At 46.0% G+C, this 72089-nt stretch overlaps 1 protein-coding gene across 1 annotated transcript; it reads left to right on the top strand.

Moving 5' to 3' along the window:
• The first annotated feature begins 18285 nt into the window (after nt 1-18285).
• Nucleotides 18286-39163, top strand: LOC138453080 (fucolectin-4-like). Its single transcript, XM_069605588.1, has 3 exons — nt 18286-18360; nt 27276-27579; nt 38773-39163. The coding sequence occupies exons 1-3, from the start codon at nt 18330-18332 to the stop codon at nt 38921-38923; spliced, it is 486 nt and encodes a 161-aa protein (XP_069461689.1). The 5' UTR covers nt 18286-18329; the 3' UTR covers nt 38924-39163.
• The last annotated feature ends 32926 nt before the right edge of the window (nt 39164-72089 follow it).

Consider the following 72089-nt stretch of genomic DNA (forward strand, 5'->3'; position numbering starts at 1 on the left):
AAGGTGGACCAAAACGACCCCTAGGAGTTGATGTGCCCTTTCCCACATTATGCTGTAAACAAATCATGCATCCCTGAACGAAGCGTTCAGCTACTTTAGAGATTTTGTCATTTACCCACACATTTTGCAACATTTTGGTAACCTTGCGCGCACAGATATGAGTGGGACCATGAGCCATAACAACCATCATCATAATGTATGCGTCAGGCAGTAACCATTTCCCTTCAACTTTGTCCATCCAACAACCGTCATCATCCAGTTTCCCCAAGCCCTCAGCCCATTTCTTAGACTCTTCTAATGTGGCATCGGCTTGGATATCCCTCACGGAATCAATACCCTCATCCAAAGTACAGACATTTGTGGCTTCCCTTGAAGTATACATTTCTGAAGAGAGATCAGTAGCAGTCTGTTTGGCTATCTGGTTAGCAAAAGCATTCCCTTTTCCTACATTATCTACAATCCTCTGATGCGCTGCGCATTTTATGATAGCTAGTTGAGTAGTGAGTGCAAGTGCTGAGAGTAACCGCACTATCAAGGAGCCATGTTGACTTTTTGTACCATGTGAAGTCAAGAAACCTCTTTCTGACCAAAGTCTACCAAAGTTGTGAACCACCCAAAGGCATACTGACTGTCAGTATATATGTTCACTGTAAGCCCTTCGGAAAGTTCACAAGCTCGGGTCAATGCTATAATCTCTGCGTCCTGCGTGAAGTTATGCATGATTCTCTTGGTTTCCACGACCGTGCTCAATGTAGTGATTGCATAAGCAGCTGTGGAAGTACCATCCGGAAGTTTGAAGCAGGAGCCATGGCAAAACAGCTCCCCTTGTGGATTGTTGAAAGGAGTATCCTTCAGATCGATTCTACCTTTTGTCTCTTGTTCAGTAGTGTAAAGGCAGTCATGTGACTCTTTGTCACTGCAAGCAGTACCTTGCGGGAAAGTTAAAAGTTCAGCCGGATTAAGAACACAACACCTCTTGATTTGTATGTGCGGTGCAAACAAGATCAATTCGTATCTCGTTAATCGTGCAGAGGTGAGGAGTTGCGTTTGTGTTCTGTTTAATAGAACATCTACAGAGTGAGGTACCATCAGGGTTAAAGTGTGGCCTAGGACGATTCCCTCGCTCTGTTTTACAGACGCAGCAGCAGCAGCGACAGCTCGCAAACATCTTGGCAAAGCGCATGCTACAGGATCAAGGGCGGAAGAAAAGTAGCCGCACAGCCTATTCTTCCCTCCATGTTCCTGCGTTAATACAGCCAAAGCACATCCATCACATTCATGCACATACAACACAAAGGCCTTTTCATAGTTTGGTGTGCCCAAAACCGGTGCCGAGCACAATGCTGTCTTGAGAAAATCAAATGCTTGCTGGTGTTCCAAGTTCCATGGCAATGGCGAAGAAATGCTCTTCTTCGTCAAAGACAACATTGGTTTAATCGTTAACGAGAAATTAGGGATCCACTGCCTACAGTAAGAAGACATTCCTATCAAGACTCTAACTTCTTTCTGCGTATTTGGGACAGAAATGCCAGAAATGAGTTTTATCCGTTCAGGCGTCAACTTTCTTCCCTCCTTTGACAGGAGATAGCCTAAATAGGCGACCTCCTGACAACAATATTGACATTTTTTAAGCGAAGCTTTGTGTCCATTTTTAGCCAAGTGGAGAAGCAACAACACAGTGCCCTCCTTACAAGCGATCTCTGAGTCGGCAGCTAAAAGTAAGTCGTCGACATATTGAAGTAGCGTACAAGTGGAGGGCAACTCAAGGGTATCGAGCTGCTCTTTCAAAGCCCTACTATAGATGCTAGGACTTTCCGTGTAACCTTGCATTGCATGGGTAAAGGTAAACAAACGTCCCCCTAAGGTGAACGCGAACAAGTATCTACTGTCTTTGTGTATAGGAATACTAAAGAAAGCGTTCTTTAGATCCACAACACTAAAATGAGTGGCTGAAGCCGGAATCATGGTTAATATCGTCGTCACATCAGGCACAATCGGAAATTGTGGAGCAACAATTTTATTGATGGCACGTAGATCAATTATGAAATGAAAAGGAATTGCATTATCGCCTTTTTGTACACAGGCAAAATCGGACTATTGCACAAGCTACCTGCAATTTCCTCAATCACCCCTCGGTGCACAAAATCGGAGACTATGCATTTTAAAGGTTGCTCACCATCGACCCAAATCTCATACTGAGGAATACGTGGCAGCTTTACTCCGTGTTTCAAGACAACCTTAACAGGTTCAATTTGTAAAACACCGACATCATTATCATCGATAGCCCACTAACACTCCGGAACATCACTAAATTCCGGCGGCAAAGGTCTAGTCAAGAATTGAGAGACAGAAAGTTGCTGTGGTGAAATCGTCAAACGCACTCCATCAGAAGAACAATGAATTACCACATTTAATTCCTTCAACAGATTCAACCCCAACAAATTCTCTCCACAATTTGTAGTCAAAAGGAATGGACAGTGGTCCGTAAATGGACCCAAGGAAATAGGTACCGACGAAGAAACCGGACAAACGACTGGTGTGCCAGAAAACCCTACAGAAACATTGGTTTGCCCTGACAGTGGAATGTTTGGAACCCGTGAATGATCAATGGAACACTTCTGTGCCCCTTTATCTATCAAGAATAGATGTTTCCTATTTCCCACTAACATTTCAACGTAGGGACCTTTCTGATTAACGGGAATAGGCGTTGGTTCCACACCCTGCTTTGGGCAATCCTAACGAAACAGAATGTCATCAAAAGGAAGTTCTTCAGAGAGGTATGCAGCAGAAGGATGATCAAAAATGTTTCTACTATCCACACTCGATACCTGTTTGTCCTGTGAAAAAGGTTGCTGTGAATCTTGTGAAAACTGACCTCTACCAGGACCCCCTACACCTCGGCGACCTCTGGATCGTCTACCCATATTCCCAAAAGCGTTATTTGACCTCTGTTGGAGGATCGGGCATTGTGCACGCCAATGACCCTCTTCTCTGCAATAAGCGCACTGGTTAATGTTTACAAGACCCAAGGACGCATTTCCCTGTGGAACGTACTGACCTCTAAATTGCGAATTACCCCCTCTAGGACCTCTAACAATCTGTTGCAATAATACTTTTGTCTTTAAGTCACCTTTCCTCTTTTCGACTCTTTCCTTTTCATTATTGACACAATTCTCTAGAGGACTGAGCCATGTGCAGTACTTCTGACTGAGACTTCGCTTGCCAAGCGCTTTCGGAGGACATCATTTGCGACTGGATGTCAGGCAGCAATCCACGCACAAATTTGTCCACAAATAATCTTTTCCCAGACTCTGTGCCTAAGTCTTGTCCACTGAAATCTGAAAATACCTGTTCGAACCGATTAAAGAACTCGGTAGCACCCTCAGACTTCCCTTGGACACAGGCAGTAAGCTTGCCCCAAATAATTCTCTTTTCAGGAATTATGACTTTCAATTTTGTCACTATTCTGTCAGGCAAAGTTAGTATTACCTGTGGCGGTCTTTCGCCAGCTGGCCTTTCTCTATCGAGTCTAATCATGTTATTCCATGTATCTCCTAACCCAGGTAACATCATCTAGAGTCCTAATCTGCTTCCACAAGTCAACTGGCAGGAGTACTGGTAACAACAAATCAATATCACTTAAGGTGAATACTGATGATTGCAAAACAGACTCTATTTCTTTATAGAACCCTGTCGGATTCTTCCTAATATCAGGAATAGATTGTTTTATGGTGTTCACTTCCTGTCTCGAGAACGGGAGGTGAACAAACTGTGAAACATAGTGTGCAGGAATATCTTGAGCAGCTGCACCTGTTGCAGGATCAGCCGGAATCTCAACTTTTGGGACAAATGTCAGAGGAACCTCTCTCATAGGCAACTGAGAAGTAGGCAACTCCGAACGCTTACTAAGCAATAGAGCCAGATCGAGCGCTAAAGCAGCCGAAGAAGTGTCGAAAGAAAAAGCTCTCTTATAAATACTCAATAACTCTGCAGGACAACAAATCTTTATGTTTACACATTCATCCTATAGGTACTCTACCATTACCTGTATCACTTTCCTCTGCATTTCTGGCGTATGCTGACTATACGTGTCATATACTTCGACAGGAGTTATCGACGTGTCTGAGATCCATCTAATCGCATCCTTCGTACAAATTCGTGTTTCCTCATTTATCAATTTATGACAAGGAGAGAACCGTTTCTGCCCAAATATAGCGTCTAAACTATCACCATCTATTTCTTCATTCCTTAACCTTTCCAACTCCCTTCTATACACAAAAAACCTCTCAACATACTCATATACTTTTTCCGCAGTATCTCTAGAAAATGCTTAAGTATTCAGATCCCTTAACGCTTGTGGGAGATCTACATCATTTAGCCTGTTCCACATTATACATAAATGAATTCCTAATCCTTCAATGAAAACGTTTTTCTCAGGAAAATTGTCTATATTAGAAAGTGTGGCAAAAACATCAGCTTGTTCAACCTTCTCCATGCAATGTTTAGCCCATGCAGTCAATTCATTCTTCCTCTCTGAAGACACAGTATTATGAGTTACAACCCTCGATCCTGCTCCCCGATCCACTATAAGTGGTGCAGAACCACTTGGAAGAGGGAGAGTGGGCACATTTTGAGGTACAGCAGGCAAAGGTAGAGGCACGGGTGGAGGAGCAACGACTGGAGGAACAACGACTGGAGGAAGAGGAACAGCAGGAAGAACGATAGGAAGAACAGGAGGAACTATAGGAGGAGGAATAACAGCAGGAAGAGGCAGAGCAACAGGAAGAGGAACATACGGAGGTGGCGCAGTGGCACCAGGCCTTCGCTCATTTTACAATTTATCGATAAACCAAAACAAATTATCAGGATACTTAAGAATCGGGTCACGACTCACCTGATCAAATCCTAAGGAGGTCCTAATCGGATTACAAATTTTCTAACAAACAAAGGACCCTCGTGTTTGGTGATTTCGGCAAATCTGCCCGCCTCGATATATGGACCCTCGTCAAGATGCCGACTCGGACCGCGTGCTCACCGTCCAGGGATCGGGTCGTGCAGCGCTGCTGAGGTGTCGCGTCTCATCCACGAAAAGGGGCCCCCTTTACACCGTCCGATCCCAGTCCGATAGCCGCGTCAACCTTCAACAAGCTGGCATCAATCTTGAGGGTCCCTATTCGGGCGCCATCTGTAAAAGCAAAAAGAGAATATCGAGGCTGAGTACCCCAAAAGGAGATACACCAACACAGGCTTACAAAGATACACAGATCTTTATTCTATAACTGTACAGTTTTCAAAGGACAAAGTATCAGATAGCTATCTGGCCCTCAGTACATCACAACGAAAACCAGCCCTGTCGGTGTGAGTAGTGAGTGGGACTGTACATCAGAACATTCGCTCTTTTATACAATTCTTAACATGATGTCCAACCCACCTACAGGTTAATAATTCCTCGGGCTAGGGGTTCGTGCCGAGTTCACATCTAGTCTGTCTATCTATATGCATATGGATTATTTCAGTTTACATGTTTAACAAGTCACAATGGCAACAGTATATTCTCGGATCTAACATTAAGCCTTACTACACGTTTTATACAATGTAGTTCAACAGGTGTTCACATTCAGTATTTAAACAGCATTGTACTTAATATATGCTCACGGATCAGTATCGTTGGCACAGATAATCCTTGATCTAACATTCGGCCTACGGGCAGTTTAGGCATTAACTTGTCTGTGGAGGTCAAGACGGCCAAGTTACAAACAGAAGATCATCGTCCACCATTTTAGAACACGACCTGTGCGGTAACCATGGCGCTAGTTGCGCCATGGTTGCCGCCGGTATTTTACCGATTCCACGGTGTGCGGGGGCGGTAATTCCCCATTCACCATGGCACTTCCCCATTTCCATTTTTGCCCCCATAGGGCTCAATGGGAATGGGGAAGGCGGTAATTACGGTACCGCAAATTGCTGAACCGTAATTACCTTCAAAGTCCCTTTACGGGTCCCGTACTTAACGGCTGGTAAAACCAGCCGTTATGGTAGGGACCCGCAAAGGGACCTCGTAATTGGGCGGTAAGGGATTACTGGTACCGGTACCCTTACCGGTACCGGTAATCCCTTACCACCTGGGCTGTAATGAGGCCCATGGTGACTTTGGAGTGAGAATCAAAATGGCGGATGAACCTAAAATGGCGACTAAATTGATCTAAGGTCAGGACCTTGCAACGCGGATTTCTTCGCAGAGCGACTGGGCTTAGGCCAATATATACAACAAAGGAGGCATGATATGATATTCCGTCTAACATGGTGTGGAGCAGATGTGCTCTTTGTGCATCATTGTGATTCCACCTCCTCTTCAGTTTTCTCTTTTGGCTGTGTGCGCGATAGTCTTGTAGTTGTCTGCTAGTCATGTTTATGTGAGAAAAGTGCGCCTGTGACTCCCTCACTTAGGAGGTCATATATTTCTGTTTTGTAATTGGCCATAGATCTTACGTTGAGTAAACTTCTATGCATTTTGTCTATTTTCTCTTGTGGGTTGTTCTCTATTCTTTTTAGTGAGTCCCACTGGTGCAGTGTTTGTCGGATTTCCATTACTAGGGATTCTCTACTGAGAGGGGCTGCTTGTTAAGATTGTTCTTGGGTGTTCTGTCTCCTCGTGAGTAGTCCAATTAGGTTGGTGGCAGGGTTGCTCAGTTTTGGTTCATAATGGTTGGTGGGTTGGTTGTTTGTGTGTGGGCGCTTTGTACCAGTCTTTGGTAATCTAGGGTGTGTTAATGGTTATGGACTCAAGTTTGTCCCTGATTCTTATTGGGGTTTTTTCAAAGGTGTTTTCTGAGTTGCTGTGTTTTGCATTTTGGTGTGCTTGGTTTGCCGTCCTGGTGGGATTCAGGTTCGTCTGGGTTCTTGCTTGTGGGTTATTTGCTAGTTGTCTGTTATCCATTGAGTTGGAGTCAGAGGTGGAGAGGTAGCGTAAGAGGTATTCTGTGTTTGCTCTTTTCTTAGTCTGTATCCTCAGTCGGTTTAGTGGTCTCCCTGCGGGGGTTCCTTGGTATTGTGAATTCTGGTGGGTAGGTTCCATCCTGTTGGGTTGTGGTTTCCCTCCTGTTTCTGTTTTCCTTTTTTGCTTCTTTTTCTTTCGTGTTTCTAGGCATGTCAGGGGTTTATGTTTATTGTTTGGGGTAACTTTTGCGATGTAGGTTTCCCGGGAGCGGGTGTCCTCTTGTGTCAGCAGCTTCCTGGTCCCCAGTTATATTTCCTCGCTTTCTCGGTTTCCTTTTATGTTTGTGATGTATATTTGTTGTTTTCCAGGGGCGTGTGCCCTCTTGGGTAGGTTATTTACTTGTTTTCAGTTATGTTTCCATGCTTCCCCGGTTTCCTTTTAGGTTGGCGTGGTCTGAGCGTGCAGTGCTGTGTAAAACTCTGCTTCGCTGCTGTGCAGGCGTCGCTATGTTTGTTGTGTTTTGTGTTAGAGTCGGGTTCACACCAGCAAAGGCGTCTGTATATTTGTTGTGTTTTGTGCTTGAGTCGGGTTCACCCCAGCAAAGGCCTCCCTTTTGTGTCACAGTGTCGAAAGCCTCTCTGTGGTAGTTGGTTATGTGCTGGTGTCAGGTTCACATAAGCAGAGGTTCCTTGTGGTTGCCCTGGCTGCCCCACAGTGACGAAGTTCCCTCTAAGGAAGTTGAGTTTTGTGCTACAGTCGGGTGCCTCGAGTTTATGACCGCTCAATGGTGATCCACAGCCAGGCTGTGGGCTGTAGGGGGACTTCTGTCAGTTCTGCCCTGTGGGGAGACGTACACTGCTGTGTAATTGGGCGCAGTAAATACCTGTAAGTTTCAGGTCTGAAGTCGGAGTATAAACTGAGCTATAAAGGAATGCAGTATTATCAAGAGTCTGAAAGCCTTGTTATCTAGGCTGTGCGTGTAACGTTACCTTTATGACGAAAAGGCCTTCCCCAAGTGTCACGCCAGGTGATAACTTCTGTGTTCTGCAGGATGGGGAGTGTGAGTAACAAGACTCAAGAGTACAGCTTCTGATTGTGGTAAGATGCGAACAATGAGAAGAATCAACTGCACCTTAAATCTTTGAGCGCAGCAGATTTTAACGCAGTTACGGTGTGTGGTTTGAGTGTAGCAAGATTAAAACAGTGGTTAGGACCAACAGCAACTTGAACCGTTATGAGCAGCAAGTGTTAAACAGTCACAATGTGTACTTCTGGATGCAGTAAGAATTAAACAGCGAGAGGAATCAGCAGCATGTGAGTGCAGCAGAGTTTAAGTGGTTGCGGTGTGTAGTTGAGTGTAGCAAGGTTCAAACAGTGGCTAAGACAATAGCAAATTAAACCTTTGTGTCCAGCAAGAATTAAAACAGTCACAATTTGCGCCTCTGAATGCAGCAAGATTAAACAGTGAGAGGAATCAACAACACGTCAAACCTTTGGGGCATCAGAATTCAAAGCAATTACGGTGTGTAGTTTGAGTGTAACAAGATTCAAATAGTGGTTGTGACCAGCCACTTAAACCTTGGTGCGCAGTAAGAATGAAAAAAGTCACAATGAGTACTTCTGAGTGCAGCAAGAGTAAACAGTGAGAGGGAGCAACATGTTAGACCTTTATGCTCAGCAGAATTTAAAGCAGTTACGGTGTGTAGTTTGAGTGAAGTAACGTTCAGACAGTTGTAGGGGCCAACAGCAACTTAAACCTTTGGGCCCTAGATTAAAAATGTATGCAGTATTTACATTCTAGCAAGTTTCAAATATATGCAGTACCTTTAATGCAGTTAATTTCAAGATATGTGCCGTACCTGCAATGCAGCTAGTTTCAAAGTTTAGCCAGCATCTGAAATACAGCTGGATTCAACAAAGGTTCTCTTTCTAAAAGTATGTAGATTCAAAATATATGCAGTACCTAAAATATTGTGGAATTCAGCACAGGTACAGTATCTAAAATGCAGCTAGATTTGAGATATATTCAGTACCTAAATGCAGCTACATTCAATATATATGTAGTACCTGCAACATGGCTAGTTTCAAGATATATGCAATGCCTACAATGCAGCTAGTTTCAAGATATGTGCAGTACCTACAATGCCACTAGTTTCAAATTGTATGCTGTACCCAAATACCGCTGAATTCAACAAAGATGCAGTACCTAAAAGAGCAGCTAGAGTCAAGGTATATGCAGTACTTACAATGCAGTTAGATTCATAATTATATGTGGTATACAAAGTGTGGCCGGATTCAATGCATGCAGTTCCTAAGGCCTAGCGAGATTCAAACAACAGCAATGACTAGCTATGGGGTTCAGCCAGATTCAACAGTAGCTATTTGGTGTTATTCACTTATATTAAATAGATAATGTTTTGTAATACCTCATTTAGCATCAAGATGTCGGCTTAATTATCTTCATGCGCCACATTAGATAGAGTTGCGAAGATTAGCCATGCATAACACCAGATAGAGTTGCGAAGATTAGCCATGCATAACACCAGATAGAATTGTGAGGATAAGCCATGCATAACACCAGATAGAATTGTGAGGATTAGCCATGCATAACACCAGATAGAGTTGCGAAGATTAGCCATGCATAACACCAGATAGAATTGCGAAGATTAGCCATGCATAACACCAGATAGAATTGTGAAGATTAGCCATGCATAACACCAGATAGAATTGTGAAGATTAGTCATGTGTCACATTTAGATAGATTGTGTCACATTTAGATAGATTTGTGAAGATTAGCAATGCATAACACTAGATAGATTTATGAAGATTAGCCATGTGTCACATTTAGATAGATTTGTGAAGATTAGCCACGCATAACATTAGATAGATTTGTGAAGATTAGCCATGTGTCACATTTGGATAGATTGTGTCACATTTAGATAGATTTGTGAAGATTAGCCATGTGTCACATTTAGATAGATTGTGTCACATTTAGATAGATTTGTGAAGATTAGCCATGCATAACCATGTGAAGATTTGTGAAGATTAGCCATGTGTCAAATTTAGATAGATTTGTGAAGATTAGCCATGCGTAACACCAGATAGAATTGTGAAGATTAGCCATGTGTCACATTTAGATAGATTTGTAAAGATTAGCCATGCATAACACTAGATAGATTTGTGAAGATTAGCCATGTGTCAAATTTAGATAGATTTGTGAAGATTAGCCACGCATAACATTAGATAGATTTGTGAAGATTAGCCACGCATAACATTAGATAGAATTGTGAAGATTAGTCATGTGTCACATTTAGATAGATTGTGTCACATTTAGATAGATTTGTGAATATTAGCCATGTGTCACATTTAGATAGATTGTGTCACATTTAGATAGATTTGTGAAGATTAGCCATGCATAACACTAGATAGATTTGTGAAGATTAGCCATGTGTCAAATTTAGATAGATTTGTGAAGATTAGCCATGCGTAACACCAGATAGAATTGTGAAGATTAGTCATGTGTCACATTTAGATAGATTGTGTCACATTTAGATAGATTTGTGAAGATTAGCCATGCGTAACACTAGATAGATTTATGAAGATTAGCCATGCGTAACACCAGATAGAATTGTGAAGATTATCCATGTGTCAAGTTTAGATAGATTTGTGAAGATTAGCCATGCGTAACACCAGATAGAATTGTGAAGATTGGCCATGTGTCAAGTTTAGATAGATTTGTGAAGATTAGCCATGCATAACACTAAATAGATTTGTGAAGATTAGTCATGTGTCACATTTAGATAGATTGTGTCACATTTAGATAGATTTGTGAAGATTAGCCATGCATAACACTAGATAGATTTGTGAAGATTAGTCATGTGTCACATTTAGATAGATTGTGTCACATTTAGATAGAATTGTGAAGATTGGCCATGCCTAACACCAGATAGAATTGTGAAGATTAGCCATGTGTCAAATTTAGATAGATTTGTGAAGATTAGCCATGTGTCAAATGTAGATAGATTTGTGAAGATTAGCCATGCGTAACACCAGATAGAATTGTGAAGATTAGCCATGTGTCACATTTAGATAGATTTGTGAAGATTAGCCATGCATAACACTAGATAGATTTGTGAAGATTAGCCATGTGTCAAATTTAGGTAGATTTGTGAAGATTAGCCATGCGTAACACCAGATAGAATTGTGAAGATTAGCCATGTGTCACATTTAGATAGATTTGTGAAGATTAGCCATGCATAACACTAGATAGATTTGTGAAGATTAGCCATGCGGTACATTTAGATAGATTTGTGAAGATTAGCCATGCGTAACACCAGATAGAATTGTGAAGATTAGCCATGCGTAGCACTAGATAGAATTGTACAAATTAGCCATGCATAACACTAGATAGATTTGTGAAGATCAGCCATGCGTATGTTAATGTTAAAGGATATTTGTACTGCGCACTATAACCACCGGAGTGGTCCCCTGGCGCTCTGGCGCCTCTCAAAAAGGGAAGGGGGGGTGAGGTAGTGGGAATAAGCTGGAAAAGTGCAAGAGAGCAGTGATGTGCTGTTGGCAACCTCAGCCTGGTGGGTCCGTTGACTGGGCTTGGGGTGTTTTACGGTCGGTAGTCGTTGTGTGCTGTTGTGCGAGTCTATGGGCCTCATTACACGGAAGGCGGTAAGCCATGGCGCTATTAGCGCCATGGCTGCCGCCGGTACTTTACCGGGTCCGCCTTGGTGGATGGCAGAATTAGCGCCATATTCCAAGGTGTGTGGGGGCGCTAATTCCGCCATCCACTATTGCCCCTTCACCATTGCCAGTCAGCCCCATAGGGCTCCATGTTAATGGTGAAGGTGCTAATTACGGTACCGCAAATTGCGGTACCGTAATTAGCACCAAGGTCCCTTTGCGGGTCCCCTACTTAACGCCTGTAAAAACCAGGCGTTAAGGGAGGACCCGCAAAGGGACCTCGTAGTAAGGCGGTAAGGGTTTACCGGTACCGGTACCCTTACCGGTACCGGTAAACCCATACCGCCTTCCGTGTAATGAGGCCCTATGTGTGGTTTGTTTTGTTGTTGCAGTATAGTGAAGTTTGTGCAGATTGTTGTGTTGTAGGCTTGTGGTTGTGTTTGGTTAGAGTTTGAGAGGTGTATGCAGAGGGGAGAAATTGTTAGTGGATCGGTTAATTGGCATTGCTGTCCTTGCAATTATGTCTAGGTGTGATGCTTGCTATCATTCACTATTCCATCTGAGTGTGGCACTTGCTAATCTTCAATATCCTATCTAGATGTGAGGCAGGCTAGTGATCACGATTCCATCTAAGTGTGACACTTGGTAACATTCACAGTTTCATTTAAGTGTGGCACATGCTAACATTCACATTTCTATCTAGATACGATGCAGGCTAAAGTTCAGAATTCCATCTAAGTGTGGCACATGCTAACATTCACAATCCCATCTAGATGTGACGCAGGCCAAAGTTAAGCATTCCATCTAAGTGTGGCACATGCTAACATTCACAATCCTATCTAGATGTGACGCAGGCTAAAGTTAAGAATTCCATCTAAGTTTGGTGCATGCTAACACTCACAATCCTATTTAGATGTGACGCAGGCTAAAGTTAAGCATTCCATCTAAGTCCATCTAAGTGTGGCGCATGCTAACATTCACAATCCCATTTAGATGCGACGCAGGCTAAAGTTAAGAATTCCATCTAAGTTTGGTGCATGCTAACACTCACAATCCTATGTAGATGTGACGCAGGCTAAAGTTACGCATTCCATCTAAGTCCATCTAAGTGTGGCGCATGCTAACATTCACAATCCCATCTAGATGCGACGCAGGCTAAAGTTAAGAATTCCATCTAAGTTTGGTGCATGCTAACACTCACAATCCCATCTAGATGCGACGCAGGCTAAAGTTAAGAATTCCATCTAAGTGTGGCGCATGCTAACACTCATAATCCTATCTAGATGTGACGCAGGCTAAAGTTTCACCAGATAGAATTGTGAAGATTAGTCATGTGTCACATTTGGATAGATTTGTGAAGATTAGCCATGCGTAACACCAGATAGAATTGTGAAGATTGGCAATGTGTCTCAAGACATGGTTTCCTCCCCTGCAATGCACATTGCAAAAAGGGGGTTCTTTTGCACCATGGAAACGTTGCACTCGCGACACACACTGCTCATTTACACAGACACAGTCACTCACACAATTGCATCCTGTTAAAATAAACTCTCTCACACTCACATTCACACAAACATGCATGCACACATCCATGCTGTCCTATTTTCCATTCGAATATTAGCAAATCAGAATGGAAAGAGTTCAGGTTTAGCAAAATTATCATATTCAGAAGATGAGCAGCACGTGTATCACAGAGGAAATACATTGTTTTCAAACAAGGTCAATTCCGAGCTGAGAAAGGGAATGTTTCAAGCAATCTTTACTCGTGCCCATTTCCTCCTTCCCTTCCCACTCTTGGATGCTTTCATTTAAGAATTGGAATAGCTATCTCACCTCCACCTGCACTGTTTTTGATTGACGTTTTCTTCTTCCTTTCACAAAGCCCCCAGGGCTTCAGCAGTGAGACAGCATCACTTTAAAACAGTGATGGATTTCCTCTGTTAAATAAGTTGTGCCCACGTTGTGACTTCATCTGTCAGCTTTGCAGTGAGAAAACCTATGAAAGTATGTGACGCACGTTTTCACTGCAAACTGATTGATGCAGTCACTGAGCTGCTACTTTGATATCTTGAAACCTTGTGGACAGACAACTCTTTGCACAATCAGTGTGTACTACTGCTCACACTGACAACCCGTTTAGCACAGCCAAATCAAAATGTACAAAGTGTATCTGTCTGCATCTCAGTTAAATACATCGTAGTGGGACAATAGTTTTATATCTAGTGTTTGATATTTTATTTTAGTTTTTCTGTTATCCCATTCTCATATCCCGCTCATGGGCTCCTGTTGCAGACCTAGCAGCATTAAATTAGCGAATGGTATCCCGTTGGATGCAGAAGCATGTGCAACAAAAAATCTCAATCTTAACCTGGGTTGAATTGCCAGGCATTAGTGACTAAGCGTGCCCATACAGTAACATCACCCTTTCGGAAGGGCTCAAAAGTGGTATGGGCGAACACTGATGACCACCAATGAAGCTGCGTGGGTTCCCTGCAACTTGCAAGAGCTATACATTTGTGAATTGAAATATGTCTGTGCGGGTGGTTATTATAACTACATTAGGCCCATTGATGCTCATGGACAGGAGCTCTTTACTTCCGCCCAGTGCTCTAGACACCGTTTTCACGCTCATGCTTATTAAAAACAAATAGTCACAGACGTGTCTTTAAGAAAGAAAGAAAATGATTTGAAGTAAACTTCCAGTGCATAGAAGGTATTTTCAAGTATATTCAACTTACTTGCTCAACTTTGTCATTCTTGAGGCTGCTCGTCTGTACTCCTGTCGCAAGTTCATGAGTCACTGGCTGACGCCCACGCCCTGGCACCGGCTGCATGCATCCAGACACCGTTCAAAGGCCCTTGCCCCACCCACTGCCTAATGCACACATCAAATTTCATTGGCTATTCACAGCCAATTAAATGGTATGGTGTCTGTGACTGACAGTCACAGTGAAATAAGGAAAGCAACTGCGCTGTTTGCCGAAAGATTCTTCTGGCGACGCCATTCTGTCTGGCACCCCAGGCCGCCATCCCTCAAACAAACACCTAAGCTATGTGCGCAAAGGCCACGGCTCTGTGCAGAGAGTAACAAAGAAATGTTTTGCTCGATGTGACGCGCACCTTCGCATTGCACGCCATAACAAAAACACACTCCAGCTGCCCTACCATGGCCAGAATTAATGATTTATTCCCACAGCATATGTGGAGTCAACACGTGTTGTGGAAATAAAAAAATATACATTTTTGTGCTGAGTCTTTCGGAGGCTGCTAATTGCCTGTCCGACTGCCTCAGCCAGGCTGTCTGCATGCCAAACGGGGGTTGGGGGGCAGCGCCCCCTGCCCTAGGCAAGCAGCCTCCACTGTGAAACCAGCCCAGGCGTGGTACCGACCTCAAGGGCCTCGCCCACCAAGTGATTTCGGCCCGGCCACGGGCCGAATGGCCGATGGCCCAGTCCGACCCTGCCTCTGAGTCCGCTTAGGGAAGATCTGCAAGAGGTGAACCTGTGTGTACGCATTCAGTGGGTTTGGTTTCTCCACAAACATTACCTGCCATACTACCGGGCACTTCTTTGTTGACTATGCTGCCAGAGGTGCTTTCCTTGCATTCATCTTTGTCTCCTGCATGGCCAGAACACCTGAATTCGGGCCAGTGCAATTTTGATAAAGCCCCACGATCTCCCCATTTTTTCATATAGGGTTGGGTAAGGGTTTAGATTATGTTGAGGGGAAGTGGGGAGGTGGGTTGCGGGGGATCTTCTCCTGCATTTTAGACTGAAAAAAGGTCAAATAAATTCAATCAAATGTGATTAGGTCAAATGTTTTAGGTCAAATAGACCCAAACCATTGTGAACGAGTACAGTTTTTTGGGGGTCTGTGTAAACAGCAATCGTAGGGATATGTCCGATATAGTTTGCCCTCGACACAACAATGGCGCGCCTGGCTGCCGCACAAGGTCTGTTTATTTTAAGTAGATATGGCCCCTATTTTCTCTGTCCAGTTTTGACCTTTTATAAACAGAAAGTAGTGCCTGTGTTATCACTAAATCGGGTTTCTTGCTATAAGCATTTAAATCATGCCGGGTAAAGTGGTTAATAGAGTACGTAATTACAACTTACGTAAGGGAAAGCCCTATGCGAAAACGGGCTTTTGCAACAGTACTGGAACACAAGGATCAATGGATCTGATAAGTACCCCTATAAGTCGGACAGAAGAATCTGCTGATGACAAGGATCAGCCAAAAGCACCCCAAGTGGGGAAAATTACTGACTTTTACCATCCCTATCTGGGGTCGAGCCAGATATGGCACCCACAAACGTCAAGGAAAATCAGCCTGTGGGGGTGGGGGGCACATCATGGCTAGTATCCAAGAAAGGGATCAGCGTCTATCCACCTCCCCAAACCTACATCCGGATCTGGGAGAAGGCAATTCTATTGCTAAACGAGATTAGCTCAATGGTTCAACCAGCAGAATGGCCACAGAATCACCAGACATCTCCAAGCCATTCTCAGGGGTGTTAGACTTTGCTATAAAGATCTTGTTGAAACTTTGCGGGGTGATTCCTGAAGACATAAAGAAACAGGGTGGGATGCTTGCTAATGTGGACCATAGGTTGCAGTGAATGGAAGCTTCACGATCCACACAGCAAACAGTGGCGCTCGAGGAAGCAGTAGCCCCTGCAAATGCGGAAAAGAGTCTACATAGCTCGTTCATCTCGCCGGACTGTCAGTTGGTGGAGGTCTCTCATTCCAACCTTTTGATCTTCATGACCAGAAGAGGGAGGCGCCTGGCAAAACGAGCGACGAAAAGGGCTGCTATGGCTCCCAGTGCAAATCAAGTGGAGTCAGGCCCCATATCTTTGGTGTCTGTGCCGGTTAATTCTACTATCATCGAAGCACAGCAGTTACAAACTAAGCGAGCCAGAAAGAATCTTGATGAGCTGGCTGATGAGAGACGACAAGGGGTTATCCGAGGAGAAAGAAGCCTTGTGACCCCAAGGACCCCCACTAGTGGATCCCCTTGTGTTTACTATTGGTCGGGGGCCATTGACTTTTGCAGACGGTTGAACCAACAGAGCTAAATTAATGTCTTTGTGTCAAAATGTTTTGCCTCTGAGAGTGTTATCATCTGCTGACTTTAGCTTGGTTAAACCGGAAATCCACAATGCCCACCAGATGGAGATAGGAAATTTGGGGTATAAGATTGGCAGCTTGTGTGTCAGTTACCTGTAGTGAAGCCCATTCCATCTGGGTTGTCCAAAAATGGTAAGGATCATACTAAAAAACAAAAAACAACAACAAACAACAAAGCCTGTCATATGCTGACAGGTGGTCCCTATGTGCACTCCTAGGGGATATATATCCTATGTGTTAAAACATATGAGTTCAACCAATTGATTCAAATCGAGTCAATCATTCAAAACACTTAAACTTTCAATACATGTGGATAAAGTCTGTCAATAATCAGACTGTTGTTTTCAAAAGACATCATTTATAAAAAAAAGGGTATTCAGAGAAAACAATTTTTAAGGCCCAACATATATTTACAAGTACACTCCTGCACCATATTCATCAAATTCAAAGAAATCATCAATGGTAAGGTGTGAAATTAAATCCAAGCAAAATCAAATCAAATCAATACAGATCATTCATACAGGATTGAATGCAATTCCTCAATCAGTTCCAGTGTGACACATCTCAATATATCCTCAAAGAGTATTGTGTTTCCTTCCACACTGTTATGTATCCTGTATTACTGTCTCAAATAGATCCCAGTGAGTAGGCAGTATCAAAGGTGTTGTATAGAAATGCCAACACGTTTCGGAATAAATCCTTCTTCAGGGCTGATCCTGCCGTACTGTGTTTTCAATTCAAACTCCTCATGTGTATCTGTAGATAACACATCGAGATTATGTTTATCAATGTATCCTGCAAAGTACCAAAAGTACTCCAAAAATATAAAAAATAGCAAAGTAGCTGGGAGTGACCAGGAGCGACCAACCATATGTCTCCTAGACAGAGACTAGACTTTCTTGTTCCGCTGTATGCGGCTGTTAAAGGAGTTGCGGATGACTAGGTATACTGTTTCTTGGCTGTAAGATGTGTTACTCGCAGTGTCCCCGAGGTAGCCGGTCATCTGGTCAGAGAATAGCGAGCTGAGGGAAGTATAATAAAAAATGAAAAATAAGTGTCACTGCGCCATATGTGTCTCTACAGTACTGCCTACAAAGGGCATTCATTATGGAGCTAAATGGTTAATATTCAATAGGCCCCTGCATCTCATACTGTCCTGCATAGTGTGCAAATTCTAGTATATAAAATTCAGCCACACAAAATCTTTAAACTTCACACTGGAGCAAACGCGTGGCTCACCAGAAGCCCCAGCACTGTCTACTCTTGTATACATTGTCTATCTAAATCAGATGTTCTAAAGAGATATTCAAAGCGCTATAGGAAAGCCTCATGCTCGAACCTCATAACGTGTCAGCTCTAGGGATGGAAAAACAAAGGAAAACTTACATAAGTGGCGAAGTCCCCGCCGTGCGCTCGTCTGCTCGCCAAGCAGAACTAGAGGGAAGGCCATGTTGATATGGTTGTCAAGACTACGAGTGCGCATGCGTACAAGGTCGCATTTGCGCCATATTGGTGTGGGACATAGACGCGTTGCCTAGGTGACGTGATGTGATTAACTGCAGTACAGATGAGTCGAAGACATGTATCCGACAATATCAGTGAGTACTGGTATAGCGAAGTGCTACATCTAGATAAACTGTCAAATAAAGCGGCAGCTGCATATCCGCGGCTCGCTGTTTCCAACTGTCAATGTGGATTCAGTCAAAATGGTAGCTGAAATGCAATAGCGTACCCGTGACGCCATGTATCATCTTGTGCGCGCGTAATAATTATGTACGAGTCTACTCGGTCAGCGTGTAGAGTGTTTGCCAACAATTAACTAAAAAATCTCTGCCAGAATGTAGCTGGTAATCATACCCGCGTCTAAACATTACCTAATTAAAATCCACTAAGCAGAGAGGTGGTGAGAGTTTTGGTAAAAGTACCGTTGGGCGGCCGAAGGGACACCATGCCACTGAAAGTAGACCCGGTGCCCCTCCTCCCGCCCCAAGTCAAGATCAGTATGGTGAGTAGGTGAGTATATATAGTCCCACCGACTCAAAAATAGTAGAGACACTCCTCAATGTTGTAAGTCACTCCTTTGAACTATACACTCGTATTGCATATAAATTTCATCATGTAGATCAACTTCAGTGTGGTGTGTGTGTGTGAAGAACCAAGGACCCAGAACCAATTCCAGTAATACAAAAGGACAATTGTATCAACCTGATAGTGCACATATCATAAAACATACATTTGCTCATAAATTTGCTCATAATTCGTATCAAGTACCATGTACAACCTCAGAGATAAATGCAATGCAAACTGAGAAAAATGAATGAACCGAACACAAGATGAGAGCAATAATACAAATAATCAAAACTATGCAGAACATATCTTTAGACAAGGCAGAGTGTAGCCAGACATTTGATACTAACATGCGATTTCATCAGTTCATGGTGGCAGTGTCAAACAAAGCACATCAGGTCTGTTTCGCAATTCATACCCCTTGGTTGCATAGAGTCTAACAAATCAATCCACAGAACCTCTCTCTGTAGTAATTTCCTATTAATGTCTCCCCCTCTGTTTCCAAGAGTCACTTGTTCTAGTATAACGAAATGAATGTGGTTGAGTACATTTTTAATATAGCCACAGGAGGCGCCAGTGTGTGCAACATGATGTTTCATGGTAAGCTCGGCATCGAGCGTGATGCCAATGTTTTCCCGTGCTTGGCTACTGTGATGTTAGTGTCTGCAATAAGAAAGCTCTGATAGTTGGTAGGTAGTTTTTTTAGCCTTTGCCCGAACGTGGCAATCAGAAGCTCTGTCTTGTTTATGTTTAGAGCAAGCGAGTTGGAGGTCATCCAAGCCTGGATGGCACTGTAGATTGTGTTGATAGCCAGGGAGTCCTGCAGGATTGGAACCTGAGAGCACTAGGACCACCTGGGTGTCATCAGCGTAGTTGGTATATGGGACACACAGGCTGTCGAGGATTGTCAGGAGTGGCAAGATGGAAATATTAAACAACGTGGGTGAAATGCAGCATCCTTGCGGGACCCCACAAACTGTAAGTGCTGGGGCGGAACTAGCATACTCAATGGCAACTCACGCATTGCGAGGCCCCAGGAAGGAGCCAACCCAGCGTGCAGCCATGCCGAAACAGCCAGCCAGGACCTTCAGCCTGGCCACCAACCGCAAATGGTCGACCAGGCCAACGCCCGCTGAGAGATCTAACAACATCAGGAGGGCTGGCTGACCTTTATCCACGATGGTGGCGAGGTTAGATTTTGAGTCGAGCATTGCGGTCTCCAGGCCATGTCTGGCTCTAAAGCCAGACTGCCGTGGGCTCAGTATTTTATTGCCTTCAATGCATTTCTGGAATTGAAGGTGGGCGACACGATCCATGATCTTGAGAAGGAAGGGCATGTTAGTTATGGAGCGGTAGTTTTTGGCCAGCAGAGGGTCAAGGTTGTTCTTTTTTAGAAGGAGTGTAATCCATGCCTCTTTAAGGAGGGATGGAAAGTGTCTTTCGGAAAAGGACATATTCACTTATTTCGTCACCGGGGCTAGGGTATTCAGGCATTCTATAAAGAGGTTGGATGGGCAACTATCACCTAGGCAGGAGGTGGGTTTCATGTGTAAGATGATCTTCCTCATTTAGGCCTCAGTGCAGGGGTTGAACGTGAACTCTGAGCCAGCCTTTGCATCAGGCAGTTTGGTGGTACTGAGAGGCGGGGAAATGGGGTCTACCTCGGCAGTGCTGGACCCTTTAGGGGTGCTGATTGATTGTTGGTGTCTGGCGATTCTAGAGACAGATTTGTCATGGATCCCTTGACACCAAACTGAGTCTTTGTGGATGGTCGATGTTGTGGGCATTTTGCCTTCAAATTCTTTCAGAATTATGAATAGTTCCCTGGAACTCGACTTAGCCTTAGCAATCCTATCATTAAAGCTCAATGTCTTAGCCTCAACAGTGGCCTTCTTAAAGCTCCTCACAGAATGTTTGTAAGCGAGGAGGGTTTGAGGCGAAGGGTGTTTCCGCCATTCTCTTTCGGTGGCTCTCTTCAGATGTCTGAAGACTAGGATGGAGTGATTAAACCATGAGTTCTTATTTGTTTCTGGTTTTACGACTCTGGTCTTAATAGGCGCTAGGGCATCTATGGCTCTGCTCAGGATGCCTACAAGGTGAGTAGCCAGGTTGGTGGAGTTGTTGAAACCTTCAAAGGGGCCTAGCCTAGCCATTAGTACAGTGGCCAATTTCTGAGCAGTGATGTGTTTCAGATTCCTGGATTTTTTAGGACTCTGGGGACAGCGTCTGCTCTCAGTAGGGGGGCTGAAGGGTGGATGAGGGTGGTCACTATACAGTCATCGGATCAGGGACAGGGGGTTACAGACATGTTGGCCGTGGGTAAACAATGGGTAAGTATCCAGTCAATCGAGTGCCCCCCTGTATGAGTTGGACCTGACACCTTGCGGGAGAACCCAATGGAGTTCAAGGCAGTGAGAAGAGATGCGCCTTGTTTATCCGACGGGTCATCCGCCCATAGGTTAAAATCGCCAAGCACTATGGTGCATATCCCTGGAGAATTTGGAAACAAAGAACAAAAAAGCAGTACCTGGAGGTGCAGACCAGGGAAGGACGGCACGGCTTCTGGGCACAAACCGGCAATAACCGGCCTCCCAAATGTGCCGGTGCTAACGCGCCACCGACGTGTCTTGGAGGCTCGGCGGAACCGGGAAATGTAGTTCAAAGAACTACTGTGAAAGCAGGCAGCCTATGCTGGTAAAGACCTGCCATTGCTGTGATGGGAAAGAGGCACGGTGTATAGGGTTAATCAAGGCAGAGCTCATTAAATGCAGCAAAATTGAATATAGTTGGGCTGTCTTGACTAAAACAGCAACATCTCTCTTAAGCAGAACGGACCAATGCAGTCCTTACTGCTTGGCAGAACAGAAGCAAGAAGCACCCATCAATGCGTACACATTAAGAAATTAGTAGCAAATAGGAGCATACAATGCAGATCAGTATTGCAGTATTGATAAATACTGAATTGATAAATTGATAAATTGATAAGGGAAGCAGTGATGAGAGACAGCCCCGACTTGTACCTGATTTTTGTGGATTTCACTCCAGCGTTTGACTCAGTAAACTGCTGCACTCTTTGACGGAATCTGAGGGGACTGGGTTGCCCCGAGTGGCTGCTCACACTCCTGGTTGGGCTGCATACTAACACAGGTGTGAGGGTTCGATTAGACGGGACAGGTACATTATCATTTAAGGTGGGGGTGAACAAGGGAGTCAAGCAAGGTTGTGTGCTGGCTCCCCTGTTGTTTAACTTTTACCTAACCGATTCACCGAGAGTCCTGGGCCACCAAGCTAGACTTGGGAGCCAGTTCTGTCTCTTGTATGCTTTAAGTCGACGATTTGGTCATTATGGACCAAATGGTCGGGGAAGCCTGCACTAAGTTCCAGGCCCTGTTGGAGTATGCTCACATGAATGATTTATCTATAGATATGACCAAAACAAAGCCGGACACAAGATAAGTCGGGTGACCTTGGACACTCCAATTGGAAATATTGAATATTTCGAGTATTATCCATACTTGGGTCTGGAACTGAAAGCAAAGGTTGATTGCAATAGCATGAGAGTAAGCAAGGAGAGTAAAGCTTGCTGATTACCCTGCTTGGTTAATACATTTGCAAAGCAATCTGCAGGCTTCTCAATTGAGGGAATTCTCAGACTCTATAACCAGTGCTTCTACCCAACGATATTATATGGTTTGGAGCCACTGGTCATGTGCGACCTCAAGCGGGTGAATGTGCTGGACGGCATTTTTTTCGAGCGATACTGAGGCGGGCCCCCTCAACTCCTATGGGATACATCCATCTGGAATTAGGGTTGGTTTCACTTGGTTGCAAGCGATGATACATAGAGGGTTATTATGTATTAGTACCCGGCGAGAGTCAAGCAGAATGCAACACGCATACTGATTGGCTCTCGCCGGGTCCTAACCCGGCCAAGAATCCTTTGATTTTCGGCCGGGATTCCAGCCTCCTTGTCCTCGGCGGGGGGCGTGGCAGCCCCTCAGCCAATGAGGAGGAGGCTCGAAGCGGGGCCATCCCCGCTCGGAGCCTCCCCACGGCTGAGAGGCTGCCTTCGCCCCTCGCCGGGGACTCAGGTAAGCCTTCCCTCCCTCCTCCCCCCCCACCCCCACTTACCTTCTTGCTCCTGTGTCCCCGGCGGGGGACGAGGGAAGCCTCCAGCCGTGTGGAGACTCGGAACGGGGCCATCCCCGCTCCGCGCCTCCACATGGCTGGAGGCTTCCCTCGTCCCTCGCCGGGGACGCAGGTACTTTTTTTTTTTTTTTAACTTTTTCCCCCGTCCCACTCCCGCCCTCCCAACCCCACTTACCTTCTTTTTGATCCTTTTTCCGGAGAGGACGCGCTGGGAACACTTGTGCTTTTAGTGCCCTGCTCTCGCTTCGCTCGGGCCTATTACTATGGGCCCCGGGGCATTACCTGACTCGGTAATGCCCCCGCCGCTCGGGTCATATTGCTTAATTAAATCTTTAATTAAACCTTGTTGCCCCCTACTTTTCTTTGGCAGGAAGCTATTTTACCACATGAAAACCATATTCAAGAGTAAGGCCGAATGCTGGGACTGGATTAACAACTACAAACATCTGTCTCGGCTGCAGAATTATACGTTTGCGAGGTCTGTGGTCCATATTTATCTTAAACCACAATTATATTACACACATGTGCCTCTCCCTCACAGCGCCACGCTATCTGGCAGAAAAGATTTGCCGTTCCACTTCAGATAGGCTCAGGCGAGCACAGCATTCCAATCAGCTCCTTGTCCGTACTGTTAAAAGAGCCAAAGCTGGAGGATCCAGTTTCCCATTCCTAGCACCTAAAAACTGGAACGCCCTCCCCACCGTTCTCAGGAATGAGACCTCCCTCACAGCCTTTCGGAAAGCACTCAAAACTCAGCTCTTCAGTTAGTGCATGCCCTCCTACACAATACTATCCATAGGCTCACTTGTACATTCAGAACCAGATTAGCACTGTTCCACATTAACTGTATCATAACTGCATCATGGCTTTATGTATCTATGTTCGTTGTGTTGTATCTCGAAACCATTGTAATTAAGTAAGCCTTGATTGTAACAGCACCACGAAGCCCGAGGGCCGTATGTGCGCTTTATAAATGCAAATAAATAAAATAAATAAACATTTAATACGCAGTCCCAACCCAGCTGTTCAGGATTTAATACTTCGGCTTCGCATCAACCAATTGCCACTGTTAGTTACTCAAGTGGTATACACTAATATGCGTGTTGAAAACAGAAATTGCTGCATATATAAAATACAAAATAAGTTAGAGACTGCCCAGCATTTGTTTACTGAATGCAGATAGCTGGGTTCCCTTTACATGTGCTCCTTGGGCCAATTTGTGAGCCGTTATGATTCCATTAAGACAACTGAATTTCGGGACTACTGCCTGAACACAGATTTGGAGACTCTGCACATAGCAGTTTTTTGTCTGTGGAAACAAATATCTAAGCACCCTGAGAAATGAAGGAATACCCATGCCGATGAATTTAAGAATAATTTACGGTTTTCTTCTTTTTAAAGCAGTTAACTGAATACGAATATGCTGTTAGGTGAAACTGCTATCATTCTAATGACTGTTTTAAAAGTTTTAAATGTGTGTTTGTACCTGTGAGGTATTTGCATTTGTATCTTGTATTTGTACTTGCAAGTCGATATTTGAAATTTTAGCGGATGTTTGTAAATGATTTAGAGAGTTATGATAACAACAAATAATATTAACTATTGTTTGCTGAATTATTATGGTAAATGAAATGTGTGTATTTTATAGTTTGTAAAAGTTCTTTTGAACAATTACAAATAAATAAATAATTATGGTTAAATGGAAAGCGCTGGGTTTTCTGAGGAAGTGTTTATTGGCACCGCAGAACTCTTTATTTCCATTCCTTAGAGAAGCGAGTCAGTGGAAAACAGACCCTATTTTAGCGTTAAGGGTTAAGGATTGCGGTGAGGACCCAAAATCTGCTGAGATTGATTTAGACCTGCTTCTTAACATCGCGATGAAAGCCAGAGATAAACTCTGGATTTACGATTAGATTGATGCGTGTTTACAATGTACAGAGCATGAAGCCTTTTTATATTTAACGGGGGGAAGCTAAGGCTTTTATTTGGGAAAATTCCTGTGCCCTATATACAGAGGCAATTTCCTTAGATTACGTTTGAATCTATTAACTACTAGAGACGTTTTCGGCTCCCGCCAGAAATGGAAGAGAGGAGAGGAGTTGTTGCTACTGCAACAATCTATTAGAAATTGAAACTCTGACACATTTGCTATTTGCTATTATCCTGTGCAGCGCTGGCTGAGGCTCGTGCCCTATTCTTGGGGACATGTCTAAGTCAGTGGAGATTGTTTTCTGAGTGGAAAGGCTGGACTTTACTGTTTAGTGGACAGTATGTGGACATTACTTTGGCTCTTGGTAGATTTATAAAGTAGACTGACCTGCCGGTTTAGAGCCTCGACCACCTGCGCTATTTCAATTTTGTATTGCCTTTAGAAGACTTGATAAGGAATTGAATGTTACATTTCTATAAGATTTGACAAAGAATTGAATGAGAATTGTATTCATATGTGCCAATGGATCTTAAAGTTGAAAGTGTATTTTATGAATATGAATGTCTCATATACAATTCGTATGTTGGGAAAGGGTTTTTTATTCATGGGTTGAATGTACGTTATGTTATTATTTCATAGTGTCTGTGTCAGTGTTGTTACATTGTAAAGGTTGAGCTGTGTTTAACCACATACTCTTAATAAAAATAAAAAAAATGAGTAACAGCTGCAAGGTGGACACAGGAGATGCACACCAATAAGACACTTCAGTAAATCCCAATCCTGTTTACCCGCTGCCCCCATTTTGTCATCTTATATAAAATAGATTGCGACCAATGCACACAGCAAAAGCATGTATGACTTCATTAATGAGGATCTTCACACCTTTCCATTAGTGCAATGCTGCACCTGCGTGAAGGAAGCTACACTCCAGACTCTCCCTGAATACACAATTTCCTAAATATATCAGCGCAATTATGTGCTAGTGTCCCAATTAAACTCCTATAAGTGTTAGTTTTGAAGCTAGTTCAGCTCAGACCAAGCAGGAAATTAGCTTATTGTGCAGAAAGACATAAACAGATGTATGTGCTTCCAGGTGTTATTATGGAAGAGACACCTGCAGTGAACATCACTGCACTAGCGACCTGAGCTGGAGTAAATGTGTAGTACAGATTCATAAAGCCATAGAAGAGCTGTGTCTCTTCTCACTTCCGCTGGGGTTGATTATACAGACATTCATGCGGCGTCCCTCGAGCATCTAGTAATCCTGCCCGTCGCCTCGTGGTGCTCGGGCAAAGTAATCCGCTGCCACTGCCACCAGTATTGGAGCCACAGCAAGGCTCTTTGGCACCAACCATCTGAACAGTCGGTTGGTAGCCTTGCGCCCAGGGGTGAAACTAATTATGATACACACGGCCCCCTAAGCAGTATTGAACAAGGCGTTGAAGTTATCAATCTGATGTGTGACATGCACCCTATGGACTCTCTCTCTACTGTCCTGATGATGGCTGGTCCCGTTTTCTTTTGAGAGACCAACTACAAGCCGAAACCCGAGTCGACAGATCACATTCTCAACTCATTGATCTATGATTTTAGCTCACAAGAAATCATTGTGTTACCAGCAGGATCTGAACACCATGCCTAAAATTGTCTAATGGTTCAGACCACTGGATAACATTTTTGTAGAGTGTTTTTAAAAAAGCACAGACCTATCCGGTCTAATATGCTGCTCATGTAGAAACATTCAATATGTGTGTGGATGAATACAAGTGTATGAATGTTTTGTGTGAGTGGAGGTGAGAGTGCTAGGGTATTTCTCTTCTTTTAGATGATACAGATAGATATTTACATCGATAAGTTGTGTTCGCTGTTTACATGTGTAGGTTGAATTTACAGCCAATTGTTTGCATTTGGATGAACGTGAGGTGCTTTTTATTGCTAATAAATGAATCTTTGAAATTACCGGCAGGTGTGGTTAATTGCCTTTTTTTGGCACGTCCTAGTAGCCATTGGAACATGTACCGGGGATTTATATTTTTTGGCTTGGTTCATAATAGCCCTAAGCATCATAGGGACGCCTGCTGCAGACCCCAAGCCTTTGTATGTGCGGCAGTGGACCCACAATCATAACACATGCAAGAGCCCCACTTACAAGAGTGAACATGAATTAAACTGAACCGAATTATTGGGCACTGCTTTCATAAAATCAAAATTACTATTACTTTTTAATAGCAGCAACAGTGGCTGATGTCTCAGGCTACTTGTAAAAAGGATCAGTTATTTTCATGGATTTGTTATTGAAGCATAGATAGCAGATGTGGCGCAACTTCAGCCGTGTGCACTCTCACCTAATGTTCTCTTTATTTCCAGGTGAAAATGTGGCAATTGGCAGCAGCGCAACACAGTCCAGTATCCTTACAGAGGATTGGGCGAATGAAGGTTTCCTTGCGCATGCAATCAACGCAATCGATGGAAACCAAGATCCTGATTTCTTCCATGGATCCTGTTCTCATACTCATCTTGAATATGCTCCATGGTGGAGGGTTGACTTGCTGAAGCCACACAAAATATATGCCATCGCCATTACTGCCAGGAATAGTCATTCTGAAAGACTGAACGGGGCGGAAATCCTCATTGGAAATTCCCTGGCTAATTATGGAAATAATAATGAAAGGTACATGTCAAATGGTGCTGAACTCATGGCTATTGACAGATGCATGAGGACAGCTGTTGCCTGCGTTGCTTTCCATGTCACATGTTCTCTCCATCCCCTGAGGCCTGTTTAGGACATGAGCGCTCATTGCACAAAGTGTCCCGCTAGTTTTCCTACCGCTAAAAAATAAGGGAATGCACAGGTAGCTAGAAAGCACTTGCAGGCCGAGAAATGGTACCAAGATTGTGTTTACCAGAAACACTGAGGAGTGCTGCAGTAAAGACCGTGTGCCTGCTATGTGTGTTTTATCATGCCCAAATGGGAAAGTGTGATGTCTTAACATGGCCAGGTAACATCATTATTCTCATTAAAGTGGATGAAAAAAAAGCACATTTCACACATTTGTCTCCAAATGTTTCATCAACTTTGAAACATGGGAGCACAACTGACACATAAGGGCAAATTATATAGATCCCACATATTGCACCTATATGACAAATCTGCTGACATTGAGATCACCATGTATGCTTTTCATGGTGGGGAAACATTTGCACCACCCCATGATGCTGCAGCCCCTAGGAATATTATTTCTGAGGCCTATTGATCGTCACAAATGAGCGTTCTAAGGTTTCAGGGTATAAGGTGGTGCAGATGTGGGCAAGGAGCCGGGAGACGGTAAGAAGGGAATTAGACATTGTGTCTCTCTTCTGTGCGCGTATCCAAACCAATGCGCATGGCAAATAATGTGCAGATTTACTGCGTGCATGGACTGACCCATCAAGACAAGCTGTTTACCTACAGTAAGCATGGTACATGAGTCCTGCCTCCATTGGGTGCAGGTCCTGAGGAGAGTCCTCCCGGGCTCATCTGCACAACAGGATGCAATAGCCATTGAGTTATTTTCCTACCAAAATGACCAGAAGTGTTACATTTTGAATTTGGAGAAATTGTGAAGACTTGGATGATTTGGTATTCTGTGTTTGACGGATAGAACACTGCCTCTGGGACAGCACTACTGGCTCTCTTCGTCTGTACTGCATTATTTCATGATTGTTCCCTTCAAGGTTATGGGGCTCCCAGTTCTATTGGCTGCTAGTACTTTCAGGCCAGGATTATTTCTCACCTGCGGTACCAGAGAGACCCCTGCCATTGTGCATGTGCGCAAAGGTTTCCAGATCTCTCTGACCAGGAAATTGAAGCAAAGTGGACTACCCCCTCCCCATCACTAGGAGGCCTTGATCAGACGCACCCCACATGAAATGACAACATGAAAAAAAGAACCAAAAGGTGTATCTTGCATCACAAAAGACTAAAGAAATTAATTGGTTGAACCACTTGATATATTGCAGTACTTTAGAGGCTGGGCTGCCACAAAGGCATTGCTTTTCTTTCTGATGCAAAGAGTTATACATGAACCCATCGAAATATCATGACATCATTGAATCAGTGTCTGATATGGCGTGACCATTCCCTAAAAGGAAAACATGGGATAAATGGCAATCATGAAGCATCTGCCAGTAAAAACTACACTTGTTTTTAATATTGTACGAGGAGATACACTGCACAGCATGTTCTCTGGTCTCAGTTTATAATCCATGAAAATTAACGTGGAAAAAATACAATAGCATTAGAATTGCGGTTATATGTCCTGGCACCAATGAATATCTAGGGGTCACTAACAATGCCAGAGTGCTACTAGCTGAGATATTGCTCAGTGTGCTTGAAAAGGGGCAAGGTTTCAGCTCATTCTTTATACATTATAACGACAAATTCCATTTTCCATTGCCAATTTTACAATATCCCATTTAAAGGAATATTATAATGCCCGTTCCTGCATTGTCCGCAAAAAAATGCTATTCCAGATTCAACTTTACAAGAACAGCTGTACGCCAACTCAGTAAAGCACATATAGGCGTGCTTCATTTTAGAGTATCTTTTTGCGCCCGAACATGATAATGCCCTTTTTATATTTCCCAAGGAAAGTCATTATAGGCATGGCAAATTCAATATTTTGGCCAATTTCACCTGCCATGCTAGTTTCCTCAATGGCAGGGCCTTTCTGTATTTTCTTTCCAATATCACAGTAACCTGGATGCCCTCACATACGCTTAGTCCTACATTGTCCAATACAATTGTACACCACTTTCTACATTGCTAGCAGAACATGACCATGCCATTTTATTTGCCCAACAGAAATATGTCATACATGTTTCTACATTGTGTATGGCAGAAGGCAGGTCATTTTCTAGAGATATGGACAACATTACTATTCTGGCATAACAATTTTATGAATCAATTATTAGGCGAGTGCACTGTGTTACCATCACTCTGGGAAATGAAGCCACCTGTCAAGTTTGCACAGAATAGCAATATATAGCAAATCTGGAGACAGTAAATGCACTTATGCAAAGCTGCTTCATATAAAGCCATGCATGGCCAAAGATATACAAGAATTCAATGTTTGTACTTTGGGTCTAGGGTTTCTGTGATTTTCGCATGTCCTTTAGTGCATGTCTTTATACATGTGAATCATGTATGTCTTGTCAGAAAGAATAGAGTTGTAACCTAAGGATACGAAAAATCCTTTGGAAGGTGCATAGAAAGCACAAAATAATTTCTATGTGATGATATTTGAAAGCATATTTTATTAAGTTGAAAGAATACTACATAAGCATACTTTCTGTCGCTACATTTTCTATCTAATGTTTCCACGTTGGCAAACCAGTTTCACATTTCCCCAAAAAGAGCAAATATTCCCATGAAAGATTCTCCATTGCCCCAGTGAAAAGAGCAAATATTACCATGAAGGATTCTGCATTGACCCAGTGAAATGACTGTGCCAGTCCCATATCACTGTGCTAGGTTTACATTTCCCCAAAAAGAGCTAATATTACCATGAAAGATTCTGCATTAGCCAGTGAAATGACTTTGCCAGTTCCATATCACTACGGTAGTTTTACATTTCCCCAAAAAGAGCAAATATTACCATGAAAGATTCTGCATTTCCCCAGTGAAATGACTGTGCCAGTCCCATATGACTGTGCTAGTTTTACATTTCCCCATTTCAGTACATATGTTCACGCATGTTTTCTGCAGTGCCCATAGAAAATAGTGATGTTAACTTTCACATGACCATGGCAGTTTCCCATCGCCCTTGTTAAGTAAATATTGACATGTCATGTTCTACATTATCGGGGTCCATTTCTGGCCTGACCAGGAAATACTACTAGTTCTTTACTAATCCTGCACACCCAGGACACTAGAGATTCCATTCAGTCTAATACCAAACCCAGACCACACTAGCACCCCAAAGGCTAAGAGGCAGCCCTTGGCAGTACTGGTAAGTATCATTACAGACTGGGGGTTGCTCCTGTGGGAACAGGTAGGATGGGGAAAACGGCCCATCAGTGGTCTCTTTTCAGTAAGTGGGTCTGAGCCCCAACTGACCCTGTTTCACCCAATCTGGATCCTGAAGTGGTACCACCTAAGATCAGGTGTTTGACAGGGACTGCGGCCTGGTTTGGAGTAGGGCCCAATGGGTTTTGAGTGAAAAGGATGCTGGCACTTTGGTGTGGAACAGGCAATGCCTAAGAGTTTAGGTTCAGCCTCCTGACTGTGGGAAAATAAGAATAAATAACTGTAACCCGATCAGACTGCTTCTCAATGCACCCAAAACTCACCTTTACACACAAACTCAGTCCCCTGTGAGTGTGAGCGGCCCTTTAATGGACTGGTGCCCATGTGCACCAGTATAGCGATGCTCTATGGAAAGAAACCCCTCTAAGGATGCATATATACTTTCCATACACAGGACCTCTTCTTTCTGAGTCGACCATGAGTTCCAGGTGTTCTCTCTTTTTAGGATACAGCAGTGACCTCACACTGTAGTTACACAAAACAGTCACATGTTCTATATGCCCCCCAAGCGATCTGTGTACAAGCTATAGCACACACATACACCTACAGACATGATGGCCATAGGATGGCGCTGCGGCATGTGTGACTTGGCTCCAATGCATCATTTCACATTTCAGGAGGATGGTTTTTTTCAAGCCTTTTTCAACCCACCTTAACTTTACTGATGTTTGCTACACATGCACCGATGCCTCAACCACAAGGCTGATGAGCCCTAATAAGGGTGAAACCAGTACACAGTGTTTGCTGCACAAGCACCGATGCCCCAACCACAAGGCTGATGAGCCCTAATAAGGGTGAAACCAGTACACAGTGTTTGTTGCACATGCACTGATTCCCCAACCGCAAAGCTGTCAGACTAATCTGCACTGATGAGCCCTACTAAGGGTGGAACCAGTACGCAGTGCTTGCTGCACAGGCACCCATGCCCCAACCACAAGGCTGTCAGACTAGTCTGTACTGATAAGCCCTAATAAGTGTAAAACAAGTGCACAGTGTTTACTGAACATGCACCGATGCCCCAACCACAATGCTGTCAGACCTGTCTGCACTGATGAGCCCTAATAAGGGTGACACCAGTACACAGTGTTTGCTGCACATGCACCGATGCCCCAACCACAAGGCTCTCAGACTAGTCTGCACTGATGAGCCCTAATAAGGGTGAAACAAGTACGCAGTGCTTAATGCACAGGCACTGATTCCCCAACCGCAAGGCTGTCAGACTAGTCTGCACTGATGAGCCCTAATAAGTGTGAAACCAGTACACAGTGTTTGCTGCACGTGCACCGATGCTCCAACCACAAGCTCTCAGACTAGTCTGCACTGATTAGCCCTAATAAGTGTAAAACCATTATGCAGTGTTTGCTGCACATGCACCGATGCCCCAACCACAAGGCTGATGAGCCCTAATAAGGGTGAAACCAGTACACAGTGTTTGTTGCACATGCACTGATTCCCCAACCACAAGGCTGTCCGACTAGTCTGCACTGATGAGCCCTAATAAGGGTGAAACCAGTACACAATGTTTGCTGCACATGCACTGATTCCCCAACCACAAGGCTGTCCGACTAGTCTGCACTGATGAGCCCTAATAAGGGTGAAACCAGCTCACAGTGTTTGCTTAACATGCACTGATGCCCCAACCACAAGGCTGTCAGACTAGTCTGCACTGATGAGCCCTAATAAGGGTGACACCATTATGCAGTGTTTGCTGCAGATGCACCGATGCCCCAACCCCAAGGCTGATGAGCCCTAATAAGGGTGAAACCAGTACACAGTGTTTGCTGCACATGCACCGATGCCCCAACCACAAGGCTTTCAGACTAGTCAGCACTCATGAGCCCTAATAAGTGTGAAACCAGTGCACACTGTTTGCTGCACATGCACTGATTCCCCAACCACAAGGCTGTCAGACTAGACTGCACTGATGAGCCCTAATAAGGGTGACACCAGTATACAGTGTTTGTTGCACATGCACTGATGCCCCAACCACAAGTCTGTCAGACTAGTCTGCACTGATGAGCCCTAATAAGGGTGAAACCAGTATGCAGTGTTTGCTGCACTTGTACCGATGCTCCAACCACAATGCTCTCACACTAGTCTGCACTGATGGGCCCTAAGTAGGGTAAAAACAGTATGCAGTGTTTTCTGCACAGGCATCGATACCCCAACCACAAGGCTGTCAGACTAATCTGCACTGATGAGCCCTACTAAGGGTGGAACCAGTACGCAGTGCTTGCTGCACAGGCACCGATGCCCCAACCACAAGGCTGTCAGACTAGTCTGTACTGATAAGCCCTAATAAGTGTAAAACCAGTGCACAGTGTTTACTGAACATGCACCGATGCCCCAACCACAAGGCTGTCAGACCTGTCTGCACTGATGAGCCCTAATAAGGGTGACACCAGTACACAGTGTTTGCTGCATATGCACCGATGCCCCAACCACAAGGCTCTCAGACTAGTCTGCACTGATGAGCCCTAATAAGGGTGAAACAAGTACGCAGTGCTTGCTGCACAGGCACTGATTGCCCAACCGCAAGGCTGTCAGAATAGTGTGCACTGATGAGCCCTAATAAGTGTGAAACCAGTACACAGTGTTTGCTGCACGTGCACCGATGCTCCAACCACAAGCTCTCAGACTAGTCTGCACTGATGAGCCCTAATAAGTGTAAAACCATTATGCAGTGTTTGCTGCACATGCACCGATGCCCCAACCACAAGGCTGATGAGCCCTAATAAGGGTGAAACCAGTACACAGTGTTTGTTGCACATGCACTGATTCCCCAACCACAAGGCTGTCCGACTAGTCTGCACTGATGAGCCCTAATAAGGGTGAAACCAGTACACACTGTTTGCTGCACATGCACTGATTCCCCAACCACAAGGCTGTCTGACTAGTCTGCACTGATGAGCCCTAATAAGGGTGAAACCAGTATGCGCTGCTTTCTGCACAGGCACCCATGCCCCAACCGCAAAGCTGTCAGACTAGTCTGCACTGATGAGCCCTAATAAGGGTGAAACCAGTACACACTGTTTGCTGAACATGCACTGATGCCCCAACCACAAGGCTGTCAGACTAGTCTGCAGTGATGAGCCCTAATAAGGGTGACACCATTATGCAGTGATTGCTGCAGATGCACCGATGCCCCAACCCCAAGGCACTCAGACTAGTCTGCACTGATGAGCCCTAATAATGGTAAAACCATTATGCAGTGTTTGCTGCAGATGCACCGATGCCCCAACCACAAGGCTGATGAGCCCTAATAAGGGTGAAACCAGTACACAGTGTTTGCTGCACATGCACCGATGCCCCAACCACAAGGCTTTCAGACTAGTCAGCACTCATGAGCCCTAATAAGTGTGAAACCAGTGCACACTGTTTGCTGCACATGCACTGATTCCCCAACGACAAGGCTGTCAGACTAGTCTGCACTGATGAGCCCTAATAAGGGTGACACCAGTATACAGTGTTTGTTGCACATGCACTGATGCCCCAACCACAAGTCTGTCAGACTAGTCGGCACGGATGAGCCCTAATAAGGGTGAAACCAGTATGCAGTGTTTGCTGCACTTGTACCGATGCTCCAACCACAATGCTCTCACACTAGTCTGCACTGATGGGCCCTAAGTAGGGTAAAAACAGTATGCAGTGTTTTCTGCACAGGCATCGATGCCCCAACCACAAGGCTGCCAGACTATTCTGCACTGATGAGCCCTAATAAGAGTGACACCAGTATGCAGTTTTTGCTGCACATGCACCGATGCCCTAGGCTGTCATACTAGTCTGCACTGATGAGCCCTAATAAGGGTGAAACCAGTACACAGTGCTTGCTGCACATGCACCGATGCCCCAACCACAAGGCTGTCAGACTAGTCTGCACTGATGAGCCCCAATAATGGTGAAACCAGTGCACAGTGTTTGCTGCACATACACTGATGCCCCAACCACAAGGCTGTCAGAATAGTCGGCACTGATGAGCCCTAAAAAGGGTGAAACCAGTATGCAGAGTCTGCTACACATGCACAGATGCTCCAACCACAGGGCTGTCAGACTAGCCTGCACTGATGAGCCCTAGGCTGTCAGACTAGTCTGCACTGATGAGCCCCAATAATGGTGAAGCCAGTCCACAGTGTTTGCTGCACATGCACCCATGCCCCAATCACAAGGCTGTCAGACTAGTCTGCACTGATGAGCCCAAATAAGGGTGAAACCAGTATGCAGTGTTTGCTGCACGTGCACCCAAGGCCCAACCACAAGGCTCTGAGACTAGTCTGCACTGTTGAGTCCTAATAAGGTTGAACCCAGTATGCAGTGTTTGCTGCACAGGCACCAATGTCCCAACCACAAGGCTGCTAGTTTAGTTTGCACTGATGAGCCCTAATAAGGGTGAAACCAGTACACAGTGCTTGCTGCACATGCACCGATGCCTCAACCACAAGGTTGTCAGACTAGTCTGCAATGATGAGCCCCAATAATGGTGAAGCCAGTACACAGTGTTTGCTGCACATGCACCGATACCCCAACCACTAGGCTGTCAGATCAGTCGGCACTGATAAGCCCTGATAACGGTGCAACCAGTATGCAGTGTTTGCTGCACATGCAGCGATGCCCCAACCACAAGGTTGTCGTACTAGTCGGCACTGATGAGCCCTAATAAGGGTGAAACCAGTACACAGCGTTTGCTACACATGCACTGACGCTCCAACCACATGGCTGTCAGAGTAGTCTGCACTGTTGAGCCCCAATAAGGGTGCAACCAGTACACAGTGCTTGCTGCACATGCACACATGCCCTAACCACAAGGCTGTTGGACTAGTCTTCACTGATGAGCCCTAATAAGAGTGAAACCAGTACACAGTGTTTGCTCCACATGCATTGATGCCCCAACCACAAGGCTGTCAGAGTAGTCTGCACTGTTGAGCCCCAATAAGGGTGCAACCAGTACACAGTGCTTGCTGCACATGCACACAGGCCCTAACCACAAGGCTGTTGGACTAGTCTTCACTGATGAGCCCTAATAAGAGTGAAACCAGTACACAGTGTTTGCTGCACATGCATTGATGCCCAAACCACAAGGCTGTCAGACTAGTCTGCACTGATGAGCCCTAATAAGGGTGAAACCAGTAAACACTATTTGTTGCACATGCACTGATGTCCCAACCACAAGGCTGTCAGATTAGTCTGCACTGATGAGCCCTAATAAGGGTGAAACCAGTAAACACTGTGTGTTGTACATGCACTGATGTCCTAACCACAAGGCTGTCAGATTAGTCGGCACTGATAAGCCCTGATAACGGTGCAACCAGTATGCAGTGTTTGCTGCACATGCAGCGATGCCCCAACCACAAGGTTGTCATACTAGTCGGCACTGATGAGCCCTAATAAGGGTGAAACCAGTACACAGCGTTTGCTACACATGCACTGACGCTCCAACCACATGGCTGTCAGAGTAGTCTGCACTGTTGAGCCCCAATAAGGGTGCAACCAGTACACAGTGCTTGCTGCACATGCACACATGCCCTAACCACAAGGCTGTTGGACTAGTCTTCACTGATGAGCCCTAATAAGAGTGAAACCAGTACACAGTGTTTGCTGCACATGCATTGATGCCCCAACCACAAGGCTGTCAGAGTAGTCTGCACTGTTGAGCCCCAATAAGGGTGCAACCAGTACACAGTGCTTGCTGCACATGCACACATGCCCTAACCACAAGGCTGTTGGACTAGTCTTCACTGATGAGCCCTAATAAGAGTGAAACCAGTACACAGTGTTTGCTGCACATGCATTGATGCCCCAACCACAAGGCTGTCAGAGTAGTCTGCACTGTTGAGCCTCAATAAGGGTGCAACCAGTACACAGTGCTTGCTGCACATGCACACATGCCCTAACCACAAGGCTGTTGGACTAGTCTTCACTGATGAGCCCTAATAAGAGTGAAACCAGTACACAGTGTTTGCTGCACATGCATTGATGCTCAAACCACAAGGCTGTCAGACTAGTCTGCACTGATGAGCCCTAATAAGGGTGAAACCAGTAAACACTATTTGTTGCACATGCACTGATGTCCCAACCACAAGGCTGTCAGATTAGTCTGCACTGATGAGCCCTAATAAGGGTGAAACCAGTAAACACTGTGTGTTGCACATGCACTGATGTCCCAACCACAAGGCTGTCAGATTAGTCTGCACTGATGAGCACTAATAATTGAGAAAGCAGTACACAGTGTTTGCTGCACATGCACCGATGCCCCAACCACAAGGCTGTCAGACTAGTCTGCACTGATGAGCCCTAATATGAGTGAAACCAGTACAGTGTTTCCTGCACATGCACCGATACTCCTACCACAAGGCTGTCAGACTAGTCTGCACTGAACAACCCTAATAAGGGTAAAACCTGTGCGCGGTTGTTTGCAGCCTTGGCAACTGTCTTGTGTTGAAGAAGCTATGACTAAAGTAGCACACCCGGATAAAATGAAGATGATTTCTGGAGCTATAGTCTTGAAGTTGGCCTTCATTTCATACCCACAATGCTTTGCTCATGTGGCTCTAACATGGAGATGAACAAGTTGCGATGGCTGCTGGATAGCGTTGTGGCATGTGTGACTTGGCTCAAATAGATTGTTTATCATATATATACATTTATTTACACAGAGTGCTTTTTGTAAACATGATATGTAAAATTGTCATTGATCTTTGGATACAATAGATGTTATTTGTATGTTGACAATGTGTTAAGTGCTCACACTCCCTTCTATCTCCTTCCTGTTGGATCTCCTTGATGCTTCACTCAGGGCTTGCGATCCGGGGCTCCTCTTTGATAGCGACCTATGGTGCAACAATTCATCACTGCCCCCTCTGCGCGTGTTAACCTTCTAAACTCAGAACGTTTTTCATTTTTTTACTAACCACGATACAAAAACTCTAATTTCCACTCTCGTGCTCAGCAAACTTGACTACAGCTAATCCCTACACCTTGGCCTTGCTCTCTACTCTTTCCTTTCTCTATAGAAAGTCCTTAACTTTTCTACCCGGATTCTCTACAACCGACCCAGATCCTCCCCCATGTCCACCTATTGATGGCATTCTCATTGGCTCTCCATACACAATTTCTCTCTTTTCAAGATCCTTCTCCTAGTCTACAAAGCTATCAGTGGTCTTGCTCCTCAGTATCTGTCTGATTGTATCTCACTTTTCTCACCATTGTGTTCCCTCCAAACTTCTGCACTTAATCCCACCTTCCCATACCCTCCCTGCGCACCCTCTCACTTCTACTCTTTCTCCCTACTCACCCTGCTCCACTGGAACCCACTGCCCATAACAAGCAAAGCCAGCCAATTGTGGATCTCTTCAAAGCTCAGCTTAAACTTCACTTACTTGCTAAAGAGAGAGCTCCCCTGCCGTCACTCCATCTTCCCCCTTCCTGACCCCACCACTGCCTAGTTTAAAGCACTTGCCCCTTTAGGTAATTGTTACCTCTGTAAATTAGCCACACGTTTTCTATGTATTACTGTGTGTTTTGTCTTCTCCCTGGTATATGTCCAGCATTTTAACACTCTCATAAACTCACCACTGGTTCTCACATTTGTGCAATCGTACAGGCACCCTTCATTGGAACGCCTCTGCCATCTGTAAATGTGTTATTGTAAGTCATGTCTGTTTGAAATTGACATCACTGTTCTTCAAATAAATGCAAATACAAATATAAGATCATTGGATCAATCAGACGAGACAATGAAGGGAGGCTATTTGGGGCACTTGAGTGTATTTTTAAGCTTTCCCTCTTCTTGGCTTTCTCCAGGTGTGCTTACATTTCCTCAATTGCAGCTGGTGTTACCCAGACATTTAATTGCCATGGACTGGTCGGCCGCTATGTGAACATCGTCATACGAGGCAGACAGGGGATCCTCACACTGTGTGAAGTGCAGGTCTTTGGACACCCTGAAAAATAAGATGATGTTGATTTAAAGGCAATCAAAGTAATTGATTAACATGTCTTATCATTAGATTCAATCTGTAATAAATGTATCTATAACTTCGACTGAACCAATGCGTTCTTCATATCTCAATTGTTCTGCCATTCTTTGATCAAGGACCACTAATTCAAACTACCATTATTTTATTAAAGTGCCTGATATGCATTCATTTATCAAAATATTTCTTTCAGTCCAAATTAATAAAGATAGAAATGTTCAAAATGTGTTTTGTAACCATTATTTTGTGCCGACATGTGCAGAAAAAGGCAATAGTTTGTATGGCAATTGACGGCGACCCAGAAAAAGGACTCCGTTTTTGACAGCCCGGGGGACCATTAGCGCAGCGAGCAGCATTATTGTGTTGTCCTGACGTCACCCCATACGCTGCAATGTACTGTGTGAACACAGTGTTGTATCAAGGGTACCAGGCTCTCATTTCTAGAGCTTCTATTACAGTGAAAGTTTGTTCTCCTGCTGATATCAACAATTGAAACACTCTCTCACGCACCACTCGTATGACTACCCCCACACAGAATATTTTCTGCTGATAAACAGACACCCGCCAGTTTGTCACAGATTCTCAGCAGTCCTAGCAGAAATGCATCCTTTGATGGCACAACGCAATGAAGCTAAATGTTTATGCAACTGTAAACCCAGATATAAACAACACTAAAAACCGCTGTCTGAGGCTACATTTTATTTTCTTAATTTTATTATTGTTTTGTGTAGCGCAAAATCACAAGCACGTTTTTCCAAAGAGCACAAGAGGGAAGATACACACTTGAAAGGTGGCATATATATACAACCTATATTTATAACTTCTGTTTTTGGTGTTGAAAACTTGAAAATTCCAGTCTGAGACCATATTGCTCGGTTCACTGTTGAGGAGTGATTCTGAAACCGACATCTGTTGACACGAGTACACCTTCATTTTGCATATTTGCAGCTTTACTGTGCATGCTAGCCAATATATGTAGCACTTGGGATTTTATGAAGAAGATTTGACAAGCAAGGCAGCTTTTTGAAAAAAGTGACATCTTGGTCAAAGCTCCATATATTTCGCTCTGACCAAGATGTCACTAATTTTCATATCGAGGTAAGATATAGTTTTTGTGTTTCTGATGGCGTTAGTACAACTCAGAACCCACCACTGGTGTAGATGGAGTGTCCCTATGTATCTTTTTCTTTCTTTGTGTCATAGGGCTTCTTTTGTCCGATGCCATGGAACTCTGTGTGGGGTACAATTTTGGCGAAGGAAGCACTCCAAGTGTTTCCTTCACCAAGAAAAACACATTGGGCCTCATTACAACCCAGGCGTTAACCATGGCGCTATTAGCACCATGGTTGATGCCGGAATCCGCCATGGTGAATGGCGGAATTACCGCCCCATTCCAAGGTTGGCGGGGCGGTAATTCCCCATTCACCATTTGCCCTTCCCCATTCCCATTTCTGCCCCATAGTGCTCAATGGAAATGGGGAAGGCGGTAATTATGGTACCGCAAATTGCGGTACCGTAATTGCCGCCAAGGTCCCTTTGCGGGTCCATTCCTTAACGGCTGGTAAAACCAGCCGATAAGGTCGGGAACCCGCAAAGGGACCTCGTAATTAGGTGTTAAGGGTTTAACGGCGCCGACACCTTTTACGGCGCCGTAAACCCCTTAATGCCAGGGTCGTAGTGAGGCCCATTGTTATCTCTGTGTCAGCAGTGATGCAAAGTGTAAAAATGTTCAACATTTTTATGAGAAATGCACAAAAAAGACTGTATTCAGGGGAATTAGAACAAGCTGCATTTAATGTATATCTACAAATGTTAAAAATGTGCACAGAAAAGAAAATCTACTTTTTGTGTCAAAGGTTTTTTTTTTGGTCCGATGCCATGGAACTCTGTGTTGGGTAAGATTTTGAGTTCGTCCCCCTTGGAGCCTCAAAGATATATTAAATGTTTGATGAATTTAAATTAGATGGCTGCAATGGCATGGTACTAGTGAGCTCACAATTGAATTTTCAGCACTCTATGTTTTTCCCTCACACAGAAAACACATTTTTCTCTCTGTGTCATAAGTAAATGCAAAATGCGAAAATGTTCAAAATGTTTGTGAGAAATGCGCTAAATGCAAAAAAAGACTCTATTCATTGGCTTTGGAACAAGCTGCATTGAATGTTTGGGCCTCATCACAAGTTAGCCGGTCTGGATTTAACGGTGCCTGTAAAACCGTACCGGCACCATTTCCGGACCGGCTAACAACGAGTTTTGTGGCCGGTGGTGTAAAACCCACCAGGTGTGACCTGGTGGGCATAACGCCACCGGCCGCAGACGGACGTGGAAACACTGGCACCATTACCGCATGGTGCCAGTGTTTCCACGGCCCCCATTCCCATGGAGTCCCATAGGACTCCATGGGAATGGGGAGTAACGGAATGCCAGCTCCGGAATTACCAGATCACCGGGGCTGTAATGCCCCGGTAATTCAAGCAAGTCGGGAGTCGGTAATTAATTCCGGGTCCGGCTGCAACCTACCGGTTTTTCCGGCACGGTTACCGCCGGACTTGGAATGAGGCCCTATATCTCCAAATGTAAAAAAAATGCACAGGAATAAAAACACATTTTTTGATACACATGTGTATCAGCTCATTTCGGCAAAGCAGCACATGTGTAACAGAGATGTCACGAGTGCAAACCAAACTACACACATGAACCCAAGGTCCAGAAATCCAGAAATGGATGGGCAAAAAATCTCTGGCGCTCAATGATAAAAAGACAGAGCTGCTCATTGTCAGTACCCCCCACAGACTGAAGAATCTAGATGCACGACATAAGGCCTTTGTCATCAAAGGAAACTCTTTCCCAGTGTTTGACTCTGTAAAAACGTTGGGAGTGTGGTTTGACTCCCACATCTCCTTCCAAAAACATGTATCATACCCCAAATCATCCTGTTCATATTTTATACACCTACTATGTCCTTACCTGTTATAATCAAGCAGAGCCTTGTTTGCAGCGGCTATAGTCAATAAAAAAGTTAAACTATTGTAACAGCCTTCTTCTTGGAACATCTAAAGGCAAAGAGATACCAAGTACTACAGAATGGCGCAGTCCGAGCCGTCTGTGGTCTTAGTCGTCAAACTCACATCTCAGAGTTTCGAAGGAAGTTACACTGGCTTTCCGTAGAGCAACATCTCAATTTGAAAGGCTCAGTCCTGGTATTCAAATGCCTTACAGGTGAAGCACCAGATTACCTTGTATCAATGACCAGATGCTGCTGACTCAACCACGTACTATTTTGAAAAAGCTTGGAGGGGCAAGCTTCAACGCATGGGCTCCACTCAATTGGAATTCACTTCCGTTAAAAATAAAGGAATGTGCCACCCTTCAGCAGTTCAGGAAATCTCTCAAAACATTTATTTTTCACGTTTAACTGAACCATTAACTTAATCAAATGACATCCTGGAATGACTGTCACATCCAGTCCTTACAGTTGCGCTTGCAACGCTTTCTGTTTTTTGTTTGTTCCTGTTATGTGAGCACCCTGAGACCTCCAGGTTAGTGTGCGCTATATAAGAATTCACTTAGTTAGTTTAGCTAGTAATCAACGACTGGACAATCGTTACCTGCTCAAATAAGTTGAAGGCCTCAATATCACTTCTGCAAGAAACTCACCTGCAGGCCTTCAAATAAATAAAGATTAATTGCACATGATATCTAAGGTAACTTCATCTCCAACATCAAAAAAGGGAGTCTTCTGGTACTTATAAGTAAATTGTCTATACTGGAACAGGTATCCAAGGTGGTAAAACCAATAGAGCATTTAGAAATACAGTCAACTTGGTGTGAGCTTTCGGATACTAGGTGCCTTTACTTATCCTAGTGATAAGGAACACATTTATTTTTACATACTCATAGGTCTCAAATATGCATTGATTATATTTTTATGTCAAAGGCCACTTCAAGCCATCACTACGTCTGAAATATTCCCAATAGTATTATCATACCATTCCCCACCATTAGATCCCTTGAGTTGAAGCAGAGATCGAATGGCTCCAGTAGATGCTGGTTATATAAGGATTTGAATTGGGACATGGAGCTCATCGGGCTGATTCGTAACTGAACCAAGGTGTTTTTCCATCTGGATTGTGGGGAAAGGACTAGCTATATTGTTAATTTGATACGTACAATACCAATCTAAGAGGAGCAATAGTGCAGTTGGTAGCATATACAAGTTGGGAGAAAGAGAGCCGGCTACAGAGAAACTGAGTGACATCAAGAAGCCAGAGCTAAACCACACTAAAAGCATCAATGAAGCTTACTATTAGAACATCATGGGGGCTAAACTAGAATTCAATATGTTGAGCATCATTACGAGCAACGCAGTGCAGTAAAAAAGTGATTGCAGTGGAATCACTGCCACGTTTACTTCTCCATCATATTGAAAGTTTGGAGGTGATGTGGAGGAAAGAAACTGGTGCAATATGGTGAAGGATGTTCCTTCACATAACCACCGAGACATTAAAGATTTACTGCAGGCCTGTTTACAACCTGCAGTGAATCCTCCAAACCCCTATGGAGTCATTTGGAATCCAAAATGGGAAATAGCGCAACGTGCGGCTTGTGAAGGATTTACCTCAAGTTCCAAGACAGTAATGGCCGGTGGCAATACATCAATGTTTGTGGGATGAGAACACGGCAGCCAGACTTTAAGTTAAACTCAAATGTAGCGATCACATGACCCCATGCTGTGTTTTCCCTACATTGTCTACCGGTAGCCTGAAGAATCACCTTTAAGGCCTTGTGGTGTACTCTCATTGCTGTTCATTAAGGAGAAGATCAAGACTTGGCCACACCATCATTCAGTAATATGAGAATATTGGACTCCAAATCTGCAATCATGGCTCCCGGGCTCTGGAACTCTCCTCCATATCACATAAGAGACAAAAAGGAATTCCAACACCTTCAAAAAAGATATCAAATGTTGGCTTTACCCTGAACATTTGAATAATATCAAGAAACCCTTTAGCAACACTGGTCAAGGGAACTAATTTACACTAAGTGTCGACTCAAATTACCTTTGACCAAAATAGGAAAAGTGGACTTCACACTTCAGCTCTGACCCCCGGGTGTGGGACTCACCCTTGTCATTTAGGCAGCATAAAGGAACTCAAAACCTTCGAGAACTAGACTCCTTTTGGCTCTTCGGACTCAACTCTTAATAAACATACTCACTCCCTTGAGCAAAATCCTCGATGGGACCTACTTGACTAAATAAAGACCACTTTTCAACTTGCCTCTCAATTCACCATAAGGCTTTTCCTCAACGTATCTTGAGGTGGCTCTTTTTATTCTTTTCATAATTGAATTCCATGCTTTACTTCAGCCTCTGCATCTCCTCTTTGTGATTTTGTTCCTTCTAAGACTAGGATGATGCCCTATTGCTTTTACGTCTATGATGATTGATTATTTTGTATCTGCTTCCACAATTAAATTATTTAGGTATATACCCTACTTCATACACTAGTTATATTTTCTCTTTCACAGCTCACCAGTTTTTTTTATTGTGGGGGTTATGCTTCTCATGGTTTTACAATTTATAATTTACCCCATATAATCTGCTTCCGGGAAGACATATCTGCTTCTTATGTTCTCTCCAATTATTTTTTTCTCCACTAAGTATTTTCATAAAACTGGAAGAATTTCTCTGACCATCTGCTTCTTTTCCCTCCTTATCTTACATCTCTCCATGAGCCCTTATATGATCTTCAAAGTCTTACAACCACAACACACACACACACAAGGATGCACGCACGCACGCACACACACACACACACACACACACACACATGACTTTATTGTCCTCGGCCTTATGCAAGCTACCTATCTATACTTTTAAAAAGATTCAGGGGTCGATTCATGGAATTAATGTGCGCCGAAAATTCCCGCGCAGAGGTGCCAAAACGTGCGATTCGCAGTGCAAGTGCGAAAATCGCAGGGAAACCAGCGCACATCGGTTCATGGAAGTCGGTGCGCGAGAAAAACATTGGATGTGCGCTAAAAATGTGCACTGCGCACGCCGGCGCACAGGTCATCTAACAGCGTGCGCCACGGCCACTGCGAAATCGCACATAGCGCGGCGCACATCACAAAAGTAGGCGGAACACGGGGCGTAACACTCGGAATGGGGAACAACGCGTGAAAATATGGGCGTCACGGGGGAAGTACAGGAGGCAAGTGCGCGGAACGCCCACACGCACGCCTACAACCCGTATTCATGGAATCGAATAGGGCAAACCAGCGCACGGTCAAAGACGCGCACAGGGCCAAACAAGTACGCCACAAGAAAGCAGGCCGTAGCGCCCCTGTGCCTGAAAAAAATGTGCGCCAAAATGTGCGCTAACAAAAAGCACCCATATACAGCCATGATGAATGGTCCATACAGTGTCCCTCTAGGACAAATGAGGTACAAAGGGGTACCGAAAAACACGGACACCCGCTGTGTGAAAAATAGCGTGTGCATGTGTTCCTGGGTGCGCGGGAAGTTCCACACGCGATTAGCCTGGGTACGTGTGTTCCTGTGTGCGCGGGAAGTTCCACATGCGATTAGCCTGGGTACCTGTGTTTCGGGGTGCGCGGGAAGTTCCACACGCGATTGGCCTGGGTACGTGTACTTCGGGGTGCGCGGGAAGTTCCAAACGCGATTAGCCTGGGTACGTGTACTACGGGGTGCGCGGGAAGTTCCACACGCGATTAGCCTGGCTACGTGTGTTTCGGGTGCGCGGGAAGTTCCACACGCGATTGGCCTGGGTACGTGTACTTCGGGGTGCGCGGGAAGTTCCACACGCGATTGGCCTGGGTACGTGTACTTCGGGGTGCGCGGGAAGTTCCACACGTGATTGGCCTGGGTACGTGTACTTCGGGGTGCGCGGGAAGTTCCACACGCGATTGGCCTGGGTACGTGTATTCCGAGGTGCGCGGGAAGATTCACACGCGATTTCAGCAGGGTACGTGTATTTCGGTGGTGCCGGGGAATGCTACACGTGATTTGGCCGTGTGGGTCCTCCCAGGTGTTCCCTCTACACCCTCCACGGCCCCTGCAGTCAGCCCACACCACAGGGGACTACCCTGCACCCCTGCTCATGTCCCACAGGCAACCTATCCACCATGGCCATGCCCACCAGCCAACTCACATGTCACCTTGCACTACTGATCACCAACACATGTCTCCCAGCACCCACACCCCCCAGCATCCAGGGGCACCCTCCACCAGGCCCCCACACATTTCTCCCTGCACCCCCACCCCCCAGCCACCAGGGGCACCCTCCACCAGGCCCCCACTCATGCCTACCACCACCCCCACCCCCCAGCAGTGCAGGGGCACCCTCCACCAGGCCCCCACTCATGTCCCCTATCACCCCCACCCCCCAGCAGTGCAGGGGCAGCCTCCGCCAGGCCCCCACTCATGTCTACCATCACCCCCACCCCCCAGCCACCAGGGGCACCCTCCACCAGGCCCCCACTCATGTCTCCCACCACCCCCACCCCCCAGCAGTGCAGGGGCAGCCTCCAACAGGCCCCCACTCATGTCTACCACCACCCCCACCCCCCAGCCACCAGGGGCACCCTCCACCAGGCCCCCACTCATGTCTCCCACCACCTCCACCCCCCAGCAGTGCAGGGGCACCCTCAACCAGGCCCCCACTCATGTCTCCCACCACCCCCACCCCCCAGTAGTGCAGGGGCACCCACCACCAGGCCCCCACTCATGTCTACCATCACCCCCACCCCCCAGCAGTGCAGGGGCAGCCTCCACCAGGCCCCCACTCATGTCCAACTCATGTCTCCCACCACCCCCACCCCCCAGTATCCAGGGGCACCCTCCACCAGGCCCCCACTCATGTCTACCATCACCCCCACCCCCCAGCAGTGCAGGGGCACCCTCCACCAGGCCCCCACTCATGTCTCCCACCACCCCCACCCCCCAGCATTGCAGGGGCAGCCTCCACCAGGCCCCCACTCATGTCTCCCACCACCCCCACCCCCCAGCAGTGCAGGGGCACCCTCCACCAGGCCCCCACTTATGTCTACTATCACCCCCACCCCCCAGCAGTGCAGGGGCACCCTCCACCAGGCCCCCACTCATGTCCAACTCATGTCTCCCACCACCCCCACCCCCCAGCCACAGGGGCACCCTCCACCAGGCCCCCACTCATGTCTCCCACCACCCCCACCCCCCAGCATCCAGGGGCACCCTCCACCAGGCCCCCACTCATGTCTCCCACCACCCCCACGCCCCAGCATCAAGGGGCACCCTCCACCAGGCCCCCACTCATGTCTCCCACCACCCCCACCCCCCAGCAGTGCAGGGGCAGCCTCCACCAGGCCCCCACTCATGTCTACCATCACCCCCACCCCCCAGCAGTGCAGAGGCACCCTCCACCAGGCCCCCACTCATGTCTCCCACCACCCCCACCCCCCAGCCACCAGGGGCACCCTCCACCAGGCCCCCACTCATGTCTCCCACCACCCCCACCCCCCAGCAGTGCAGGGGCAGCCTCCACCAGGCCCCCACTCATGTCTACCATCACCCCCACCCCCCAGCAGTGCAGGGACACCCTCCACCAGGCCCCCACTCATGTCTCCCACCACCCCCCAGCCACCAGGGGCACCCTCCACCAGGCCCCCACTCATGTCTCCCACCAACCCCAGCAGTGCAGGGGCACCCTCCACCAGGCCCCCACTCATGTCTACCATCACCCCCACCCCCCAGCCACCAGGGGCACCCTCCACCAGGCCCCCACTCATGTCTACCACCACCCCCACCCCCCAGCAGTGCAGGGGCACCCTCCACCAGGCCCCCACTCATGTCCCCTATCACCCCCACCCCCCAGCAGTGCAGGGGCAGCTTCCACCAGGCCCCCACTCATGTCTCCCACCACCCCCACCACCCAGCATCCAGGGGCACCCTCCACCAGGCCCCCACTCATGTCTCCCACCACCCCCACCGCCCTGCAGTGCAGGGGCACCCTCCACCAGGCCCCCACTCATGTCCAACTCATGTCTCCCACCACCCCCACCCCCCAGCCACCAGGGGCACCCTCCACCAGGCCCCCACTCATGTCTCCCACCACCCCCACCCTCCAGCATCCAGGGGCACCCTCCACCAGGCCCCCACTCATGTCTACCACCACCCCCACCCCCCAGCCTCCAGAGGCACCCTCCACCAGGCCCCCACTCATGTCTCCCACCACCCCCACCCCCCAGCAGTGCAGGGGCACCCTCCACCAGGCCCCCATTCATGTCCCCTATCACCCCCACCCCCAGCAGTGCAGGGGCAGCCTCCACCAGGTCCCCACTCATGTCCCCTTGCACCCCACCCCCCAGCCATGCGATTTGCCTGGGTACGTGTATCCCTGGGGTGCGCGGGTAGTCTCCCATGCGATACCATCAGGGTACGTGTATTATGGGTCAGCGTGAACTTCCACACGCGATACCAGCAGGCTACGTGTTTTACGGGGTTCGCGGGACGATCCACACGCGATTGCCCTGGGTACGTGTATTTCGGGGTGCGCGTGAACTTCCACACGCAGCTGGGCCTGTGAGAGTGGGGTACGTGTATTCCAGGGGTGGGCGGGAATATTCACTCGCGACTGGGCCTTGGAGAGCGTGTTACGTGTATTCCTGGGGTGGGCGGGAAGATTCACACGTTCACCTACGACGCGCCGAAAAATAAATGGTCCAATCCTGAAACACGTACGCCAGCATGAAGCAGGCGTACGTCGACCCGCGCAGCATAAAAGTGCGCGCAAACAACAAACAAGCTCAGACGCCAGGATGAATATACTGTTCCTAGCAGCAGTGGCCGTGGGTTACCAAAGGAGGAGGAGGAGGATAGTGAGGGCCCGAATTTTCACTCCCAGAACCAGCCTTTTTGGGATGCCTGATGACCAGGTGTATGGGAGGTACAGGTTTCCACCACACATAATATTGGACCTGGTCAGTGAGTGGGAGGATGACCTCACATCACCCACCCTGTGCTCCCAAGGACTCAGCCCCCTGGAGAAGGTCCTCAATGTACTGCACTTCTTGGCCACTGGATCATTTCAGCGGACAAGTGCCATAGTGGGTGGGGTGTCACAGGCCACGCAGTCACGCTGCTTACACCAGGTCTTGAACATAATCACTGCACGCCCATCAGTCCGTAGGCACATATACCTGCCCAGGACACCTTCAGAAAGGCAGGCTGCCGCCCTCGATTTCTACGGTGTGGCACAATTCCCCAAAGTGCTAGGTGCCATTGACTGCACCCATGTGGCACTACGTCCCCCCAGGGCATCTGAGCACATCTATAGGAACCACAAGCACTGGCATTCCATCAATGTGCAGGTAGTATGTAATGCCAAGGGAATCATCACCTCAGTATATGCCAACTATCCAGGGTCCACCCACGACAGCTTCATTTACCGAATGTCTACCCTAAGCCGGGACCTAGAAGCTGGGCGGCATGGCGATACATGGCTGCTTGGTGAGTATGAATGCCACTGCACATGCATGCATGTCAGATCAAGAGTTATGTCACTACCCCACTAATGACACCCATCACCTCCTCACCAGGGGACAGTGCCTACCCTCTGAGCACCCACATGATGATGCCAATTCGGAACCCCATCACGCCTCCCGAGGTAAGATACAACACAGCCCATATTGCAACCCGGGGCATAGTGGAGCGCACATTCGGAGTGCTCAAGTCACGCTTTCGCTCCCTTGACCGTTCTGGCGAGCAGCTGTTATATGCGCCCCCAGTAGTGTGCAGGATCATAGTGGCAGCATGTGTCCTGCACAATGTTGCAACACACCGGGGCCTGGCTGTGGACATGGTGGTGCCCCCACATCCCCAACCACATGCATGCCCGCTGCGCATGGGAGGGGAGAGGGCACGTTGTGAGGCAGCCCGTACGCAGCTGGTGGCTAATTACTTCACATAGAAATCACACCCCTGTGGAGTGCACACAGCCCTGGCACAAACCATCTGATAAGCAATGATGACTCGACCTGACAATTATGACCAACAAAGGGACAGTCAACTGTCAGAACCAGAGCAGCCTGAGATTGTTCATGTGGAAGTGTCACAATGTGTGCATCCCTACCTACACAAACACCACCAATGCAGTGTCATCAAAAGACACACTTCCATGCTGCAGAAATGAATACCCACTTGCAAAATACTACATGAAAACAGTGCCATGTCACCCAACCCCTCCCCGGCACGGCCACACAACACACCATGGCATGTCATGCAATGTGAAAGCAAACAAATTAATCCCCACAACATGCCCCAAGTGTCACCAGCTACAGTGTCCCTAATGGAAACATGGCCACACATGAAATGCTCACAGTAATGCAGGACCTACAACCCACATTACCAAATACTTACTAAGAATACCAATCACCTACACAACCTCCAACCTACCTTAAACATGACATTACAGACTTAAAAATTTGCTAGCCTCACTACCTGATGATGCCAGCACTTCGAACACTTCCAAGTATATAGTGTTAGCGCCACGCAAGAGTGTAGGTGCACTGCTTACAACATGGACTCCAGTTCCAAGGTGGACCGCCTTGTGAAGACATGAGAAATGGACCTGCAATTCGGAGGATGAGATGGATGCAGAGGCACATATCAATACACCATGCAGTGTACAATGCAACAACAATATGCACTATGAATGTATACACAGTATTGACTACAGACTGCCCACACATCGAATGGGAGTCCAATGTCACCATGTACGTCAATGTCACTTGGTCACACCCTTTGCAAGCCCATGGAAACGGGAAGCAGGACGGGTGTGTGTCACAAACCCAAGCATCTGAACCAAATTCATGACAAGCCTGCATGTGCCCAGCCACAATGCAGCGTATGCCCACGGGAGCCACACATGGCTACACACTGTCCCAAAAAAATAAAAAAATAAAAAATGGCCATTAATGGGCCCGGGGTGGTGGGGGAGGCCACCCAGCAGGTCCGAGGACAGGGTGCACACCAAGACCCACCTGTGTGGATCTTGCTAAAAAAAAACACCTCCATGGGCTCATGGCCTACACGGCTACCCTATTGTGGGAGAATCACTGCTGTCGCTCTCCTCACCCTCTGCAGCTGCATCAGGAGGTGGTGGCACTATGGGAGTCAGCCCACGCAAAGCCCTAGTCTGTTCCTCCATGGCAGCAAGCATGCGGGTGTGGTAGGTCTCGTTCTGGAGTATAATTGTGCAGAGGTCCCCATGCAACAACTCACGGGATGCCCGGACCTCCGCCCTAGTTGCCTGCATCTCAGCTGAGAGCGTACGTGTGAGACGCTCCAGCTGCTGTTCTGTCCTTCTGTTTGTTGAAGCCTCAAGCTCAACAAGAGTCGTCCTGAGGTGAAGGAGTTCCACCCTCAGGGCTTCCCTGTGGCCCTGGGACTCTATGGAAATGGCTTCCCGCAGAGTCGCCAGTGCCGCCCGCCTGTCCCTGTCGGACGCCAACATGTCCTCCCTGTGTGACTGGCAGATGGAGTCTGTTGCCTGCTGTAGTCGCTCCATCAGCCTTTCGGGGGGGACAATGGAAGTGGCCACCCTATCCATGGCCTGAGCCATCATCTCTGATCATGCTGCCTGTTGGGTTGCCATACCGTATATGGATTGCTCCCATGCGGTATTGCCAGGTGGCGGACGGCCACCACGTCGGCGGGCACCACACCTGTCTGGGGCAAGGCGAACTGCGCCTTGCTGTGCCGGCACTGCCTGAGGCTGCAGGACTGCATTCCCCCTCTGATCTTCTGGCCCAGGAACAGGATCAGATGTCGCGGAGTGTGACCCTGCATCCGTAACCACCAAAGGCGTACCTGCCAACACTAAAATCCCCATTGAGGGTTCTAACCCTGGTGCAGGTGGGTCGGACAAACCAGAATCCCTCCCAGGAACACTCACCTGCGACGGCACATAGGTCTCATCATCCGAATCGACACCTGAATACAGCTCGGGGGAGGTGCAGCCAGAGATACCCCTTGAGAGCACGACCTGCAGCAGTTGTGGGTTCTCACCCACCACCACACCACGTCCCTCACTGGTGGTCGGTCGGCCCTCAGACCCCTCCTGGGTCTGCACCATCTCCACAACCCCAGCAGTATCAAGTGCGTCATCCCCTGCAAAGACATAAAAGAAAGCAAATGGAAACAGGCATTAGCCCTATGGCACACAATTAGGGCTGAGAGGCTACAGAAACAGTACTTGATTGACACATGTCCCACATGACTAAAACCCTCCCATGCATGCACCGTCACTGCGTGTGAAGGGTAGGCAGATGGCACACATTGATGACACCAAGATGGAAGATGAACACATTTGCAGCATGCTGCCTAGCAGTGGCATCACACATTGGCCAGTGATTGGCAGGTCAAATACACATGCCATCACACAGATGGCATGTACCCTAGCCATAAAGTGAAGAGGGAGAGGAGGTCACCAATTGTTCATTCAGTCCAGAGTAGTTTGCACTGATGATCCTTCAAGGGTGAAACCAGTATGCAGAGTCTGCTACACATGCACAGATGCTCCAACCACAGGGCTGTCAGACTGGTCTGCACTGATGAGCCCTAGGCTGTCAGACTAGTCTTTACTGATGAGCCCTAACAAGAGTGAAACCAGTGTGCAATGTTTGCTGCACATGCACCGATGCTCAACCCACAAGGCTGTCAGACTAGTCTGCACTGATGAGCCCTAATAATGGTGGACCAGTGCACATTGTTTGCTGCACATACACTGATGCTCCAACAACAAGGCTGTCAGACTAGTTTGCACTGATGAGCCCTAATAAGGGTTAAACTAGTACACACTGTTTGCTGCACCTGCACTGATGCCCCACCTGCAAGGCAGTCAGACTAGACTGCACTGATGAGCCCTAATAAGGGTGAAACCAGTACACAGTGTTTGCTGCATGTGCACTGATGATTCAACTGCGAAGCAGTCAGATTAGTCTGCATGGAAGAGCCCTAATACGGTTAAAACCAGTACGCAGTTTTTTGCAGCCTTGGGAATTGTCATGTGTTGAAGAAGCTATGACTAAAGTAGCACACCTGTGTAAGAAGAAGACGATTTTCTGGAGCTATAGCCTTGAATTTGGCCGACATTTAATACCCACAATGCTTCGCTCATGTGGCTCTAACTTCGAGATGAACAGTGTGCGATGGCTGCTGGATAGCGATGTGGCATGTGTGACTTGGCTCAAATGGATTATTTATCATATATATACATTTATTTACACAGAGTGCATTTTATAAACATGATAAGCAACATTTTCATTGATCTTTGCATGCAATAGGTGTTATTTTTATGTTGACAATGTGTTAAGTGCTCACACTCCCTTGTATCTCCTTCCTGTCGGATCTCCTTGATGCTTCACTCAAGGCTCGCGATCCGGGGCACCTCTTTTATAGCGACCTACAGCTGCAACAATTCCTCACTGCCACCTCTGCTCATGTTAACCTTCTTAACTCAGAACATTTTTTCATTTCTTTACTAACCACAATACAAAAACTCTTAATTTCCACTCTCGTGCTCAGCAAACTTGACTACAGCTAATCCCTACACCTTGGCCTTGCTCTCTACTCTTTCCTTCCTCTATACAAAGTCCTTAACTTTGCTACCCATATTCTCTACAACCGACTCAGATCCTCCCCCATGTCTACCTATTGATGGCATTCTCATTGGCTCTCCATACACAACTTCTCTCTTTTCAAGATCCTTCTCCTAGTCTACAAAGCTATCAGTGGTCTTGCTCCTCAGTATCTGTCTGATTGTATCTCACTTTTCTCACCATTGTGTTCCCTCCAAACTTCCTCTGCACTCATTCTCACCTTCCCATAGCCTCCATGTGCCCCCCTCTCACTTCTGCTCTTTCTCCCTACTCACCTGGCTCCACTGGAACCCACTGCCCATAACAAGAAAGGCCAGCCCAATTGTGGATCTCTTCAAACATCGGCTTAAACTTCACATACTTGCCAAAGAGAGAGCTCCCCTGCCGTCTCTCCATCCTCCCCCCTCCTGACGCCACCACTGCCTCAGGTGATGCTTTAGTTTAAAGCACTTGCCCCTTTAGGTAATTGTTACCTCTGTACATTACCCACACGTTTGCTATACACATATTTGTACTGCTTGTTTTGTCTTCTCCCTGGTATATGGCTGCCATTGTAACACTCTCATAAACTCACCACTTGTTCTCACATGTGTGCTATTGTACAGGCACCCTTCATCGAAACGCCTCTGCCATCTGTAAATGTGTTATTGTAAGTCATGTCTGTTAGAAATTGACATCACTGTTCTTCAAATAAATGCAAATACAAATACAAGAGCATTGGATCAATCAGACGAGACAATGAAAGGAGTCTATTTGGGACACTTGAGTGTATTTTTAAGCTTTTCCTCTTCTTTCCTTTCTCCAGGTGTGCTTACATTTCCTCAATTGCAGCTGGGTTTACCCAGACATTTAATTGCCGTGGACTGGTCGGCCGCTATGTGAACATCGTCATACGTGGCCGACAGGAGTTCCTCACACTGTGTGAAGTGCAGGTCTTTGGACAACCTGAATATTAAGATGATGTTGATGTAAAGGCAATCAAAGTCATTGATTAACATGTTTTATCATTAGATTCAATCTGTAATCAATGTATCTATAACTTTGACTGAAACAATGTATTCTTCATATCCCAATTGTTCAGCCATTTTTTGATCAGGGACCACTAATTCAAACTACCATTATTTGATTAAAGTTCCTTCTATACATTCACTGTTAATACATTTTATAAAAATATTTATTTCAGTCCAAATTAATAAATATAGCTTTGTTCAAAATGTGTTTTGTTACCATTATTTTGTGCCGACATATGCCGAAAAAGGCAATAGTTTGTATGGAAATTGACAGCGACCCAGAAACAGGACTAGTTTTTCACAACCCAGGGGACCATTAGAGCAACGAGCAGCATTATTGTGTTGTCCTGACGTCCCCCCATACTCTGAGATGTACTGTGTGAACCAGTGTTGTAGCAAGGGTACCAGGCTCTCATTTATAGAGCTTCTATTACAGTGAAAGTTTGTTCTCCTGATGATATCAACAATTGAAACACTCTCTCATGTACCACTCATATGACTGCCCCCACACAGAATATTTTCTGCTGATAATCAGACACCCGCCAGTTTGTCCCAGATTCACAGGAGTCCTAGCAGAAATGCATCCTTTGATGGCACAACGCAATAAAGCTAAATTTTTATGCAACTGTAATACTTTGATTGATAACCCAGATATAAACAACACTAAAAACCACAGTCTGTGGCTGCATTTTCTTTCCTTTATTTTATTATTGTTTTGTGTAGTGCAAAATCACAAACACTTTTTTCCAAAGAGCACAAGGGGGAAGATACACAGGAAAGGTGGGAGGTGTTAAAAACCAGGGTGAGAACAGGTAATGCTGAATGCCATCCATTGTCGGTCTGAGTACAAACAATATCCCTGCATATTTCATTTGTGTGTCTAGTTCATTAAAACTTGTATGCAACATTATACAAACTTACATAATTTCCACTATTTTATACATACATATCAACAAAAGAATCTGTTAAAGATCCTTATCTTAAATTACTATTCCTAAAATCTATGCTTAATTCATATAAACATTTTCGTCGACGAAATCATGAATAATTATTCAAATCTCAACTAAAGTAATTATTAATGCTGTTTACTGACCACACATCAATATTGTCCAGGACCACTCACTTTTCAAAAGTCCACATATGTTATAATGTTCTCGCATTTTATGATTCTTTTTAAAAAAAAAATATTTTTATTGGTTTCGTAACAAGAAATAAACAACAAATACAGAAAGGCATCATTGGCGATTGGTTAAGCATATCAAGAAAACAACCCAAAACCCCACCCCACCCTCTAAACCATCCCCCCCAAGACCACGGTTAGTTCACTGTTCCTCTCTAGTTTGTGCCCGTATCCGGGCAACTCCCTCCACTCCGCTCCGTATCATCCGCCTGAGGGTGGAGCAAGGGCACCGTCAGGGCCTCCCAGCGGTGTAGTTCCTCGCTGGAATCCAGTCTTTGCACATGAATAGCCGTTTCCCATGCCGCGGTTTCAGCTATGATCCACTTCGTGAGGTCACCCCACCATAGGGGCATATGTGGACCCCTGGGGCTTTTCCACCCCATGGCAATACGTCTTTTGGCTGTAATGTAAATAAGGTCAGTGAGCTTGGATAGGGGTTTGTTCTTCCTGTTTCGCCTGTATTTGTCAAGGATGCAGGCTGTAGGCTCATACACCTCAACTACGATGTCTGCGCCAGCCACTCTGTCCCTCACTTGTGACCAGAACTCCCTGATTACTGGGCAGTCCCAGAACAAGTGAGTCATTCCCGCCCTGGGTTCACTGCATTTGGGGCATGACTGGGTTCCAGCTCTCGTGAATCTCGATATGGCTTCCGGTGTGAGGTACTCTCTATTGGTGATATACAATTGAATGAGCTGTAAACGCGCGTTCCTGGAGACCTTCTTATGATAGTGGGTTATGTCACCCCAATCTTTGTCTTCAAAAACGAGGCCCAGTTCAGTTTCCCACCTACTCCTACATTTGAGGTCTCCCCTGGTCGTACCCCATAACAGGGCTTCGTAGATTCGTGAGGTTTTGTGGCCCCCCTGAGCGGAATTCAATATCATTTCGATGCATTCGTTCTCCCCAGTCAGGTCAGCTGCGACCTGCCATCTTCTGCTCAAGGCCTGTACAACCACCCTGTGCAACAGGAACTGTCCTGCCGGGAGGCCCGTGGTCTCACAGAGTTCCGAAAAAGTTAGTATTTCCTGTTCTTGAATCAAGTCCCCCAGTGTGGCCACCGCAGGGGGCTCCCATTGAGTACGTGTTTCGACATGCCCCCAAGAGTGATTGATCATAAGTGCAGCGATAGGGATCTGTGGGGAAAACGGGTCATCCGACCCGACCAGTTTGCAGGCCCTTTTCCAAAGCCGGATCCCGAGCTTGGCGAGGTAAGGGCAGTGACTCGTAGCAGCCTCCCCGGCCCACAGTATGTCTCTGAGTAACAACCGGTGGAGGGCCGGCTGAAGGAGGCGAGTGTCTGTCCTGCTTTCGTCCGCCATCCACTGCGTGACATGTCTCAGCTGGCTGGCGAGGAAGTACAGCTCAAAGTTGGGGATCTTAAGTCCACCCCTCTCGTACGGTCTTTGGAGAGTCTCCAATGCCACCCTGTGCCTGCCTCCCTGCAAAAGGAAGCCCCTACAGAGTTTGTTGAGATCTTTGAAAAAGGAGGGGGGGATGTTGAAGGGGACGTTAGTGAAGTTATGTAATAGGCGGGGAAGGGCGACCATTTTGAGGAGTCCCGCCCTCCCAGCCATCGAAAGCGGGAGCCGGCCCCAGAACTCCATAGATTTCGTGAGAGAGTCTTTGGCCCTTACGGTATTAAGGATGTGTTCGGTGGCTGGGTTGCAGTGTATAGTTATCCCCAAGTATTTGAAGGAAGTAGTCTGCCATTCGAGGTCCAGAGGGGGGAGGGACCTGTATTCACCAGTGTAAAGTGCTGCGAGGGGATAAAGGAAAGACTTGCTCCTATTGATCTGGATACCGGTGAGCTTGTGGAAACAGTCCAGGGTTTCCAAGATGTAGGGAAGGATGTGCTCAGGGTCCCGTAGGTACAATAGGGTGTCGTCAGCGTACATAGAGATGAGGTGGGTCACCCCGTCTATCCTAATGCCACCCTCTCCATATTCCTGTCTCAGGTAGGCCGCCACTGGTTCAGCTGCAAGGATGTATAGCATGGGGGACAGAGGGCACCGCTGAAGGGTGCCCCTGTCTAGGGACCATTTCGCGGAATAGGTTTTGTTGGTACGTACCCTCGCAGTGGGGCTGGCGTAAACCAGCCGGGTCCACTTAAGGAACACAGAGCCTATCCCCATTCTGGCCATGGTGGCATACAGCCAGTCCCACCTCACCGAATCAAAGGCTTTGGTGGCGTCAAGTGATGCCACTGCAAATTTCTGCGGCCTTCCCTCAGTGCTATAGATAACATGATGCAGCCTGCGCAGGTTCTCAGTGATGGAGCGCCCTGGGACGTATCCCGTTTGGTCCTGATGGATCAGCAGAGGGATAACTCTGCGTAGTCTATTCGCCAGCAGGGCGGTGAGGATCTTACAGTCAACATTAAGCATAGAGAGGGGCCTGTAGGAACCACAATCCGCCCTGTCCCTCCCCGGTTTAAGCAAGGGTATAATCACGGCCTCGTTCATGGAGTCCGGGAGGATGCCACGCTCAAAGGCCTCATTAAAGACCTGGGCCAATATTGGGGCAAGAGTTTCCTCATAGGTCTTGTAGAATTCCCCCGGGAGCCCATCCGAACCCGGGGTTTTCCCAGCTGGTAGCGATCTGATTACCACCTTGACCTCGTCGGGCGTGACGGGCTCATCAAGGGTCTCAGCCAATTGCAAGTCTAGTTTAGGTAGGTCGATGGCGTCAAGGGCGTCCTCGATCCCGGTATCAGAGGGGGGCAGGGCTTCGGAGTACAGGTTACGATAGAAGTCAGTAAAGACCGAATTGATTTCTTGTTGGGTATGTACGGCCGTGCCGTCGGGAGTGAGTATGTGGCAGATGGGTGGCCTGGGGGTCTCCCTTTTATAGAGCCAAGCCAAGAGTTTCCCGGGCTTGTCTCCCAGGGCATGGATTCTTTCTGTGTGTTTGGCGTAACTCAGTTTACCAAGGGATTCCCAATGAGTTAGGCAGGTTTGTCTGAGTTCGGCCATTTTTTTTAAGTGGTCAGGGGATGGGTCAGCCTTACCTTCGAGCGTACTCAGGTCCCTTTCTGCACGCTGAAGCGCGGATGTAAGAGATCTCTGGGCTCCCCCTACTGCTGCAATCATCTCGCCCCTCATGACCACCTTATATGCATCCCAAGTTGTGCTCAAGTGTCTAACGCTATGCAGATTATTTTGCCAATATTCTTCAGTGCTATCTTTAATGCGTTCTTTGAATGCAGAGTCAAGTAGGGCATCAGACTTAAGCTTCCATGTGGGTGTGGGGAGTGTGGGCGGAAACACCTCCCAGGTTACTAGAAGGGGAGAGTGATCCGACAGCACCCTAGGCAGGTAGCGCGCATCAACAAATATGGACTGTTGCATTAGGCTGAGGAAGATGTAATCCAGCCTGGTGTGTACAGCGTGGGGTGGGGAGTAGAAGGAGTACTCCCGCCGCTCAGGGTGCTGGACCCTCCATAGATCACTGAGTTGCAACTGTTGGATTAGTTTGGAAAGTATTTTGGCTGGGGGAGAGGGTCGGTCATGTTTGTTATCAGATCTGTCAAGTAGAGGATCAAGGGTGCAGTTGTGGTCACCCCCCATATCATAATTCTGTCGCCCATGAACGGAATGGAAGAAGGCAGTCGCGTCATGATTGGGTGCGTAAGTGCTGACCAAGCAAACCTCTTTGCCCTCTATGGAGCCGCACACCACTACCATCCTACCCTCGTTGTCTGTTTTAGTGCTAGTGAGTTTGAAAGGAACAGTGGGGGCAATCCAAATCTGAACCCCCCTGGCATAGGAGGAGTAAGTCGAACCTATTAGGGTACCCTGCCAAGTTTTTGCCAGGGCTTCCAGTTTCTTGGGTATTAAGTGAGTTTCCTGCAGCATGGCGATTCCGACCTTGCATCTTTTCAGGTAGGTATGGACCCGTCGTTGTTTAACAAAACTGTTCAGGCCCCTGACGTTCCAGGTAACGACCCTTATTGTGTCAGCCATAGGCGTGGTGTGGTTTATTCTGTGTAGCAGGTGGAGCTCGGGATCTAGGAGGTGCTGCGTTGCTTGTGAATTGTTCCCGTGGTCTCGATGTGTCCCAGTGCATGTCCCCAACTTGTGCAAGAACGTGTACAAAAACTCCCATATTCCCACCCTCCCCACTTAACTGTAAAAAAAACTCCAAACATAGAACTGGCCCAGCGAGGTTACCCTTGTTATGACTGTCCCGTTTCTGCTCCGTTGGACCGTGCATCGGTCTCCAGGTGCCCTACGGGCGGGTATATGTACCCAAAAAAAGGGAAAACAATCAGGGGGTGGAGTGAACAAGGACCACGGGTCTCCGCGGGGAGGATCCATTCAGCTGTGTAACGGTTCAAGCAAATATAGTTCCCCCCTGAATGACAGGAGGATCGTTATCTCGGTCTCCGTTTCCTTTCCTCAATGTCAGGGATCTGTAATCCGTCCATCCAGTCCCTGGCCTGGGCCGGGGTGTCGAATAAGTGCGCCTTGCTGTTATGCAGTACTTTAAGTCTGGAGGGATACAGGAGCATATAACGCAGCCCGGCGGCTCTCAATCTGGCCTTGGTGTGTATGAACTGCGCTCTGTTCATTTGAACCTGAAAGGTATAATCAGGGTATATGGCGATTTTTGCAGAGTCCCGTTGGATTTGGCCGCCAGCTCGGGAAAAGGCCAGAATGACCTCACGGTCCCTGTAGTTGAGAACTTTCGCTATCACCGGCCTGGGTGGAGCCCCCGGCGGTGGTTTCTTGGCCAGGGATCTGTGGGCCCTCTCGATGGTGAAGTCCTGGGAGAATTTGCCGGCTCCTCACTCTTGAAGCAGGAGGTTCTCTATGAAGTTAGTGGGGTCGGAGCCTTCAGAACCCTCTGGCAAACCGAGAAGGCGTATATTGTTCCGGCGAGCCCTTCCTTCTGCCTCCTCGGCTCTGTCCTCCAAGTTTTTGACCCTTTGCTGAAGCTCGTCGACGTCTCGAAGAAGGTGAGTTTTGGATTCAGTGTTTTCCCGGACTTGTGTTTCAAGCGCCTCAGTCCTGCCAGCCAGGGAGCGGACATCTTGATGCAGGAGGCCCAGGTCTGTGGCAACGGCATCTATTTTGTTTTCCATTGTTGCCTGGAAAAGCTTGATGGCTTTGAGTATCTAGGTGTTGCTAGGCTCTAAAGCTGCAGGCGCCGTGGGGTTAGATTGAGCGTCCGGGGCCGCTTTGTTTGTGCCCTCAGGATTCGGGGATTCACAGGCTGCGAAGGTGTCCATCGTGGACGACATGCCGGACATGTCGTCAACACAGGGCCTTCCCGCACCGAAAATGCCGGGGGTGCAATCGGGCGGCCGCTAGGTCTCGTTCCCGTCGCAGGGCGATGTTAAGAAGCAGCAGGATAGCAGGCCGATTTCGGGAAACAAAAGAAATCTCGGATCAGGCAGGCGCGGTCGGCCCCCTCCGCCGTCGGCTGTGAAGTGATGGGGGACCTAAGAGTGGGCCTTGCGGTCCGCCGGAGCGTCAGTCTGCAGGCGGGGGTCCTGTGTTTTCACCCACACCTCCCCCCACTGAAGAATCAGCAGATGGGGGGGAGGAAGACAGCGGGGGTCACAACACCTCGAGGAGGCCAGCCCAAGTTCTTGCGCTGCCACCGGCGGCAAAGTCAGGCGCACGGGGTAGAATAGGGCCCCCTCACCCTGCCCCGGATCCCCGATGTAGGTGTCCGGGGTGGTCCTCCGCCGCCCCCGCTTACCTCTGCGGTACCGGTCAGCCACCGCTCACGCCAGGGGCCCTCTCGACTGTCCGGGGCACACCTAGGGCGGTCACGCGCCATCGGCAGGGCGCGGTCCGGTCAGGGCGTCCTGGTCGGTCCTCTCGATCGATGAGTGTAGCTGTTCTGTCCCCTCCTCCGGGTCCAGCGGCAGCTCAGGATCCTCTCCTCCCACCGGCAGGCAACTTCGCCAGCGATGGTAGTGCGCTCCGGCCTTTCAACGGATCAGGGCGCGGGAGCCGCCATTTTGAATCCGCTCGGGGACCCTCTTCACTCGCCGGATAAAGGTGTTAGCCATCCCTGCTTCGCTTGGGAGACAGTGCAAAAGTTGCCGAGGAGGTTCTGCGGCGGATGGTGCAACTTGTAGGGTTCCAGAGCACTTTAAAGTCACTTAAAGACAGCTTATCATGGCACATCAGCGCGGAGCTCTCAGGAGACACGTCCGCTCTACATGGCAGTTAGCCACGCCCCCCGCATTTGATGATTCTTATGTTGAGTGTTGCTGGACATGATATTAACCAGTATTTTAAGGTTTCTGGTAGTTGTAGTTTTTACATAATCTGCAAGATCTATACTTACTCCCGATTCCTCTAATAGAGCCCCACCTATGAAGGGTACCCAATAAATTAAACCTGAAGCGCAAGTATACATGTCAGTATTTTGGGTTCGGGAATCTTGTCAAGTATGCCAGTGCGTGGCTATAATATCGGAATAGAATTTGTCCCCCGGTAGCTGGTCATGGTCATTACACCGTTCTACCAACTTGGTTTTCTTAAGCACCTTCACTCGATTTTCTAAAAACTTTGTTTTATCAGAATCTATCTCCACAAGGATATTATCACAATCCTTTCAAAATTGATTCAGTTGCTTACTGAGTTTCCAAGCTAGCGCCACACTAAGTTCCCCAAATAGTGACGACGAGGGAGGATCTAGTATCTATAGTTTAGCCTCAACTTTGCAGCGTTCACAAGAGTCTTCCATGAGGGTAGGAAGAGCTCATGCCTGATAACCACAAGAGGGTTGGAAATCAGTAACCCTGAAAGCTTTTTCCAAAATCAACCTTCGATTCTATATAGGGAGTTCCAATTCAAAGTTGTTAGTTTCAACCCATATAAAAGAACTCAGACCACTTTACTGATACAGAAATAAATTACAGACATCCGTGCATATTTACAGGATTTGAAGTAAATTGTCCTTGTTTGAACGTAAAGGAGCCCCAATTGTGTTCTTATACTAATACTACAACTCCTTTCCTTTCTTTATTACTTATCGTAAAGCACAATTGTGTTATATACAATATTGTTTTTATTAGAGATCCTGCTATCTGTCTTATTTTTAGCCCTTAGTTTATCAACACTGATGTTTTATTTATATTCTACATTCATTTGTTATGCACCAAATATGCATGAAATAGGTTCGGAGCTCTTTGGAGGCCATTATGTGTTCTATCAAACTGAACCATATCATTCTCAAACAACAATGCAGGCGACCCAGTTGAACCATTCTTGGGTGGAAAGATGTGACATTTTCATATGTACTCTACCAAATCAGACAGATAAGGGTTAAAAAGACAGGGTGCGAGAACATACCGCTGCCAGAGCCCTATAAAGGTGTTTATTGGGGCTCTTCATTTCCCATTACTGTCAAGTCTAATTTGATCTGTGGTGTGAGAGTGTAATTCTACCAGGGGTTTTAAAAGCCCTCCATCAATCCCCCAACCATGTAGTTTACTGCCCAGTGTGTTTCTTTTTGTTAAATTATTATTAACTTTCTTTAGTTGATTTAGTTGTAAATTACAACTTTTTCAAATATTTCAATTTTTATGCATTTATACATTTAAACATTTCGACAGAACCATGCTCAAAACACAATTTGAAGATTTACATCATTTCTACACATGTTTAAAAGTACACATTTAGTCACAATAATATTAAAATAATAAAGTCATAAAATCTATTATTTAAGCGGAAGAATTATAACACATAAAATTAGATGGTAAAAGTCGAGAGCAGGACAATATCCATACAATATTATAGTAAAAGTAATCCCTATAAAAGCATAAACTGATTAAAAAAAGGTGGCTTAACCGGATTGAAGGTAAGATATTTTCCTCAAACAACAGAACATCACCGTGAATCTTTAAGGCAATAATAAACTTTATAGCAGCAGTGTTGAGGGAAACTGAATTTGCGTTAAAAATGTTCACCCATAGGGCAAAGCAGCAAGAAGCGGCAAGTCATGTCAATGTTCTCAGTTTTCTTTGCACGCATCACATTCTGTAGTTTCGTGGGCCAAAGGTTAAACCGTATCATTTACAGGTTTCTGGACAAAATCATCATAGTTAACGGACGAGTAGCTAGAGCATTTGCCCATACTCATTATCCAGTCCTAGGCCCAAAGTTTAGATTTGGCCTTGTCTAGATTATCAATCAGAGTTGCTACTGAAATGTCCGCATTGGTTAAATATTGCTTACAGTATAATTCCCAATCATCTAAAGGGCTGGCTAGCTGTCCAATAAAAGATTAAGCCAGTGAGAGTTGAAGCTTTTTAACCTTAGTTGGATTATATAAACATTACCTGTATAACCTTATTGCTTGCCAGGCTACTATTGTAGATAATGAGACCAAACCCAGTGCATATCTTACTATAGCAATTGGTATGCTCTTTGGGAGACTTAACATCTTTTTCCAATAAGTCCCTTATAAATAGTCCCTGTTTGGATGGTTCTTGGGTTGCTTGCACTGAGCACCATATGTATTTACAGGGAAAACTTTCTGTTTGTAGAAGGTTATTACAGGTATTTAGGTACATTTCCCATATTTCTTTTGGATCAGTCTCCCTTGGGACGTTAGAGTCTGCATTTTTATGTTTCATTCTTTGTGATGCAGGAGATACGTAATAATTTTGTTAATATTCAGGCCTAAGTATTTATATTCATTCAGATTTATCAATTGAATATTATGTAAGGTCCAATGTAATGTATTGTTATTTTTCCTTTTGGAGGGCCAGAAAATCAGAGTATTAGATTTTTGAATGATAATAGTTAGGCCCTTGGCATTCGCATATGTTTCTAGTGCTGACCATTGTCTTTGTAAACCAGTGGGAGTCTGATCCAATTAAACCAAATCATCTGCATCGGGTAGCCATGATACTTGGGTTTTTCCAATATTTGCAGGGAAAGTACGAAATTGGTTTAAACTAGGTTGATATCACTGATATAAAAATGTAAAAGAATAGAAGCTAAAATACAACCATGTTTAAGACCAAGCAAAGTCAAAATTGCAGATGTAAGTAAGCCATTTGCTGTTAGTTTAACTTTAATTGAGGTGCCTGTATAAAACTGTCGAATGAAATATAAAATATAAAGAGGGCACCCTGCTTCCTCCAATTTTAATCAAAGCAACTCAGGGGATACGGAATCAAGGGCCTGCTTAAAATCAATAAAAGCAAGATATATGGGATGATTCGTTCTAAGAGCGTGTTCTTTGATTGCTGATAAAATAAGCAAATTTAAAGGTGTCCCTATACCTTTCACAAAACCAGATTGGCGGTCATCAAATAGATTTGCTTTCTGCAACCATTTTAATAAATCAATCAAGAGAAGCCTTGCAAATAAATTTCCAGCGACATCTAAAAAGGCGATCGGCCGATAGTTGCTAGGGGCAGCCCGAACGCCCTTTTTAAAAATAGGAATAATTATAGATTTTTTCCACGATTGAGGTATGAGGCCAGTGAGACAAATCCTCTTATAAATAATTTCTAGAACAGTAGCCCATTTGCCAAGATATTTTTTTTAAATCATATTAGAAAGGCCATCAGGACCTGGAGCTAGCAAGTTGCTGGGGTTTTTAATAAGTACTATAATGTCTGTGTAATCAAACCTAAAAATTGTTAAATCCGGCTTCTGCATTTCTGGGAGTTGTAGGTGGATGGTTTTGTACGTAGTATAGAGAAATGATTCACCCAGGCTTCCTCACTCACTGAATTTAGGAGTAAGGGTCTGCGGCCGATGCAGGGTCTTTTTTAAAAGAGACCATATCTGACTGTTTGGCTTGGATACTATTGCTTTTATCATGCGTTCATTATCAGTTTGTTTCTGATTTAATCGAGTTTGGCGGAATGCCTTTCTATAGTGCGATCGAAAAGAAATTGCAATAGGAGGGTCAGATATATTAGAACACTGTCTAATGTTCTTTCTCAAGGCCACTACAAGGGCATGAATAGTAGCAATATAGGGATATTTATGTGTGATCTTTGAACAATTAAAGATTGTAGAGCTCTCTTTAATGAACATCAAAGTATCTGTGTAATCTAATTGGTTTGGGAGAGATGTTTCCTGAGCCTGATTAGTAAGAGTCCATATCAAATGTTTCAATTCAGGAAGAGACCATTTAACTCTGTTTCTGCCATTTGTCAATTGTGTGTTTGTGTGTTTCTATAAACCATATAAAAGGTGCTCGCAAGATCCACGATTGCCATGAAAAAGGGAGGCTGATCTTACCCTGGTTATGTTGTTTCAGAAGTTGTATATTTAACCCATTTAGCTTGGATCTGACATTTTTACAAAACTGTTTGGTTTTTCGACAGCTTATTGATTGAAACAGCCCAGAGGGTCAGATCTTATACAATTAATCCTGCAAATATTTGTAATGGCAAATATACTATAGCAGTGGTACAGTAGTTTCCTGGAAATCTTAAATCTCCCTTTTTAAAAATTGGGACAACATAACATGCCCTCTAAGACGCTGCAATGTTTCCAATTCGGAGATAGAAGAAAACATAATATAAAAGAGTTTGGGCCATAATAGAGTATCATTTTCTATGACCGTATTCGGGATCCTATCCGGACCCGCAGCCGTAGGTTTTTTTGTTTTATTAATCAAACTTAGGATATCGTCACGGGTGACATTTTCTCTCCATGAAGCCACGTTGTTAAACTTCAAAATTGATGGTACAATTTCCATTACAACAAATTCTTTTACTGAGGAAGTTGTTCCATACCGCTTCTGAGATTACGTTATCCATCGGCACATTGCCAAAAAATATGTGGACTAAATCTGTTGGCAATTTCCAGCATTTCCTGACTTTCTCGATTATCTAGACTACGGTGATGAATTTTCAACCAATTACAGTAACATTGTTTAATTGTTTAATCTTATTTAATTGTTTAATATTTTTAATTTTATTATACTCAATAATATGTATATCTTTATTTATATTTTTGAAGCCCTTCTCAAGCTCTTCTTATGCTCCTGGATTTCTGGGTCATAATTATGTACTCTTTCTATTTTCTATATTCCTGCATATTACAAAAGTTCATGAAAGCTGAAAACAATAAAGCTGGGAAAGGGGCTGATACGAGGAGGCCTAAACCGGAGAGTAACAGATTTGTATCAGCTTTTGATCCTAAATCGTTAGATGCTTAGAGGCTCTGCTCTGTATCCGCAGAGATACAGAAATGTCATGGGAATGTGGTACATTCTTAAACCAAAGTCTAAAGGTTCTAGGCCAGGGAGGTTCTGATAAGAGCAGGGATAAATCGGAGTGTAACAGATCTGGATCAGCTTATGATCCTAAACGCATAGAGACCGCAGTGCCACAGAGATGTCAAGGAGATGTGTGAAAGAGTAAGAGTTCCAGGGAACCCTGGGCTACATGGTTACGTTGGAGTACATTTCCAGACTTTGATAAGTGGCTAGAGCATTTATTGTCAAGAGTATGTTAGAAATGGTGTCTAGGAAGGGGGTGGGCAATAACAAAGTGTGAAGTGCGCAGGAGTTTGGAGTGTCATAGCGGACCACAGTTCTGAAATCTGCACCCACTGGAACTGGAGCAGGAAGGAGAAGTCGTCTGCTGTGTCCAGTTCCACTTGGATGTTGTTGCTGACAGGCACATTGAGGAGTGTCAGCTGAGCTGGCATCAGATTCGCAAGAAGCTTGTGCTACTTCAGAGACGGGTTTGACCCAAGAAATTCAAGGCAACGCTTCAGGACTACACCCCACACTCACTTTCATGGCACATGACCAGCTCAACTCGGAAACGTCCTCCAGCATCACAACAGGATCAACCTCTGTTCATACATTCAGTCTGGCAGACAAGCTAGGTGAGCACTTGCCCATATCAGGTACTTCTTCAGCCTGAACCAATCACCAACTCCAAGAGTTTGCTCACATGGTGCACTTTTCGCACACACCACTTTTTATACCTAGAACAACACACTTCTGTTTATTTCAATAAACTCTTGCCTACCCGCCAGTTCATCCACCCACACAGGAGGACCAGATACACCCAGACACTCAGGTGCCAACACACATACCAGCCTGCATCCCGTAAAGACAGAAAATGGAGTTACACGACTGGGTGAATGGCTCGCTGTGCAGTAAGCTTTGCATCAAAGCATGTCTTTGATGAACGCTCTTTGCAAATGCAAAGCTCCCTTCACACACCTGTTAAACCGCTTTACCAGGCTATTCCATGTGGGAAAGTGCAAGGCCATGGACTCATGGTGCACACCAGCCCTTCCCAAAAAATCGTGAACTAAACTGAATTCCAACTGTATGGCATTATGCTTTATTATTGTCACAGGGACATCCTCTACTTGGAGAACTTTGCCAAAGGATTTCACCACACTCTGAGCAGTAGTATACTTGGCAGACACTACCACTGATCACTTGGAATGTTATTCAATTAACACAAACAAAAACGTGTGGTTGGGACCTAAGCCAGCCACTAGTCTTACAATGAAGAGGGCCAACTTCACCCAGTGTGTCCCCGTGATCTTCACAGAGCATACAGAAGGCACAGTTGTACAACCTGCCTGCCTACCAATACCACTCATGGGCATGCTGTTTAGTCAATCATCTGCGTAAAGCCATGTTAATAACAAGTGGGCAAGCACCCATGGGCGGAATCATTTTCTCACATTTGAATAGCGGTTCCTCCATTTACCCCTTACAGAACCTGCTAAATCGTTCACACACCCCTACGAATCAACTTGGTAACTTTGTGGAAAAATGCTAGCCGAACCTTCAGCCACTCAGATTCCGCTAGCATCTTCGCACCCCACATTGCCTGATCAATGACTGAACTGATTGCCATATTAGGCGATCACAGCCAATGCACCCTCCTGCACCACTGATGCAGTGGATTGGAGCAGACGTCGAGACACACTTTCAGCCACCATTGTATTCAATCTGAAGTACACGACAGCCTGAATTTTTATTCATGATGAGCTAAAGCCTACTTGTTAATTCCGGGTGCACTAAATGGCATGCATAAATGAGGGATTTGTGGGCAGTATTGACTACAAATGGACCCACAAGAAGAATTTAAAGGGTTTGATAGCTCCTGGGCAAGCAAGGGATTATTTCTCTACTGTAGAATAATTTACTTCCACTCCCTTTAAGCTGTGGGACATGAAGGATATGATTGCTCCATGCCCATTTTGCCATTAGGTCAGCGCGGCCTCAATGTGACTGTGGAGGGATGACCTTGTATGCCCTCATGGAATCGATTCAAGCCACAAAAACCTCCCTTGCATTAAGGAAGTTGGGGTAGATGTGTCACTAGTAAGGGCGGACCTCCGGAAGGTGTGTGAGAGGGTCACGGAAGTGGAGCAGAGAGTGAGCAGCATGGAGGATGATCTGGAAATTCTCAAGAATCAGGTGGCAGGTTTAGTAGGAGTGACCAGGACATTGGAATCCAGAGCGGAGGAGGCAGAGCAGCGATCAAGGCGGTGCAACATCCGGTTGGTGGGGGTCCCGGAGAGAGAGGAGGGATTGAATGCAGAACTCTTTGTGGGCCATCTCATCTTGGATACCCTGGGAGTGAAGGGATTGTTGAAACTTTTCACTGTGGAGCCCGCACATAGAGTGCCAGGCAGAGCCCCACCCACTGCCGAGAGTCATAGTGGCAAAAATCCTAAACCTCAGAGACAGAGATGACAATAAATAACCAATTGCAATCCTGCACGAGTCATAGAGGATGGGCTATTATGAAGTAGGAAAAACAAAGTTACGTATTTTCCTGTATTTCACATTGGAAATGCAACACCAATGTAACACTTGTGACAGAGTGAGGCACCGCCTCAGAGAACTAAACATTAAATACATGATGTTTTTCCCAGCTAAATTTAAGGTTATTGTGGTTGGGAAATCATTTTTGGATCACCAAAATCATTTTTGGATCACCGCTGGTGGTATGGACCTGGCTGGACATGCAGTCGCAGGGGTTGAGTGTTCAGGGAGAAGGGATGAAGGAGGCGCAGCGGGTTGGGCGAGGGGGGAGAAGGGAGAGCTGGAAACTGAGAATAGTAAGAGAGGGCCTGCAAGGAGGTAAGGCACAAGCTTAAAGCATAAGAGTGAGAAAGCGAGACATGCTTTCAATGACGGGTGGAACGGAGGTGACAGGGGAGAACCCCTAGACTGATGGCCGGTCATCTAGAAGGGGGTTGGGGGGAACGGTTCAAGGTCAAGAGTTATGGTGAAAGGGGCCCCTAGGGGTCCCTCGTGCTATGGAAACAAGGCAATGACCATACACGAAAAGATGCGCCAGACACGAGGTTTCAAATTCCCAATGCTAGGGTTTATTGCAAGCAAAAGATAGTATCAATTGGCCAATTCTGATCTCACGCCCCGCGACGTGTGTTTCCTAGACCTCGAGGGACGCAAGAGAGAGAATTGCGTACATCAGTTACATATATACAAAATGCATATCATACAATCAGCAAAGTCATGTTCAACACCCCTCTGTATTAAGTTCCTTTGAACTCGGGATGACGGTGGACATATCCGACGAGTATGACGATTATAATGCTTGCGATGTCTATTCTAGTAACAATGTGGAATTTAGAAAGTGCAGAGGCATCTTTCAGAACACGGTGGTTCTGTTCTTGGAAGCAATCTGTACACGGGGGAAGAGCCACATTCCAAGCTTTGCTATCTATGAGGTACTATTCGTGTCCTGGGAGCCGACACGTTCTAAAGGGTTTTGCGAAGGGGGGCCGTAAGAGAAGCATAATTCAAGCCTTTAACTGTATTATTCTAACATATTCTACCATCGTACGAGACTGGCTGGCAGCTGTGAAGTGATTAAATGCCCTGCAGCTTCCTCCCAAGGCTACAGAGAGGGAGCGTGGGCATTCCTTTCTGAGCTACTCATGAGGAGTTTCAGCAAACTCTTCAGTCCCGCGACCTTGTCCTTTCATATTCAGTTAACAGTTAACAGTTGAGCAGAGTAAGCAGAATTTGCAAGAATTGCAAGCTGCAAAGCAGTTTTAGACAGAAAGCAATGGAGCAATGGTTAACAAGCAAAATGGTCAAGCATAACAGTCTATATTTCTATAATTCAGTGCATAAGACGGTTGGCCCATGGCCATCAAGTGACGTCTATCATTCAAATGAAGGGTATTCATTTTTCCAGATTGACAAACCCTCCTTTTGGCCGTGTGCCAAACATCTTATTTATTCATTGTATCCTCCTCTGTTCCTAGGTAACCACGGATATGCTTTTTCTCCACATATAAAATAAACAGGTTCTCCCACGTACACGGGTTCTATTTCATGTTTCAAAACCACTATGTTCAGGCAGTTGCTAAACGTTCCTACTTTATAGGAACCCTTTTTCTGTAGACATAGGGGAGCAGTTTTGGGGCTGTGATCCACTGCATAGGCAGGGGGCACAGCATCTTTGTTCCATTCATCCCTCATCCGAAATGTCATTACTGATGTTCTTTCTGCTGGCGGGGTTGGTCTATTCTGCCTATGTAATCTATCTAGTCTTGTTATTTTTCGTGTATTCTTTCTCACGGGTTCTAGTGCAAATACGCAAGTTTTTTGGAATATGGAACAACCCACAGGTCTCATTATTACTTCCTCAAATTCATTCATATTGGTCTCATCTAGCTGACCCGTATTACTCTTGTTCCATTTCCCAAAGAACATTGCACTTAACGTTACTTCACAGGAATAAATCAATGGCAATGGTTGTGCATAACAGCCTATCCCTTTCCCACCGTGCTGTGGCAAATGGGCGCAAACCCAGATTCTTTTTTCTTTAACACTGCATGGGTCATGTTCATGATGAGCAACAATGTATTGTTCTTCTCTATGTACCTTCTCTATGTCTTTCTTCCATTGGGGACAAAGTACCTGTGATTACATGAACCGGGCTTTCAGTAGCTGTTTTTGGCAAAAGTTTTTCTAATGGGTGTACGTACTCCAGGAACCATAGTGTAATAGCTGTTATTGTTGGTACTATCATACTTAAGAAACATAGGACCAATGTCCAAATCAGTACCGTCTTTCTTTTCCCATGCTTTTTCCCTAAATTTACAGTCTCTAAATCTATTATTTTTTTAGCAGGGGTGCAGGAGGAGGCTGAAACCGGTCTTGACTTGTTCTTCATCGTCCTTCTTCTTGCTGGCGAAGTTCGTTGTGAATGTCTCTCGTTCTTGATGCCAGAAAAGTTCAACGAAAAATGTCACAGTTCAATTCTCCCAGCCTTTTCACAGCCTGGATCATTTATCCACTCCCGAGCAAGATTAGTTGTTCTTTCTCCCACTGCTC

This window comes from Ambystoma mexicanum, chromosome 4p (assembly GCF_040938575.1).
Source record: "Ambystoma mexicanum isolate Mex_15411 chromosome 4p, UKY_AmexF1_1, whole genome shotgun sequence".
NCBI lineage: Eukaryota > Metazoa > Chordata > Amphibia > Caudata > Ambystomatidae > Ambystoma > Ambystoma mexicanum.

Excerpts from the sequence above, each read along its gene's own strand:
- LOC138453080 (XM_069605588.1), top strand. The coding sequence starts at position 18,330 with ATGAGTCGAAGACATGTATCCGACAATATCA. Across the intron at positions 18,361-27,275 it reads ACATGTATCCGACAATATCA|GTGAAAATGTGGCAATTGGC; the intron begins GTGAGTACTGGT and ends CTTTATTTCCAG. Across the intron at positions 27,580-38,772 it reads TATGGAAATAATAATGAAAG|GTGTGCTTACATTTCCTCAA; the intron begins GTACATGTCAAA and ends GGCTTTCTCCAG.